Source organism: Apodemus sylvaticus, chromosome 1, assembly GCF_947179515.1.
Source record: "Apodemus sylvaticus chromosome 1, mApoSyl1.1, whole genome shotgun sequence".
Taxonomy (NCBI): domain Eukaryota; kingdom Metazoa; phylum Chordata; class Mammalia; order Rodentia; family Muridae; genus Apodemus; species Apodemus sylvaticus.
The window spans coordinates 193624517-193696605 of record NC_067472.1 but is presented as its reverse complement, the minus strand read 5'-3'; the positions used below and the strand labels follow the sequence as shown (position 1 = coordinate 193696605).

Genomic DNA, 72089 nt, shown 5'->3' with positions numbered 1-72089 from the left:
TGAAAGGACATTTTATTCAATATAGAATGGCTAATACTGCCTCTTTCTTTGGAACATTTGCTTTCAAGACCTTTTTTCATTCTTTTAATCTGAGGTAGTGTCTGTCTTTGTCACTGAGGTGTGTTCCTTGTAGATAGAAAAATGCTGTATCCTGCTTGCCCATCCAGGCTGTTACCTTAATCAAAGTAAATTTGCAAAAATTAGTAGTATTCCTAAAAATCAACAGTGAACATGTTTAGAAAAAAATCTCATTCATAATACTTTAGAATGTATTGGAAATAATCCTGAACAGCAAAGTGAAAGACATTTACAACAAACTTTTATGACACATTTTATTTTCTTTTTGGTTTTTTTAGACAGAGTTTCTCTGTGTAGCCCTGGCTGTCCTGGAAGTCACTCTGTAGACCAGGCTGGCCTCAAACTAAGAAATCTTCCTGCCTCTGCTTCCCAAGTACTGGGATTAAAGGCATGTACCACCACCACCCGGCAATGACACACTTTTTGTTTATACACTTTATATTTTGATTCCAGCCATCCTTCAAATCACTTCCTCCCACCACCCTTCCCTCATTCTATGTCCACTTCTTTTCTGTGAGTTAGAAACCTCCATAGATATCCCACACCCAACCCTGGCACAACATGTCTCTGCAGGTTTAGGCAGCTCCTCTCCCACTGAGAAAAGACAATGTTATCTAGCTAAAACAATATATCCTAGAGGTAGGCAACAACTTTTGGGATAGCCCTGGCCTCAGTTGTTCAGGACCCGTATGAACATCAAGCTGTTTATCTGATACTAATATGTGGTGGGATGGATTAAGTGCTAGGTCCAGTATGTGTTCTTGGTTGGTGTTCCAGTCTTCATGAGCCCCATGGGTTCAGGTTGGTTGAGTCTGTTGTTCCTTCTGCATTGTTACTGTCCCATTTTGGATTCCTCAATTCTCCCACCCCCCAGTTCTTCCCCAAGAGTCCCCAATTGTCATCTTCTGTTTGGCTGTGGTTCTCCGCATCTATCTGAATTAGCTGCTAGATAGAGGTTCTCAGAGGTCAGTCATGCTAGACTCCTATCTGCAAGCATAGCAGAGTATCATTTATGGTGTCACTGTTTGGTACTTACCAATAGGATGGGTCTTTATTTGGGTTGGTTATTGGTTGGCTATTCCTTCAGATTATCCTCCATCTTTCCTGCATGCATTTCCTGTAGGCAGGATGAATTTTGGATCAAAGCATCTGTGAGTGGATTGCTGTAACTATACCCCATTGGTGACCTCTTTGGTTTCAATATCTCCAATACTCTGAGTCATAACTTGAATGTCTCCCTTATCCAATATATCAGGCATGTCCTCCAGATGTTCTGACCTCCTCACCTGTGTCAGTTGCAGATTTCTATTCATTCTCATGGCCATCTGGCCAACTTTCCTGTCCCTAATCATACCTGCTTCTGAAACCAACACCCATGGGCCACCACTTCTCAGTCTTTCTGCCTTCATTTTGTTCACCCTTCTAAGTGAAACTCAAATATTCTCACTTGGGCATTCCTCCTTGTTTATATTCTATAGAAGACAACATTTTTATAAAGAACTTGATAAGAGAATACAAGATGGAAAAACATAGATAGGATCCTTCCAGATTCCATCTGCACTGGGAAGTAGTCCTATGCCAGAGCCGCCAGTGTTCATCCTGTGTGACAACCATCCATACTCAAAATCCTCCAGGAAAGGGCTGGTCTCCCAGGAGTGCTGAAATACCTGTGAGTACATGTAAGTCCACCACTTTTGCTCAAAATCTAGGTTCAGGAGGGACCCAGGACGCAGCATGCTCAAGACATGGAAACCAAGGAACAGCCAGGGACAGGATTCTTCAGGGTTTTTCTGCACTCCAAAACTTCTGTGTACAACAACTCTCCATTCCCAATTTCCTCCCAGAGGTATCTGGTCTCACAGAAGTGCTGGCCTACAGAATTGCAGGAGGGACAAGCCACAGTCAGAGACAGCAAGACAAGCTGATACCAGAGATAACCAGATGGTGAGAGGCAAAAGCAAGAACATAAGCAATAGAACAAAAGCTACTTAGCATCATCAGAACACAGTCTCCCACCACAGGAAGCCGGGGATACCCAAACATACCAGAAAGAAAGACTCTGATTTAAAATCACATCTCACCCTGGAAGTAGTGGCACATGCCTGTACTCACACCATTTGAGTGGCAGAGGAAGGCAGATTTCTGAGTTCGAAGCAAGCCTATTCTACAGAATGAGTTTGGGACAGCCAGGGTTATACAAAAAATCCATGTGTGTAAAACAAAAATAAATAAATAAATAAATAAATAAATCATATCTCATGATGGTAATAGAGAACTTTAAACAGGACATAAATAACACCTTTAAAGGAATGGAAGGGAAAAGAGATATACAGCTAGAAGCCCTTCAAAAGGAAGGACAAAAAACAAAAAACAAAAAACAAAAAAAAAACCCTTAAAGAATTACAAGAAACACAACCAACAGGTGAAAGAATTGAACAAAACCACCTAGGAGCTAAAATTGGAAAAAGGAACAATAACAGAATCACAAAGAGAAACAGCCCTAGAGATGGAAAACCTAAGAAAGAGATCAGGAGACATAGATGCAACCATCACCAACAGAATGCAAAAGAAAGAAGAGAGAATCTCAGGTACAGAAGATACCATAAAACATTGATACAAGAGTCAAAGAAAATGCAAAATTCAAGATTCTCCTAACCCAAATCATCCAGGTAATCCAGTATACAATAAGAAGACCAAAACTAAGGATAATAGGTATAGAAGAAAGTGAAGATTCCCAAATTAAAAGGCCAGAAAATATCTTCAACAAAATTATAGAAGAAAACTTTCCTAATATAAAGAAAGAGATGCCCATAAACATAAAAGAAACCTAATGAATTCCAAATAGATTATACCAGAAAATAAATTCCTTCTGTCACATAATAAACAAAACACCAAGTGCACAAAACATAGAAGGAATATTAAAAGCAGTGAGGGAAAAAGGTCAAGTAGCCTATAAGGGCAGACCTATCAGAATTACACCAGACTTCTGAACACCAGACTATAAAAGCTAGAAGATCCTGGAAATATGTCATACAGACCCTACAATAACACAAATGCCAGCCCAGGATATCCAGCAAAACTCTCAGTTACCATAAATGGAGAAAAAAAGATATTCCATGAAAAAAATTTACACAATATCTTTCCACAAATCCATCCCTACAAAGAATAGGACCCGAGAGCAGCAGCAGCAGCAGCAGCAGCGGCGGCGGCTGGTCCAGAGGAAGGGCCATCAGCAGAAGAACCAAGCGGACAGGGTCCAGGCAGACCCTGCGCCCATGACCACTGGCCATCGCTGGCCAGCCAGGCTGCAAGCAGTGGCGGATTTACGGTGCCTTTCACCACACAGAAGCCAGATCAGAACTCTGCCTCCTGCCAGTCAGTTATGAGGCCTTCCATATTGGTTCTCAGTCGCCAGAGAAATCAGACTGAGGTATGCAAATATAACCAGAGACCAACATCGCGGGGGTCTAAGCCCGACAGGCGTTGGCCTGCACCCAGGCCCTGGTCTGATCGGGGGGGGGGGGGGGGGGGCACCTGGGTGCAAACCCGGCCAGGAGGTTTTTTACCCCCGGGCCAGTGCGCGCACCACTGCCATTTTGCCTAAGGGAAGCCAGAGAGACCTAGCAGGCAAAACCAAACCAGCTAACAGGCATAGCCCAAGGCAGACATAGCAGGGGTCTCAGACGGTCAGGCCCTGGACTGCCCCCAGGTCCTGGGCTGCTTGGTGGGCCATCTGTGTGCCGACCCAGCCAGGAGCTTGTTTGCCCAGGCCGGCACACACCGCTGCCATTTTGCCTACTAGAAGCCAGAGAGACTAGCAGACAAAACCAAACCAGCTAACAGGCATAGCCCGAGGCGGACATAGCAGGAGTCTCAGACGGTCAGGCCCTGGACTGCCCCCAGGCCCTGGGCTGCTCGGTGGGCCATCTGTGTGCTGACCCGGCCAGGAGGTTGTTAGCCCAGCAGACTCTCCCAGCACTCTCAGGGACCGCGCACACGCCACCATCCTAGCCACCTGATAGACCCAATTAACACTCACAGCTGAGGGGAACTTTGCTCCAACATTGGCCTGCCAGGGTTTTGCCTAGACTCAGGGCCTGAGCAGCTAGGCTAGCCTTGTGTGCACCAACCCAAGTTCTGCTGCCCAGCAGAGAGATCAGCATGCAGAAAAGGTCCCTGCAGCACACAGCCTCAGCACTCCCTGATGGAGCAAATGGGCACCTTCTGGCTCACAGACACAATCTGGGGCAAAGAACACTAGGGCTGCAAGGGCACCCAAGAGGAGGAAAGCACATCAGCAATCTGCAACAGGGGAAACCCTGCCCTCCAGTGTTGCAGAAATAGCCCTAGAGCCTCTCAGGAGGCTGAAACACCAACCAGAGACAAGACCAATTAGCTCCAGAGAACAAGATGGCAAAGGGCAAACGCAGGAACGCTACTAACAGAAATCTAGGCAATATGGCAGCATCTGAACCAAACTCTCCAACATCAGCAAGTCCTGCTTATGCCAACACACCAGAGAAACAAGATTTGGATTTAAAATCACTGTTCATGATGCTGCTAGAAGAACACAAAAAGGACATGAATGAATCTCCTAAAGAAATACAGGGGAACATGAATAAGCTAGAAACCCGTATAATGGAAACACAAAAAACACTTAAAGAAATGCAGGAGCATAAGGCCCAAGAGATAGAAGCCAATAAAGAAGAAAGGCAAAAGAAACTTAAAGAAATGCAGGAGAACTTGAGTCAACAGGCAGAAATTATAAAAGAGGAAACACAAAAATCCCTTAAAGATTTACAGGAAAACACAGACAAACAAATGATGGAACTGAGCAAAACCATCCTGGACCTAAAAACAGAAGTAGAAACAACTAAGAAATCACAAAGGGAGACAACTTTGGAGATAGAAAACCTTGAGAAGAAATCAGGGGCCATAGATGCAAATATAAACAGCAGAATACAAGAGATGGAAGAAAGAATCTCAGATGCCGAAGATACCATAGAAACCATTGACTCAACTGTCAAAGAAAATGGAAAATGCAAAAAGCTTGTATCCCAGAACATCCAAGAAATCCAGGATAAAATGAGAAGACCAAACCTAAGGATTATAGGTATAGATGAGAGTGAAGATTTACAACAGAAAGGGCCAGCAAATATCTTCAACAAAATTATGGAAGAAAACTTTCCCAACTTAAAGAGAGAGATGCCTATGAATATACAAGAAGCCTACAGAACTCCAAACAGACTGGACCTGAGCAGAAATACCTCCCGTCACATAATAATCAAAACCCCAAATGCACTAAATGAAGAAAGAATATTAAAGGCAGTAAGAGAGAAAGGCCAAGTAACATATAAAGGAAGACCTATCAGAATCACACCAGACTTCTCGCCAGAGACCATGAAAGCTAGAAGATCCTGGGCAGATCTCATGCAGACTCTAAGAGAACACAAATGTCAGCCAAGACTACTATACCCAGCAAAACTCTCATTCACCATAGATGGAGAAACCAAGATATTCCATGACAAAACCAAATTTACACAGTATCTTTCCACAAACCCAGCTCTGCAAAGAATAATAGGAGGAAAACTCCAATACAAGGAGGGAAACTACACCCTGGAAATAGCAAGATAGTTACCTTCCTTTATCAAACCCAAAAGAAGATAACCACTCAAATATAAAAAGAACATCAAAAATGACAGGAAATAACAATCACTATTCCTTAATATCTCTTAACATCAACGGACTCAATGCCCCACTAAAAAGACATAGACTAACTGACCGGATACGTAAACAGGACCCTACATTTTGCTGCTTACAGGAAACACACCTAAGGGTAAAAGACAAACACTACCTTTGAGTAAAAGGCTGGAAGACAATCTTACAAGCCAATGGTGACAGGAAACGAGCAGGAGTAGCCATTCTAATATCAGATAAAATTGAGTTTCAACCTAAAGTCATCAAAAGAGACACAAAAGGACATTTGCTGGTCAAAGGAAAAATCCACCAAGAAGAACTTTCAATTCTGAACATCTATGCGCCAAATGCAAAGGCACCCTCATTCGTAAAAGAAACTTTACTAAAGCTCAAAGCACACATTGCACCTAACACAATAACTGTGGGGCACTTCAACACTCCACTTTCCTCAATGGACCGATCGGGAAAACAGAAACTAAACAGGGACACAGTAAAACTAATTGAAGCTTTGGACCAATTGGATTTGACTGATATTTATAGAACATTTCACCCTAAAGCAAAAGAATACCTTTTTCTCAGCACCTCATGGTACCTTCCCCAAAATCGACCATATAATTGGACACAAGGCAGACCTCAACAAATATAAGAAGATCGAACTAATCCCATGCCTCCTATCAGATCACTATGGAGTAAAAGTGATCTTCAATAGCAACAAAAACATCAGAAAACCCACATACACGTGGAAACTGAACAATATTCTACTCAATGATACCTTGGTCAAGGAAGAAATAAAGAAAGAAATTAAAGACTTTTTAGAACACAATGAAAACGAAAACTCAACATACCCAAATCTATGGGACACAATGAAATCAGTGCTAAGAGGAAAACTCATAGCCCTGACTGCCTCCAAAAATAAAATGGAGAGAGCATACATTACCAGCTTAATGACACACCTGAAAGCCCTGGAACAAAAAGAAGCTATTTCACCCAGGAGGAGTAGAAGACAGGAAATCATCAAACTCAGTGCCGAAATCAATCAAGTAGAAACAAAGAGAACCATACAAAAAAATCAACAAAACCAGGAGCTGGTTCTTTGAGGAAATCAACAAGATAAATAAACCGTTAGCGATACTGACCACAGGGCACAGAAAGTATCCAAATTAACAAACTTAGAAATGAAAAGGGAGATATAACAAGGGAAACTGAGGAAATCCAAAAAATCATCAGATCCTACTACAAGAGACTGTACTCAACACAACTGGAGAATCTGGAGGAAATGGACAATTTCCTTGACAGATACCAAATACCAAAATTAAATCAGGACCAACTAGACCATCTAACAGTCCCATAATGCCTAAAGAAATAGAAGGAGTCATAGAAAGTCTTCCAACCAAAAAAAGCACAGGACCAGATGGTTTCAGTGCAGAATTCTATCAGACCTTCAAAGAAGAATTAACACCAATACTCTTCAAACTATTCCACAAAATAGAAACAGAAGGAACACTACCCATTTCCTTCTACGAAGCCACAATTATGCTGATGCCAAAGCCACAAAAAGATACAACAAAGAAAGAGAACTTCAGACCAATTTCCCTTATGAACATCGATGCAAAAATACTCAATAAAATTCTTGCCAACCGAATCCAAGAACACATCAAAACAATCATCCACCATGATCAAGTAGGCTTTATCCCGGGAATGCAGGGATGGTTCAATATACGGAAATCCATCAACACAATCCACTACATAAACAAAGAACAAAACCACATTGTCGTTTCATTGGATGCTGAAAAAGCATTTGACAAAATTCAGCATCCTTTTATGCTTAAAGTCTTGGAGAGAACAGGAATTCAAGGCCCATACCTAAACATAGTAAAAGCAATATACAGCAAACCGGTAGCCAGCATCAAACTAAATGGAGAGAAACTTGAAGCAATCCCACTGAAATCAGGGACCAGACAAGGCTGCCCCCTTTCTCCTTATCTTTTCAATATTGTAATTGAGGTACTAGCTCGGGCAATTCGACAACATAAGGAGGTCAAAGGGATACAAATTGGAAAGGAAGAAGTCAAACTATCATTATTTGCAGATGACATGATAGTCTACCTAAGTGACCCAAAAAACTCCACTAGAGAACTCCTACAGCTGATAAACAACTTCAGCAAAGTTGAAGGTTATAAAATAAACACAAGCAAATGAGTGGCCTTCCTATACACAAAGGATAAGCAGGCTGAGAAAGAAATTAGGGAAATGACCCCCTTCACAATAGCCACAAACAGTATAAAGTATCTTGGGGTGACTCTTACCAAACATGTGAAAGATCTGTATGACAAGAACTTCAAGACTCTGAAGAAGGAAATGGAAGAAGACTTCAAAAAATGGGAAAGCCTCCCATGCTCATGGACCGGTAGAATCAATATAGTTAAAATGGCCATTTTGCCAAAAGCAATATACAGATTCAATGAAATACCCATCAAAATCCCAATTCAATTCATCACAGAGTTAGAAAGAGCAATTATCAAATTCATCTGGAATAACAAAAAACCCAGGATAGCTAAAACTATTCTCAGCAACAAAAGAAAATCTGGGGGAATCAGTATCCCTGACCTCAAGCAATACTACAGAGCAATAGTGTTAAAAACTGCATGGTATTGGTACAGTGACAGGCAGGAGGATCAATGGAACAGGATTGAAGATCCAGAAATGAACCCACACACCTATTGCCACTTGATCCTCGACAAAGGGGCTGAAAACATCCAATGGAAAAAAGATAGCCTTTTCAACAAATGGTGCTGATTCATGCAGAAGAATGCAAATTGATCCATCCTTGTCTCCTTGTACTAAGCTCAAATCCAAATGGATCAAGGACCTCCACATAAAGCCAGACACTCTGAAGCTAATAGAAAAAAACTGGGGAAGACCCTTGAGGACATCGGTACAGGAAGAAAGTTACTGAACAGAACACCAATAGCGTATGCTCTAAGAGCAAGAATTGACAAATGGGACCTCATAAAATTACAAAGTTTCTGTAAGGCAAAGGACACCATCAAGAGGACAAATCGGCAACCAACAAATTGGGAAAAGATCTTCACCAATCCAACATCAGATAGAGGGCTAATATCCAATATATATAAAGAACTCAAGAAGTTAGACTCCAGAAAACCAAACAACCCTATTAAAAAATTGGGTACAGAGTTAAACAAAGAATTCTCACCTGAAGAACTTCGGATGGCGGAGAAGCATCTTAAAAAATGCTCAACTTCATTAGTCATTAGGGAAATGCAAATCAAAGCAACCCTGAGATTTCATCTTACACCAGTCAGAATGGCTAAGATTAAAAATTCAGGAGACAGCATGTGTTGGAGAGGGTGTGGAGAAAGAGGAACACTCCTCCACTGCTGGTGGGGTTGCAAATTGGTACAACCACTCTGGAAATCAGTCTGGCGGTTCCTCTGAAAACTGGGCACCTCACTGCCAGAAGATCCTGCTATACCACTCCTGGGCATATACCCAGAGTATTCCCCACCATGTAATAAGGATATATGCTCAACTATGTTCATAGCAGCCCTATTTATAATTGCCAGATGCTGGAAAGAACCCAGGTATCCCTCAACAGAAGAGTGGATGCGAAAAATGTGGTATATCTACACAATGGAGTACTATTCAGCCATTAGAAAAAATGAATTCATGAAATTCTTTGGCAAATGGATGGAGCTAGAGAACATGATACTAAGTGAGGTAACCCAGACTCAAAAGGTGAATCATGGTATGTACTCACTAATAAGTGGATATTAACCTAGAAAACTGGAATACCCAAAACATAATCCACACATCAAATGAGGTACAAGAAGAAAGGAGGAGTGGCCCCTGGTTCTGGAAAGACTCAGTGAAGCAGTATTCGACAAAACCAAAATGGGGAAATGGGAAGGGGTGGGTGGGAGGACAGGGGAAGAGAAGGGGGCTTACGGGACTTTCAAGGAGTTGGGGGCTAGAAAAGGGGAAATCATTTGAAATGTAAATAAATTATATCGAATAAAAAAAATTAAAAAAAAAAAGAATAGGACCCAGCAATTTGCTACATACAGGAAATATACTCAGTGTCAAAGACACACGCTACCTCAGAGCCAAGGGCTGGAGAACAAATTTCCAAGTGAATGTTCCCAGGAAACAAACTGGAGTAGCCATTGTAATATCAACAAAAATCAAGTTTCTATTTACAATTAGCACTAGAAGTAACACAAATGTGAGAAAGTGCTCTCATCATTCTGACAATGAAATTATTATGGAATATAAGGTGCATAAAAGTCCATTCTCTAAACAATCATGCATTAGATATAATAAAATCCCTCTTTTCAAATTTGTGATTGGTTTCCACATCGCACAGAATACAATCTTAATAATTGTACATGGAGGCCAGCCCGGTGGCAGCAGAACAAAGGTAACTTGGTGAAAAATTTGCTGTTGGTTAAGCAGGACAAGGCAACAGGCAAAACACTATAAACCCATAAGCATATGTTCAGATTGTTGAGCAGAAACTGTCAAATTCATTAAAAATACCCCAAATGGGTTAGGACTTTTGGGACTCCTCAACCCAAATTGATGCATCTTTTCCAAGATTAGGGGTGTCTTGGGTCATTGTTTCGCACATATTTTATACTTTCCCTGTTCTGAGACCCCAAGACTCAGATATTTGTTTTTGTAATTGTACTCACAAGTCTCAGGTTTTGGTTTTTATATTCTTTGTCTTTCCTCTTTTTCCTTCTACTTTCTCTTTTTTTTCATCCGATTGTAATATTCAGAAAAGCTGTCTTTAAGTGCAGCTTTTTTTTTCTGCCTTAGACCACTGTTAAGTCTTTCAGTTGTACTTTCATTTGGCTGGTTAACTCCTTTAGTTCAAGGTTTCTATTTGTTTCTTCTCCATACTAACTCCGGAGATCTCTCATTCTTTTTTTTTTAATTCGATATATTTTTTATTTACATTTCAAATGATTTCCCCTTTTCTGGCCCCCAACTCCCTGAAAGTCCCATAGACCCTCTTCCCTCCCCCCTTTCTCCCATCCACCCCTTCCCACTTCCCTGTTCTGGTATTTCCCTATACTGCTACACTGAGTCTATCCAGAACCACGGGCCACTCCTCCGTTCTTCTTGGACATCATTTAATATGTGGATTATGTTGTGGGCATTCCAATTTTCTAGGCTAATATCCACTTATTAGTGAGTGCATACCATGATTGATCTTTTGAGACTGGGTAATATCACTTACTTTGATGTTCTACAGCTCCATCCATTTGTCTAAGAATTTCATGAATTCATTGTTTCTAATGGCTGAATAGTACTCCATTGTGTATATGTACCACATTTTTTTTGCATTCATTCTTCCATTGAGGGATACCTGTCACTGCAGGACTAGGTGCATTCTCTCCCATTGAGGCCAGACAAGGTGGCCCCATTAGAGAATAGGATCTACTGGAGATTATTTCTTAAAACCATGACTTCCATTCAGGAAATTTTATTCTCAGATTCACTGTTTTGTAGGAAATAAACTTCTTTTGAGAAACAGCGCTATGAAAAGACTATAATGGGAGCTGATGTTTGCAGCTGCAGCCAGTGGAGGGTAGTTCTGATGTCCCTCAGGGATGAGTGTTGAGATCAGTGGCTTCTCTGGTTAATATGTTGATCACAACTTTATGAGGGCCTACAGACAGAGCACCTGGATAATTATAAAGCAAAAGAACTGTTGTGTTAGGTTATTAAATTTTCATGTTACACACCACAATAACTAATACATAGCTGCATCTAGATGGAAAAAGGAATAATTCCTGTTCATATGATGGCATAAACTTTCAGATCACTCAGAGTGGTGGTTTGGGAAATAGGACTGTCACAGCCAAGAAGCAAATGGGAAACTAGGAGATGTCTTCTCATGAGAGTGATTACCTGGCTCCTCAGGAGGTATTGCTTTATAAAGAAGTTGCAGTGTTGGTAAGATAGTAGGATTTTATTATTTCTTGCTTACTGTTAAATCTCAGTTCAAAGAAAAATAAATCGATAAAAATTTTCAGAATTGGAGAGCAAAAGTCTCTGAATACTGGAGTTTTGTTTATTGTGGTAGAGTAAGCAAAGAGTAACCTGCCAGTATCACTGACAGTGACATGGGACGCTGTAACAAGCTGTTCCATGGTAGGAACATTCTAAGAACTCTAACCATCTGCTTTAAGGTTATCTTTAAAATGGCCACACATGGCAATAATCAGATATTCATATAGGTCCATGTCAGGTACACACACACACACACACACTCAGAAGCCCAAAGTTGTGTGTCTTCCTGTAGAACTCTTCACCTTATTTTTTGAGACTGGGTCTCTCTCTGGGACTGAAGCTCACCTTTTGGCTAGACTGGCTGGCAGGAAGGCACCAGGAATCTGCCTCTCTCTGTTTCTTCCCAGCATTAAGGATCAATGAAGTATTCTGACTCATTAATAACCATCTGCATTAGGTGTTAAATATTTTAAGATCACACTTTTATAAAATGATCTTAGCTTAATTTTTGTTTGTTTATGCCTGTATTATTTGTATGCGAAGTTGGACTATGAAAGATAGAATATCATTTGTCTCATCTATGTGACATGGCATAAGGGTAAAAGTGAAGCTTCACCGTTAGTTCAGATAGCCACTGAAAATTTCAGTTTGGTTCACTGATGCCAGCTGGAGACATCTTCACACTAAAGCAAATACAAGTATTACAAGAGTAAAAAACAAAACTCATATGAATTGCAAGAAAACAGATTTTAAATTTAAATGTAAAATTTTGCCTTTGGGATATATCTTTTTTCTTTTAATTTGTATTTGTTCTTTGTGAATTTTACATCATCTGCTCCAGTCCCACTCATCTCCCCATCCCTTCTGCCCCTGCAACCTTCCTTCCAAAAGAAAATAAAAAGAAATAATAAAAACCAAAAAAAAATCAAATTTCAACAGAGTTATCAAAAGGATAAGGAAGCACACTTCATACACCTCACGAAAGAAATCTACCTTGTGAGCTCTCAATTCTGAACATTTATACTCCAAATGAAATGGCACACACTTTCATTAAAAAATTTACTAAAGCTCAAAGAAAACATTGCACCTCACACAAAAATAGTAGGAGACATCAACACCCTACTGTCATCAGTGAACAGATCATGTAAACACAAAGTAAAGAGGGACACAGTGAAACTAACAGAAGTTATGGACCAAATAGTTTTAATAGATATCTAAAGGAAATTTTAACCTAAAATAACCTTCTTCTCAACACATCAGGGCACCTTTTACACAATTGAGCATATAATTGGTAACAAAACAGGCCTCCACAGAAGGTTGAAATAATCCCATGCATGCTATCAGATCACTATGGACTAAGGTTTGTCTTCAATGCAAAAAAAAAAAAAAAAAAAAAAAAAACAGAAAGTCAACATAGGAAGGATAGAAGAAAGAAAGAAAGAAAGAAAGAAAGAAAGAAAGAAAGAAAGAAAGAAAGAGAGAGAGAAGAGGAAGATGACTTTTTAGAATTTTATAAAAATTAAGGTACAACATGCCTGAAAATTTGAGATACAATGAAAACAGTGTAAAGAGGAAAACTCATACCTATAAATGCCTCCACAAAGAAACTGGAGAGAGCATACACTTGCATCTTAATGTCACAACTGAAACTATAGGACAAAAAGAAGAAAAGGAATGCAGTAGGAATAGGTCGCAGGAAGTAATCAACCTCAGGGCTGAAATCAACCAGGTAGAAATAAAAGAAGCCACAAAAAGAATAAACAAAGCCAGTGACAGGTGGCTTGAGAAAGTCAATGGATAGACAAACATTTAGCCAGATGGCACAGAGACACAATCTAAATTAACAACATCAGAAATGGAAAAAGAGATACAATAGCAAAAAACTTTGGAAATTCAAAAATCTATTACATAAAATAGAAAAAGAGGGAACACTAGACAATTCATTCTGTGAAGCCACAGTTACATTGGTAACACAACCATACAAAGACCAAATAAAAAAGAGAACTTTAGACCAATTGCCCTTATGAATATTGATGTAAAAATAATCAATGAAATTTTCGAAAACCAAACCCAAGCACACATCAAAGTGATCTTGAGTAGGCTTCATGCCAGAGATGCAGAGATGGTTTAATACAGGGAAATCCAACAATGTAATTTGCTTTAAACGTAAACAAAAGAACATCCACATGAATGTTTCACTAGATGCTGAGAAAGCATTTGAAAATATTCAGCATCCCATCATAATAAAAGTCTTGGAAAGATCAGGAGTTCAAGGCTTATAACAAACATAGTAAATGCAATGCACGGCAATCCAGTAGCCAACATCAAAATAAATGGAGAAAACTTGAAGCAATCCCACTAAAATCAGAGACTAGACAAGGCTGTCCACTCTCTCCCTACCTATTTCATATGGTACTTGAAGTTTTTGCTTGGACAATTAGACAACAAAAGGAGGTCAAAGAGATACATGTTCGAAAAGAAGAAGTCAAAATATCACTATTTGCACACGACTTGATAGTATATTTAAGTGACCTCAAAAATTCCACCACAGAACTACAGCTGATATACAACTTCAGTAAAGTGACAGGATAAAAAACTAACACAAATCAGTAGTCTTTCTATACTCAGAGTATAAATCTGTTGAGTAAGGCATTATGGCAACGGTACCATTCACAATAGTCAAAAACAATATAAATATCTTGGTGTGACTCTAACCAAACAAGTGAATGATCTCTATGACTAGAACTTCAAGGGTCTGAAGAAAGAAACTGAAGAATTCAGAAGATGGAATGATCTCCCATGCTATGGATTGACAGGATTAATATAATAAAGATGGCCACCATGCAAAAATCAATTTACAAATTCACTGCAACACCCATCAAAATTCCAACACAATTCTTCATTGATTTATAATGAGCAATTATTAAATTTATCTGGAATAACAAGAAAAGCAGGATAGTGAATACTATTTTCAACACTAAAAGAACTTCTGGAGGAATCAACATACCTGACCTCAAGCTATATTAAAAAGCAAGAGTGACAAAAAAAATGCATCATATTGGTACAATGACAGGGAGTTAGATCAATGAAATAGAATAGAAAACCCAGAAATGTACCCATACAACTATGGTGACTTGAAGTTTGAAAAAGGAGCTAAAATCTTCCAATGGAAAAAAGGCAGGATTTTCAACAAATGGTGCTAATTCAACTGACAGTCAACATGAAGAATACAAATAGTTCCATTCTTATTCTCCTGTATACAGCTCAAGTCAAAGTGGATCAAGTACTTCCATATAAAACCAGATACACTGAATCTAATAGAAAAGTAAGTAGGGAAAAGTCTCAAACACATGGGAACAAGAGAAAAATTTCCTGAACAGAACACCAAAGGTTTATTTACTAAGATAAAGAATAGAAAAAAATGGGAGTTCATAAAATTACAAAGCTTCTGTAAGACAAAGAATACTGTCAATTGGACAAAATGGCAACCAACAGATTAGGAAAAGATCATTACCAATCATACATCTGACAGAGGGCTAGTATCCAATACATACAAAAACTTAAGAAAGAATCTAGAGAATCAAATAACATTATTATTTATTAATGGAGAACAGAGCTAAACAGAGAATTTTCTGCTGAGGAAACAAATGGTTGAGAAGCACTGAGAAAAATGTACAACATCCTTATTCATCACAGAATTGTAAATCAGAACAACCCTGAGATTCCACATCACATCATCATAATGGATAATATTAAAATCTCAAGTGACAGTAGATATTGGCATGTATGTCGAGACAGAGGAACACTCCTCCTTTGATGGTACAACAACTATGGTAATCAGCCTGGTATTTCCTCAGAAAACTGGGAGTAGAACTGCCTGAGGAACAAACTATACCATTCCTGAGCGTATACCTAGAAGATTCTCTAATTCGTTATAAGGAAACATTTTCCACTATGTCCATAGAAGCCATATCTATAATAACCAGAATCTGGAAAAAAACCCAGATGTCTCTCTTTATTGGAATGGGTACAGAAAATGTGGTACATTTACAGAATGGAATACTACTAGTCTATTAAAACAATGACTTCATGAAATTTACAGGCAAATGGACGGAACGTGAAAATACCATCCTGAATGACATAACTCATTCAGAAATGCATACATAAGTTATGCACTCACTGGAAGTGAATATTAGCTATCCCATATACAAACAACAAACTGGGAGGTATTGTAGATTCATGAAATTGCTTGCTGACAGGAACCTGATATGGCTTTCTCCTGGGAGGCTCTGCCAGAACCTGACAAGTACAGAGGCGGGTGCTCACAGCCAACAATCAGACTGAGTGTGGGTATTCTGAAGAAGGTGTAGGGGAAAGGACTGAAAGAGCTGAAGGGAAATGGAGCCCCATGGAGGGAACATCAGTGTCAACTGGCCAGACACCATGGGCTACCTGAGACAGGATCACAGACCAAAATGTACACATGAAGGGATCCAAACACATATGTGGCAGAGGAGTGCATTGTTGGCCTTAGTGGGAGCAGAGGCACTTGGGCCTGAGGGGTTTTAATGCCACAGTGTAGGTAAATGACAGGATGGGAAGTTGTGTGTGTATGTGGGAAGGGTAGCACCCTCATAAGGAAGGGGATGAGGATGTTTTGGGTTACAAGCTTTATGAATTTTGCATTTTCTTTGACTGTTAAGTCAGTGTTTTCTATGGTACCTTGATCACCTGATAGTCTTTCTTCTCTCTCTTGCATTCTGTTGATGCTTCTATCTATGACTCCTGAGTACTTTCCAAGGTTTTCTCTCTCCAGATATGTCTCACTTTGTGATTTCTTCATTGTATCTTCTTCCACTTTTATATCCTGGATGGTTTTTTTCAGTTTCTTCACTTGATTTTTTATGTTTCCCTGTAATTCTTTAAGGGATTTTGGTGTTCCCTCTTTAACGGCTTTTACGTGTTGACCCATGTTCTCATCTATTTCTTTAAGGGAGTTACTTATGTCCATCTTCAAGCCTTCTGTCAGCATCATGAGACATGATTTTAAATCCAACTACTGCATTTCCAGTGTGTTGGGGGTATCCAAGACTAGCTGAGATGGGAGAACTGTGTTCTGATGTTGCCAAGTATCCTTGGTATTTGTTGATAGTATTCTTGCACTTGCATTTTGCCATCTGGATATCTCTGGTGTTAACTGGTCTTGCTGTCTTTTCCTGGAGCTTGTCTGTTCTATGGGCCTGTAATCCTGTGTCCATACTCATGGGAGACCAACTCTTTTCTGGCACAGTCTGTGGACAGATGGCTGTAGGGGAGTCTGGCGCCCTGGTGCAAATGGCTGCCAGAAGGGAAGACTCTTGGCCCAGCATCTACACTGATCATATGCCATGTGTGCTCCTAGAAGTTCGCCTCCAGAGAGAAGGTGGAGATCTCACAAACCCACTCCGAAATCCAAAGACCAAACCTAAGGATTATAAATATAGAAGAGAGCAAAGATTTCCAACTTAAAGGGCCAGTAAATATCTTCAACAAAATTATAGAAGAAAATTTCCCTAACCTAAAGAAAGAGATACCTACGAACATACAAGAAGACTACAGAATTCCAAACAGACTGGACCAGACCAGAAAATCCTCCCAGCACATAATAATCAAAACAGTAAACATACAAAGAATATTAAAAGCAGTAATGGGAAAAGGTCAAGTAACTTATAAAGGCAGTCCTATCAGAATAAGACCAGACTTCTCCCCTGAGACGATGAAAGCTAGAAGATCTTGGGCAGATCTCATACAGACCCTAAGAGAACAGAAATGCCCAGCCCAAACTACTGTACCCAGCAACACTTTCAATCACCATAGAGGGAGAAACCAAGATATTCCATGATAATACCAAATTCACATAATATCTTCCCACAAATCCAACCCTTCAAAGAATAATAAGTGGAAAGCACCAACACGAGGGAAACTACACCCTAGAAAAAGGAAGAAAATAATCTTCTTCCCACAAACTCAAAAGAAGATATCCACACAAACATAAAAATAAAATCAAAAATAGCAGGAAGCAACAATCACTATTCCTTACTATCTCTTAACCTCAATAGACTCAATTCCCCAATAAAAAGACTAGCAGAAAACCTTTTAACATAAATCTTCAATTTTATCAGAAAATATAATTCCTCTTTCAATTAATTTAGTAATTTTGATGTCTACCTTTATAACTGCCTTATTTCTGCATTATTTTTCATGATAATCTTCAATTTTAACATGATTTTCTATATATTTCTGCAAATTTATTAGAAATATTTTCCATGTAAATCTTCAACTTTATCAGAAAACATATATAATTCCACTTTCAATCAACTTAGGAAAACTTTCATGCCTACCATTATTATATCTATATGAAATTTTCTGTGATAATATTCAATTTTAACATGTTTTTCTATTATTTTCTATAATTTTATCAGAAATATTTTACTTAAATCTTCAGTTCAATAATAAAATGTTTCAACTTCCTTTTTTAATTAATTTAGCAAAGTTTTTATATCTACCACTTTGCTCGATAATTACCAGGAAAATTGTCAATTTTGCTGTGATTTTCTATATATCTCTTCTATTTTATCAGAAATAGTTTCCATGTGTATCTCCAATTTTATCATAAAATGTTGTTACTTCCTTTTTCAACAAAAGAACATGTTTTTAAAAAAGAAAAAAGAAAAGAAAAAAAGAAAAATAGCTAAGATGTACCTTGTTAATTGGTCAAAATTTTAACAAATAAAGAAATAAAAACTATACTATTTTGAGAATTAATCTAAGCTAGTCAGAAATACTTATGACCAAGGAAATGACTGACACCAAATGCTGGTGAGATAGATGATTGTAAAAATTTGGGAAAAGTGTGACCCTCACTCCTTTAGTAGCATTGCAGATGGATGCAGTCCCTCTGAAAATCAGTGTAAAAAATTTATCATGTAACACAGATACAAGATTCCTTTGCCTATGCTTAAAGGGCTTGATATCTTACACCTTAAATACTTACTCACTTTTATTATTGTTCTAGTCATAATAACAAGAGAACAAAAAGAACTTAAATCTCCTTGAGCCAATGACTAACTAAAGCATATGTGGTGCATATGTACAATTAAATTCTACTTAGCTCTGGAGATAAATGAATAACGAAAATTTTAAGCAAACAGGTGAACTAGAAAAGATTATAATACAGAAGGTAACCCAGATCCAGAAATACAACTGTGAAATGTTCTCTCCTTTTTTTCTTTTTTATTAGATATTTTCTGTATTTGCATTTCAATTGTTATCCCCTTTCCTAGTTTCCCCTCTGAAAACCAATTACCCCATTCCCTCTGCCCCTGCTTACCACCCTACCCACTCTCAATTCCCTGTCGTGACATACCCCAATGCTGGGGCATCTAGCCTTCTCAGAAGCAAGGGCCACTCCTGCCTTTGATATCCAATAAGGCCATCTTGTCCTACACATGCAACTGGAGCAATGGAACCTCCCATGTGTACTCTTGGGTAAGTGAGCTCTGGGGTTACTTTTTGGTTTACACTGTAATTCCTCCTATGGGTCTGTAAGAACCTTCAGCTCCTTCTATACATTCTCTAGCTCCTCCATTCCAGGACCTTGTGCTCAGTCCAATGGTTGGATGAGAGCATCCACCTCTGTATTTGTCAAGTACTGGCTTTGAATCTATAGATGTGTGTTTATAACCTGGATTAACATCAGTAACCAGAGAAGTAAAAAGGGACAATTTGGGAGAGGAACTCTACATACTGGAATAGCACACAGGTGCTACAAAGGGAGAAATAGGAAAAATGGGATGTGCATTTTGGAGTCAGGACAGAGATCTAATACACAGTGACAGAAGAGAAGGAGGGATAAATAAGACCAAGAATGTGTGAAAAGACATAGAGAATCATATTATTCAACATTTATCTAAAATCACATATACACATATGTGTGAAACATTAATATGTAGTTTAAAGATATTGTGCCATTTGGAATGATAATGACCTCCCCAAGGACTATGGACTATAAAACAAAACCCCAGTATTATGCATGAGAAAGTTTCTCTTAAGTATTTGGTCAGAAGAATCTGAGAATGTCCCCAAAACAAAATCAGCTATTGATTTCCTTGTTGTCTCCAGAACTTGAAAGTAAAATTGTGTTGCTGAAGCCACAATAAACCTCAAGTACAGAATTTGAGGAATTGAGCTAGAATAACCTGGATATCTTGTCTCAGTGAAGCAATTTTCATGAAGTAAGATGTTACTCAATTTGCCAAGGGAGAGGAACTCAAACTATGCAGGTATGAAGTCTGGGAGACACAAGAATCACTTGACTGTGAAGACATCCATGGGGCCTCAATGGTGGCACTTTTATCTTGGGGAAATCAAAGGATATATAATTAGACCTATGTCCTACTCAAAAAGAGGGAAGACATGTCTGATTCTGTAAACATATAGAACCCACCTGAGACAGGAAAAACACAATCCCAAGAGTCTCACTTCTGACAGTTACGTAAAGTAGAGTAATTTCCAGCTGCTTTCCAAATACCTGCCCTTACATCCACAGGCAAATGCAGATATCACTTCTTGTCATAGATACTTCTTTTTTCAACACATGGAGACTCTCATAAATTTCCATAAAGGGCAAAAAATTAGAAAATAACAATAAGGTCCCCAACCCCAACTGATATACCTGTAATAAATCCTTTCACCCTAACTCTCAGGGAAAAATCACAGAAGAGCATAGAGAAATCCCCCATTGTTCCAAGATTCTGGCTGATAGAATGTGTCTCTCTTAGACACATGACCATTTAAGAGAATAGTTACCCAACCAAGCCACCATAATGGCACTACTAGACAGAATAAAGAGGCTTGAGGAAATTCTATATGCTTTTACTCTAGAAGAAGAAATACTTCTATGAATCAATGGCTGCTAAGAGATGGAGAAAAAGCTGTATTTGAAGGTGAAATCACACATTGATTTCCAATCTCAAATCCCACCTCAGGAAACATCACATATTAGTACAAGTGAATGGACTCATTCCTTGACTATTCATGTGTGCACATATAGATAGCAACAAATATTAAAGAAGAGATCATAAATATTGGAAAGGGAGGGATGGCTTTGAATTGAAGAATAAGGGCAGTTAATGTACTATGAGTTCCTAAAAATCAACACAATTTTTAAGAAAAAGAATTGCCAAGCGAAGTTTCTGTGTGATTTCAGTCAGTTTTCTGCACATTTAAAATCATTCTGAAAGCTAAATATTATTAGAAGACATTTTAAATTAACCTGCATTTCTATGTCCTATTACATCTTACTAAGTTTCTGGTTGGGAGTCATGAACTCAGGCTCACAAATGCTGCAGAATGTTCTTTGTAGGAGTTCAAAATCGCTCAATACAGTAACCTTTGACTATGGGTTACAATATTTATTTCTTATCAGTAGCTAGTTTCACAACAAATGAAAGAATGTTAATGATTCTTTGCCTGCACTATAAATCTTAACACACAGTATTTGCTATAAGCTGAAGAGGTAGCCAGAACTGGAATCTCAAGAGCATCTACAAGGTTCATGATGTCAGAATATACTTGGTTTGAAGGAATAGCTTTTTCTGACAAAGCGGTTCAAAAAGAAATTTTGGAAGATATCCGTAATAAGTTTATGGTGAAAGAAGAAGACGTAATCATATTGACGTACCCCAAGTCAGGTAAGTACCATCAGTAAGACTGATTCTGAATTATGGAAGGGAGGTAATGCCTTTGATCATCATTTATTTTGTGTGATGAGTAAACTGCTCTGTATACAAACATGTAAAATGAAGAGATTTGTGTGTGTTCCATTTCAACATAAATGGACAAAGGTTATTACCTTTTACACAAGAACAATGATAGTGGACCCTGAGGCAGAATCTACCATTGGTGTCTTTATGTGGGTAAGATATAGAAGAGGGAGAGAGATGAGAATAAACAGAGGGAATAACACCAAGAGTTAAAACCATATATGTTAGGATATGCAGAGCAGAGGAGATTGCCAGGTAGAAATGCCATGGCTCTTGTCTAGGAAATGGAGTATGAAAACTCAAGACACCAAAAAACAACATCATAGTGGTTTGGGAATGGGTTGTATGAAAAAAAGCCCTGAGCATGGGGTAAGTATTAGACTGTTGACACTGAATGCACAATGACACAAAAATCCAAAAGTAGTGGAAATGCAGGAAAAAACAACCAGACAGTAACTCAGAAAAGAAAGCTAGAGAAACATTTGTTGACAAATGAACACATAAACACAAATGCAAGTATGTAGTATAAATATCCCCAAGGGTATTTATTCACCTCAAAAAGAAGTACTCAATAATACACTACAGCATATATGCTTCTCAATAAAATGTACTAAATTAAATGATGAAGTCTCAGAGGGCAGATGCTATGACTATATCACTGTAGAATATATCTGTGATAGTCAAATTCATTCCAGCAGAATATAGAATGATGGTGTCCTAGGGTTGGAGAAGATATTCCATTGGCAGGTTGCTGTTTACTGACTGTAGGATACCTGTTTTGGAAAATGAAGTCTAGAATATTTTATGTGAATATGCCATGTCTTACATCACGTGAGCATTTTGAACACCACAAGTCTGTGTACTTGAAAATGGGCAGCACTCAGAATTGTATGGGCAGTTATTTTACTTCATGCCTTTTTACAAGAACTGTTGAAATGAGCAAAAAAGTCACTTTTCCTTTTCATCCAGGAACAAACTGGCTGGTTGAGATTGTCTGCTTGATTCAGACCAAAGGGGATCCCAAGTGGATTCAATCTGTGCCCATCTGGGACCGCTCACCCTGGCTAGAGACTAACTGTGGATATCCTTTAATAATCAACAAGGAAGGACCACGGCTCTTCAGGTCACATCTTCCCATCCAACTTTTCTCCAAGTCTCTCTTCAGTTCCAAGGCCAAGGTCGGTGTCCAGTGGTTGAGATTTTCTTTAGGCAAATCTTCTTTGAACTTACTTTATCCTAACAAGTCTTGGAGCTCTTGCAGAAATGTGAAGGTGGGATTTTCAAGCACAAGGTGATGCTGATGTTTTCCCTAATCAGACTACATTAGAATACCAGGATGTAAAACATCACACATTGATCCTGGGCAGCTTTTTTTTTTAACATTCCCTTTGAAATATTTCCTAATTTGCTTTATTAGTTATAGTCTACATTATTCCCAAATTAATTTCAAAGCATTCAAATATTTTATTTGCATTAGACTTTTTCTTTGTTTTCTTTTCAAATGCTATCCCCTTTCAATATTCTGTGTCTCCACGCTCACTAACCCACCAACCCGGGCCCAATTACCTCAACTGGCATTCCCCTTCCCTGGAGCAATGACCCTTCACTTGTCCAAGTGCCTCTCCTCTCATTGATGTCCTACCAGGCCATTCTCTGCTATACATGTGGCTGGAGCCATTGGTCCATTCATATGTACACTTTGATTGGTGGTTAAATCCCTGGGAGTTCTGGTTAGTTTATATTGTTGTTCTTCCATGGGGGTGGAAATTCCTTAAGCTCCTTAGGTCTTTTCACTAGCTCCTCCATTGGGAAGCCTGTATCCACTTCAATGGTTGGCTGAGAGCATAACCTTCTGTATTTTTCAGGTACTATCAGGGCCTCTCAGGAAACAGCTATATCAGGTTCCGGTCAGGTAGAAATTGTTGGAACCCACAACAGTGTCTGGGTTTCCTAACTGTATATGGTAAGGATCCCCAGGTCAGACAGTCTCTGGATTATCTTTCCTTCAGTCTGATTTCCACAGTCTCTCTCTGTATTTCCTCCCATGGGTGTTTTGTACCCCATATAAGAAGGACCAAAATCCACACCTTGGTCTTCTTTCTTCTTGAGCTTCATGTTGTCTTTGGAATACATGTTGGATTTTCTAAGCTTCTGTGCTTATATCCACTTATCAGTGCGTATACTTTTGTGATTGGGTTATCTCACTCATGATGATATTTTCTAGCTCCATCCATTTCCCTAAGAATTTCATGAAATCATTGTTTTTAATATAGCTGAGTAATACTCCATTTTGTAAAAATGTCAAATTTTCTGTATCCATTATTCTGTTGGGGGACATCTGGGTCCTTTCCGGCTTCTGGCTATTATAAATAAGGCTGCTAGGAACACAGTAGAGAAAGTGTCCTTATTACATGTTGGAGAATCTTCTGGGTATATACCCAGGAGTTCTATAGCTGGATCCTCAGGAAGTAGTATAATCAGTTTTCCAAAGAGACACCAAACTGATTTCCAGAATGTATGTATCAACTTACAATCCCAACAACACTGGAGGAGTGTTCCTCTTTCTCCACATTCTCAACTCCATCCACTGTCCCTTGAGTTTTTTAACTTAGTCATTCTGACTGTTGTGAGATGTAATCTAAATGTTCTTCTGATTTGAATTTCCCTTATGACTAAGGATGTTGAACACTTCTTTAGTTGCTTCTAGTCCATCCACTATTTCTCAGTTAAGAATTCTTTGCTTAGCTTTATGCCCATTTTTCAATAGTTTTATTTGGTTCTCCGGAGTCTAACTTCTTGAGTTTTTTGTAAATTTGGTATATTAGCCCTCTAGCCAACATATGATTGGTAAATATATTTCCAAATTTGTTAGTTGAAGTTTTGTCCTCTTGACAGTGTCCTTTGCCTTACAGAAGCTTTGTAATTTTATGAGGTCCCGTTTGTCAATCCTTGATCTTAAAGCATAAGCTATTGGTGTTCTGTTCAGGAAATTTTTCTCTGTGCCTATGTGCTTGAAGCTATTTCCCACTTTCTTTTCTATTAATTTAAGCATATCTGGTTTTACATGGAGGTCCTTGATGTTCTTGGACTTGAGTTTTGTACAAGGACATAAGAATTGATCGATTTGCATTCTTGTACCTGCTGACCACCAGTTCAGCCAGCACCATTTGTTGAAAATGCTGTCTTTTTTCCACTGGATGGTTTTAGCATATTTGCCAAAGATCAAGTGAACATAGGTGTGTGGGTTAATTACTGGGTCTTCAGTTCTATTCCATTGTTCTACTTACCTGTCATTGTACTAAGATTTTATCACTATTGCTCTGTAGTAGAACATGAGGACAGGGATATTGATTCCCCCAGAACTTCTTTTACTGTTGAAAATAATTTTTGCTGTGCTGGGTAGGCATGATTGGATTGATCGGTCAGTGAAGACCCTCATTGAAGCAGGGAAAATGGGAGTGGAAGGGTGGTTTCCCAGGAGGAGGCAGGAAACCAGAAAAGTGGATAATATTTGAAATGTAAATAAAAATATTCAACAAAAAATTAAAAATACCTCTTATAGTATCTCGTGAGGTGGCTCAGGAGTTACTCTTAAGTACAGGATGCTCTTACAAATGACCCAAGGTCAGTTCCCAACATCTACATGGTGGCTCACAACTGTCTGCAACTCTAGTCATTGGGCAACCAACCCCTTTTTTATGTCTGGAGGTTTCTGTCCACATGTGGTGCATGATCATGAACATGTTCACTCAAGCGCGCATGAATAAATATCTTTGAATGTAAAAAACGATGAGTTCTAGGGTAATTGGTACAAAATATAAAGTTCATTTTATTAAGAATGATTACTTTTGGGGATAGAGGGAAGGTTCAGAAGTTAAGAGCAGTAACTGCTCTTCCAGAGGCATTGAGTTCAAATCCCAATTTTCACACCATGGCTCATGTCCAACTGTAATATAGCAACAACAAACTTGCATATATAAAATAAATAGATCTTTTTAAAAATAAATGCATTTTACTTATTTTGTGTTTTGAAATTACAACAAAAATATAATTATGTATATTATTTCCCCCCCCCTTTTTTTTCACCCTCCAAACCCATCGCTCTTTTCTCTCTCCCAAATTTAGGGTTTCTTTTTTCATTTATTCATGTTGCATACACACACACACAAACACACATACACACACACACACACACACACACACACACACATATATATATATATATGTATATATATATAACTAAATATATTCATATGTTTATGTATGCCTATATAGATATATTTACATGGTTCTAATGTATACAATATATATTCCTAATTAAATAAACAATCAATGTATTCCTAAATACTTCAGAACTTCCTTCTCAGTCAGTAAAATGTTACTTGTATGTATATTTTACAGGCTGGGCATTTGGTGTTGGATATCAAATTATTATTGTGATCTTTAGAACTGTTGAGTAAGTTTGTTTTGGGTTTATTTTTACAGTATTAATGAGCTAGTCATTTTCCTATTCCATTTTTGTAAATCAAATAAAATTAAAAAGGGGAATTATGACTATAGATTTTTACATATATATATATATATATATATATATATATATATATATATTGTCCAAATAAAAATAATAAATGTATTTACAAACCTGTGGATAAAGATGATATCATGTAAATTATGCCAGTTAAATGGGGAGGAATAATAGTTGATCTTCATTTACATTTTTTTCATTTAAGATGATCTATGTCATCAGAAATCCAAGGGATGCTCTTGTGTCTGCTTATTTTTTCTGGGGTAAGACAAACTTTGTGAAGAATCCAGAGTCATTGGAAACTTATTTTGAATGGTTCCTCAAAGGAAATGGTGAGTATCCTGTGAAACATGGGAGATGTGGGAAACTCATAGATAATTATTTCATTAATTAATTTATTTATTCATGTTGTATCCCATTATCCAGAATCCCTCTCTTCTCAATGTCCCCTTCCAACAGCTCGTTTCCCCATTCCCTTCTCCTCTGAGAAAGGGTAGGTACCCGCAAGGCATCTCCCAACTGTGACACATAAGTTGTCTGCAGGACTTGGTGCATCCTCTCCCACTAAGGCAGAAAAGACTTCCCAGGTAGGGTAATGGAATCCACAAATAGGAAAAAGATTCAGGGACAGCCCCAGCTCTTGTTGTTGGGAGACTTTCCTGAAGACCAATCTGCACATCTGCTACATATGTCCAGGGGTCCTAAGTCAAGCTCATGATAGCTTTTTGGTTGGTGTTTCAGTTTCTGACAGTGCCAAAAGTCCTTATTAGTTAATTCTGTTGGTCTTCATCTGGAGTTATTAACCAGTTTGTGTCCCTCAATACTTTCCAAAACTCTTCCACAAGACTCTCAGAACTCTATCTAATAATTGGATGTGGATTTCTACATCTTTTTTACTCAGCTGTTGTATAGGTCCTCTCAGAGCACAGTTATTCTAGTCTCTTTTCTGCAACAGGAACAGTAACAGTGTCATGGATTGTTTCTTATCCATAGTGTATATTTCAAGTTAGGGCAGTAATTGACTGTCCATTCTCTCTGCTCCATCTCAGTCCATACATATCTTGTACGTAGGACACATTTGTGCCCAAAGCTTTTGTGCTATCCTTATCCATACAAAGGGAGACCTACCAGGCTACATGAGGTGGTACTTTGGGCTGTATATCCCCTACTGTTATGAGTTTCGAATAGAGTCATTCCCATAGGCTTCCTGGAAGCAACAAGTCTTAGAGACTTTAAAATAATAGACAAAGTGAGATGCATATTAGGTTAGCCTTGACCTCTCTGTATAACCAGGGATGACCTCAAGCATGGTTCCTCCTTCAGGTACCTCTTGAGTTGAAGGATTACAAACACCATAATCTGTACTACTGTATATTCTACTTATCTTGTGCTGGGGATAAAACCCACAATCGCATGTGTGTTGCTTAAATTGCCTACATCTCTAGCCCTTTAATATATTCCTTAGGCTCCATTTGTTCCTTTACATTCAACAAATCTTTGGGCCCAGGGCTCATCACCATTTCAAACCTGGTTAACACTAATGATAATCAAATTCTATACAACTTAATGAATTTATATATAATAATTGGTATTCAAGAAGAAGCTGTTAAGCTTTACATTAAATATTGCTCTTTCAATATCACCTCAATTCAATCAGTAATCCACCACCAAAACCAAAACACCATGACAGAAATAAAACTAAAACAACAATTAGCCATATATTCTGTTTCAACATTATTACTAATTACCTATATTTACTCCTTTCTCATCCCTTTATATTTAGATTTTCTTTTCCTAAGGCTTCATACATATGTTGTCATTTTTTTTGCAATGACCATTCTTACTGGAAAAACACAAGCACTCAAAATAGTTTTTATTTGCATTTTCCTGATGGATAATAATGTTGAAGTATTTGAAAATTGAGTTCCATGACACCGATTTTGCTCCAGTTTGTTTTCTTTTTTTTTTTTTATTTTTTTATTCGATATAATTTATTTACATTTCAAATGATTTCCCCTTTTCTAGCCCCCCCACTCCCCGAAAGTCCCTCAAGCCCCCTTCTCTCCCCGTGTCCTCCCACCCACCCCTTCCCACTTCCCCGTTCTGGTTTTGCTGAATACTGCTTCACTGAGTCTTTCCAGAACAAGGGCAACTCCTCCTTTCTTCTTGTACCTCATTTGATGTGTGGATTATGTTTTGGGTATTCCAGTTTTCGAGGTTTATATCCACTTATTAGTGAGTGCATACCATGATTCACCTTTTGAGTCTGGGTTACCTCACTTAGTATGATGTTCTCTAGCACCATCCATTTGCCTAAGAACGTCATGAATTCATTGTTTCTAATGGCTGAATAGTACTCCATTGTGTAGATATACCACATTTTTTGCATCCACTCTTCTGTTGAGGGATACCTGGGTTCTTTCCAGGATCTGGCAATTATAAATAGGGCTGCTATGAACATAGTAGAGCATGTATCCTTATTACATGGTGGGGAATCTTCTGGGTATATGCCCAGGAGTGGTATAGCAGGATCTTCTGGCAGTGAGGTGCCCAGTTTTCGGAGGAACCGCCAGACTGATTTCCAGAGTGGTTGTACCAATTTGCAACCCCACCAGCAGTGGAGGAGTGTTCCTCTTTCTCCACACCCTCTCCAACACCTGCTGTATCCTGAATTTTTAATCTTAGCCATTCTGACTGGTGTAAGATGAAATCTCAGGGTTGTTTTGATTTGCATTTCCCTAATGACTAATGAAGTTGAGCATTTTTTAAGATGCTTCTCCGCCATCCGAAGTTCTACAGGTGAGAATTCTTTGTTTAACTCTGTACCCCATTTTTTAATAGGGTTGTTCAGTTTTCTGGAGTCTAACTTCTTGAGTTCTTTATATATATTAGATATTAGCCCTCTATCTGATGTAGGATTGGTGAAGATCTTTTCCCAATTTGTTGGTTGCCGATTTGTCCTCTTGATGGTGTCCTTTGCCTTACAGAAACTTTGTAATTTTATGAGGTCACATTTGTCAATTCTTGCTCTTAGAGCATAAGTTATTGGTGTTCTGTTCAGAAACTTTCTCCCTGTACCGATTGTTTCATCAAATCGTGCTGGTTCAACTGGAGGTCAGCAAGCAGAAGAATGCGAATTGATCCATCCTTGTCTCCTTGTACTAAGCTCAAATCCAAATGGATCAAGGACCTCCACATAAAGCCAGACACTCTGAAGCTAATAGAAAAGAAACTCCAGTTTGTTTTCTTGATGGTGATTTTTTAAAAATTCTTTGTTGACTCTAGACACACGTAGCCTGCACACGTGTAACTGGCAAAGGTTTTCATGGATTCTGTAGCCTGCAGCTTTACATTACTATTGAGTTCCACTGGATTATAGAAGCCTCTTAATTTAGCAAGGTCCGACTTTTCCGTTATTGTCCTTGCTTACTGAGTGGCATGAGTCCTATTCAGGAAGTCCTCAGCTTTGGCTATGTACTAGTTTCTCCTTTAGCAGTTTCATAGATTTGAGTCTTCAGTTGAGGTTCTTTATCCATTTGGGATTGGTGTGTGTCTGTCTCTCTCTCTCTCTGTTTGTGTGTGTGTGTGTGTGTGTTTCCGTCTGTCTGTCTGTCTGTCTGTCTCTCTGTCTGTCTGTCTGTCTGTACTTATGGCTGACTGGCTGGCTGCCTGTGTCTGTATGTTCGAAGAAAATAAGATCTAAACTCACTCTTCTACACATAGCAATCGAGTTTCCAAAGCACCACTTACTGAAGAACTTGTCTTTCTCACATGTATATTCTTGTCATTTTGTCAAACATAAGGTGCCTTCACTTGTGTTAAAATATTGTCTTGGTTTTCTAGTCCATTAATCTCTGTCTGATTTGTAACAGGGCAATGATCTTTTTAATTACTATATCTCTGCAGTATAACTTAAAATAAGGTACTGCTTTTTCCAAGATTGGTATATCTGAAGAATTTTTTGCTTTCATACAAATTTATTATTGAATCAGGTTTTTTTGAAAATTACATACATGTTTGAATTACATTTTGATTACTGAAACCCTTCACCCTCTCTAATCTCCCTCTGCCATTTTAACCTCCATTCCCTACAGTCCTCTTTTAAAACATTCTTATCTCTTTATTTGTGACCCATTACTATAACCATGATTAGAACTTTCTGTGAGGCCTTGGGGTTAAAATATCCATTAAGACCTAGTAGGGATCTCAGTTTGTAAACAAGTGAAGACAATGACTTCCTACTACCAACCATCCTTCAGTATCTAATACCTCAGCAGGTATTAGTGATGTTCAATGAGTCTTCTCCCCAGATACCATAAAAAACATTGACTCAACAGTCAAAATGCAAAATGCATGAAGCTAGAAAACCTCCAGGAACTCCAGGACATAAAGAGAAGACCAAACTGAAGGATTATATATAATTTTATTTCTATTTTTATCTTAGAGGATTTATATCTTAAAGGTCCAGTAAATATCCACCAAACTGAGGGATTATATATAATTTTATTTATATTTTTATCTAAGAGGATATATATCTTAACGGTCCAGTAAATATCCTCAACAAAATTGTAGAAGGAAACTTCCCTAATCTAGAGAAAGAGATGCCCATGAACATACAAGAAGCCTTGAGAGCTTCAAAAATACTGGACAAGAACAGAAATTTTTCCCAGCACATAATAAACAAGACAGAAAATTCACTAAACAAAGAAATAATATTAAAAGCAGTAAGGGAAAATGGGCAAGTAACTCATAAAGGAAGACTTATGAGAATCACACCAGACTTCTCACCAGAGACAATAAAAGTTAGAAGATCCTAAGTAGACCTCAATCACACCCTAAGAGAAAACAAATGCCAGCCCAGGATACTATACCCAGCAAAACTCTCAATCATCATAGCATAATATCTGTGCACAAATCTAGCCCTACAAATGATAATTGATGGAAAATGTCAACACAAGGAGGAAAACTACACCCTAGAAAAAGCAAGAATCTTCTTCCAACAAACCCAAAAGAAGATACCCACACAAACATTAAAATTACATAAGGTAACAGTAAACAGCAATTACTATTCCCTAATCTCTCTCTCTCTCTCTCTCTCTCTCTCTCTCTCCTCTCTCTCTCTCTCTCTCTCTCTTGATGGGGGGACAGAGTTTCTCTGTGTAGCCCTGTCTCTCCTGGAGCTCACTCTGTAGACAAGTCTGGCCTCAAACTCAGAAATCCACCTTCCTCTGCCTCCCAAGTGGCTGGGATTAAAGGCATGTGGCAACATCGCCCAGCTCCCTAATGTCTCTTAACAACAATGGATGCATCTCCCCAATAAAATGACATAGACTAATGAAATATTTTTCATGTAAATCTTCAATTTTATCAGAAAATGTTTGTAATTCTGCTTTTAAGCAATTCACTCATGTTTTAATGTCTACAATTTTATCTGCATTATTTTTCATGATAATCTTCAATTTTATTGTCTTTTAAAATACTTCCTCTATTTTATCAGAAAATTTTTCAATGTAAATCTTTGATTTTATCACAAATGTTTCTAATTCTACCTTCAATTAATTTAGAAAGAGTTTTTATTTCTAACATTTTATATGTAACATTTTCATGAAATAGTCAATTTTAACATGTTTGTCTATTTCTTTAATATTACCACTAATATTTTCCATGTAAGTCTTCAATGTTATCTGAAAATGTTTATAATTACACTTTCAATCAACTTAGAATTATCTTTATCCTACCATTTTATCTATATAATTTCCTTGATAATCGTCAATTCTAACATGTTTTTCTACATTTTCTACAATTTTATCAGAAATACTTCTCATGTAAATCTTCAATTATATCATAGAATGCTTTTATCCCATATTTCAATTAGTTTAGCAATGTTTTACATGTCCACCACTTTACTCTTTAATTTTCCATGAAAAATGTCAATCTTAACGTGTTTATCTGAAATATTTTCCAAGTAACTCTTTAATTTTGTCATAAAGTATTTTTACTTCCCTTTACTTCCATTTTCAATAAATAAAACAAAAATTAAAATATATATGATCAGGTGGGCAGTGGTGGCACACGCCTGTAATCCCAGCAATCTGAGCGGCAGAGGCAGGCAGATTTCTGAGTTCGAGGCCATCATGGTCTACAGAGTGAGTTCCAGGACAGCCAGGGCTATACAGAGAAACCCTGTCTCAAAAAAAAACAAAAAACAAAAAACAAAAAAAACAAAAACAAAACAAAAAAAAACAAATAAAAAAAAGCCAAAAAATATGATCAAGTCATCTGCAAATAATGATACTCTGACTTCTTCCTTTCCAATTTGTATCCCTTTGGCATCCTTTTGTAGTTCAATTGCTCTGGCTGGGACTTTGAGTACTGTATTAAATAGAATGTAAGCAGCATTGTCTAGTCTATGATTTTAGTGAGATTGCTTCAAGTTCCTTTCCATTTAGTTTGATATTGGCTACTGATTTGCTGTATATTTCTTTCACTATGTTTAGGTAGGGGCCTTGAATTCCTGTTCTTTCCAAGACTTTTAAAACGAAGGGCTGTTGAATTTTGTTATAGATATACTAACCAACTAATGAGAAAATCATGCCATTTTTTTCTTTTTGTTTGGTTATATAGGGATTTATGTTGATGGATTTCCACATATTGAAACATCCTTGCATCTGTGAGATTAAGCATGCTTGATCATGATAGATGGTCATTTTGACATACTCTTGGATTCATATTTTGATAATTTTATTGCATATTTTGCATCAATATTAATAAGGGAAATTGGTCTGAAGATTCTTTGTTTAGTCATTATCTGGTTAAGATATTGGAGTAATTGTGGTTTCATAGAATGAATTGGGTAGTGTTTTTTTCTCTAATTTGTATAATAGTTTGAAGAGTATTGGCATTAGTTCTTGTTTGATGACCTGAAAGAACTCTACACTAAATCCAAGTAGTCCTGGGCATTTTATGACTGGGAGTCTACCAATGATTATAGGGGTTATGGGACTGTTTATATGGTTTACCTGATCCTAATCTAACTTTGGTACCTGAAATCTGTCTAGAAATTTATTTTATTTCATCTAGATTTTCCAGTTTTGATGAGTATACTCTTTTGTAGTATGATCTGAAGATATTTTTGGAATTCCTTGGTTTTTTTTTGTTGTATCTCCCTTTTCATTTCTGATTTTGTTAACTTGGATAGTGTCCCTTTGCTCTCTGGTTAGACTGAATAGGGGTTTATGTATCTCCTGATTTTCTTGACTCTTCATATAGTTCTTTCTGTTTCTACATGGTTGATTTCAGTCCTGAATTTGATCATTTGTTCCTATCTCCTCTTCTTTGTTGTATTTACTTATTTTTGTTCTAGAGCTTTCAGATGTGCGGACAAGATTCTTGCACATTCCAGTTCTGTTTTGGAGGCACTCAGAGTTATGACGTTTCATCTTGGCACTGCTTTCATTGTGTTTCATAGTTTTGGGTATGTCCTCCCTTTATTTTCATAAAATTCTAAAAGTCTTTATTTTTTTTTCTTTATTTCTTCCTTGGCCCAGTTATCATTGAGTGGGGTGTTGTTCAAATTTCATGTGAAGGTGTGCTTTCTGGGTTATTTTTTGACTGGTATTGAAGACAAACCTTAGTAGGTAGTAATCTGACAGGATGCATGGGGTTATATGAATCTTTTCGTATCTTTTGAGGCCTTTTCTGTAATCGACTATATGGCCAATTTTGGGAAAGGTCCTGTAAGGTGCTAAGAAGATGGTATTTTCTTTTGTTTTAGTATGAAATGTGGTGTGTGTGTGTGTGTGTGTGTGTGTGTGTGTGTGTGTGTGTGTTAAGTTCATAGCTTCTGTTAGTTGAACTATTTCTCTGTTTAGTTTCTGTTTCCATGATATCTCCATTGATGAGAGTGATATATTGAAGTCTCCTACTATTATTGTGTGAGGTGTAATGTGTGCTTTGAAGTTTAGTAAAGTTTATTTTATGAATGTGCGTGACATTGCACTTGGAGCAAAGATGTTCAAAATTGAGAGTTCTTCTTTGAAGCTTTTTCTGTTGAGGAGTATGAAGTGTACTAAAAGTATCCTGCTACTTTTTTGGTAACTTAAGGTTGAAAGTTGATTTTATTCAATATTAGAATGGCTATTCTAGCTTGTTTCTTGGGAATATATGATTGGAAAATTATTTTCCTTCATTTTACTTTGGGATAATATCTGTCTTTTTCACTGAGGTGGGTTTCTTATATGTAGCAAAATGTTAGTTCCTGTTTTATATCCAGTATGTTAGTCTATGTATTTTTATTGGAGAATTAAATCCATTGATAGGAAGAGATATTAAGGAAAAGTGATTTTTGCTTCCTGTTATTTTGTTGTTAGAGGTGGAAATATGCTTATGCGTCTATGTCCTTTTTGTTTTATAAAAGAAGATTAATTTCTTGCTTTTTCTAGGATGAAGTTTGCCTCTTTTGTTGCAGTTTCCCATTTATTATCTTCTGTAGAGTGGGATTTGTAGAAAGTTACTGTGTACATTTGTATTTGTCATGGAATATGTTGGTTTCTCAATTTATGGTAATTGAGGATGTTGTTGGGTACAGTAGCCTCGGCTGGCATATTTCTTCTCGTAAAATCTCTGGAACATATGCCAAGGATTCTGGCATATATAATCACTGGCAAGAATCTGGTCAAATCCTGAGAGGTATGCCATTATAATTTACATTACCCCTTTCCCTTACTGGTTTTAATATTCTTTCTTTCTTTTGTCCATTTAATGCTTTCATTATTATATGAAGATAAGAATTTATTTCTGGTCCAATGTTTGGAATTCTGTATGCTTCCTGTATGTCCAAGGGTATCTCTCTTTTTTTTTATTCTATATATTCTTTATTTACATTTCAAGTGATTTTCCCTTTCCTGGATCCCCCCTGAAAGTCCCATAAGCTCTCTTCCTTCCCCCTGTTCCCTTCCTTCTTCTTCAGCAACATTTGATATGTGCATTGTGTCTTGGGTATTCAAAGATTCTAGGCTAATATCGGTTTATCAGTGAGTGCATACCATGAGTGTTCGTTTGAGACTGGAATAGCGCACTTAGGATGATGTTCTCCAGTTCCATCCATTTGTCTAAGAATTTCATGAATTCATTGTTTCTAATGGCTGAATAGTACTCCATTATGTATATGTACCATATTTTCTGTATCCAATCCTCTGTTGAGGGATATCTGGGTTCTTTCCAGCTTCTGGCTATTATAGATAGGGCTGCTATGAGCATAGTGGAGCATGTATCCTTATTACATGCTGGGGAATCCTCTGGGTATAAGTCCAGGAGTGGTATACCAGTGTCTTCTGGAAGTATCATTCCCAGTTTTCTGAGGAACTGGAGGAACTGCCATGCTAACTTACAGAGTGATAGTACCATCTTGCAAACCTACCAGCAGTGGAGGACTGTGATTCTTTCTCCACATCCTTGCCAGCACCTGTTTTCTCCTGTTTTTGATCTTAGCCATTCTTAGGTATGAGGTGAAATCTCAGGGGTGTTTTGTTTGCATTTCCCTGATGACTAAAGATGTTGAACATTTATTTAGGTGCTTCTTGGCCATTAAATATTCCTCATGTGAAAATTCTTTGTTTAGCTCTGTACCCCATATTTTAAGGGGAATATCTGGCTCTCTGGAGTCTACCTTCTTGAATTCTTTATATGTCTTGGATATAAGCCCTCTGTCGGGTTTAGAGTTGGTGAAGATCCTTTCCCAATCTATTAGTCGATGTTTTGTCCTTTTGACAGTGTCCTTTGCCTTACCGAAACTTTGTAATTTTATGAGGTCCCATTTGTCAATTCTTGATCTTAGACTGTAAGCTATTGGTGTTCTGTTCAGGAACTTTTCCCAGTGCCCATGTCCTAAAGGGTCTTCCCCAGTTTCTTTTCTATTAGTTTCAGTGTGTCAGGTTTTATGTGGAGGTCCTTGATCCACTTGGAGTTGAGCTTAGTACAAGGAGATAAGAATGGATCAATTCACATTTTTCTGCATGCTGACCTCCAATTGAACCAGCACCATTTGTTGTAAAGGCTATCTTTTTTCCACTGGATGTTTTCAGCTCCTTTGCCAAAGATCAAGTGACTATAGGTGTGTGGGTTCATTTCAACATCTTCAATTCAATTCCATTAATCTATTTGCCTGCCATTGTAACAATACCAAGCAGGTTTTAACACAAATGCTCTGTAGTGTTGCTTGAGGCTGGGCATATGGATTGCCCCAGAAATTCTTTTACTGTTGAGAATAGCTTTAGCTATCCTGGGTTTTTTGTTATTCCAGATGAATTTGAGAATTGCTCTTTCTAACTCTATGAAAAATTGAGTTGGTATTTTGATGGGGATTACATTGAATCTGTAGATGGCTTTTGGCAAGATGGTCATTTTACTATATTAATCCTGCCAATTCAGGAACATGGAAGATGTTTCCATCTTCTGAGATCTTCTTCGATTTTTTCTCCAATGATTTGAAGTTCCTGTCATATAGATATTTCACTTGTTTGGTTAGAGTCACCCCAAGATACTTTATATAGTTTGTGGCTATTGTGAAGGGTGTCATTTCCCTAATTTCTTTCTCAGCCTGTTTAACCTTTGAGTATAGGAAGGCTACTGATTTGTTTGAGTTAATTTTGTAACCAGCCATTTTGCCTAAGTTGTTTATCAGCTGTAGGAGTTCTCTGGTGGAGTTTTTTGGATCGCTTAAGTATACTATCATATCATCTGCAAATAGTGCTAGTTTGACTTCTTCCTTTTCAATTTGTATTCCTTTGACATCCTTGTCTTGTCTAATTGCTCTAGCAAGAACTTCAAGTACTATAATGTATAAAAATGGAGAGAGAGGGCAGCCTTGTCTAGTCCCTGATTTTAGTGGGATTGCTTTAGGTTTCTTTCCATTTAGTTTGATTTTGGCTACTGGTTTGCTGCATATTGCTTTTACTATGTTTAGGTATGGGCCTTCAATTCTGTTCTTTCCAAGACCTTTATCATGAAAGTATGCTGAATTTTGTCAAATGCTTTTTCAGCATCTTATTAAATGACCATGTGGTATTTTTCTTTGAGTTTGTTTATGTAGTGGATTATATTGATGGATTTCCATATATTGTACTATCCCTGCATCCCTGGGTCGAAGCCTACTTGATTATGGTGAATGATAGATTTGATGTGTTCTTGGATTCAGTGGACAAGAATTTTATTGAATATTTTTACATCAATATTCATAAGGGAATTTGGTCTAAGGATCTCTTTTTGTTGAATCTTTGTGTGGTTTCGGTATCAGTGAAATTGTGGCTTCATAGAACAAGTTGGGTAATGATCCTTCTGTTTCTATTTTGTGTAATAGTTTGAGGAGTATTGGCATTAAGGCTCCTTTGAATGTCTGATAGAATTCTGCACTAAAGCCATCTGGTCCTGTGTTGTTTTTTGTTTGTTTGTTTGTTTGGTTGGTTGGTTGGTTGGTTGGTTGGTTGGGAGAATGTCAGTGAACACTTCTATTTCCTTAGAGGTTATGGGACCATTTAGATGGTTTATCTGATCCTGATTAAAATTTGGTAATTGGCATCTGCCTAGGAAATTATCCACCTCATCCAGATTTTCCAGTTTTGTTGAGTATAGGCTTTCATAGTAGGATATATTTTTTGGAATTGCTCTGTTTCTGTTCCTATTTCAGCCTTTTCATTTTTGATTTTGTTAATTTGGGTACTGTCTCTGGTTAATCTGGCTAAAGGTTTATCTATCTTGTTGATTTTCAAAAATAACCAGTTCCTAATTTTGTTGATTCGTTGTATAGTTCTTTTTGTTTCAACTTTGTTGATTTCAGCCCTGAGTTTCATGATTTCCTGCCTTCTACTCCTGTTGGATGTATTTGCTTCTTTTTGTTCTAAAACTTTCAGGTGTTCTGTTAAACTGCTAGTGTATGGTCTTTCCAGCTTCTTTTTGGAGGCACTTGGAGCTATGAGTTTTCCTTTAGCACTGCTTTCATTGTGTCCCATAATTTTGAGTATGTCGAGCCTTCATTTTGATTAAATTCTAATAAGTCTTTGATATCTTTCCTTCTTTCTTCCTTGACCAATTTATCATTGAGTAGAGAATTGTTCAGCTTCCATGTGTATGTGGGCTTTTTGTTGTTTTTGTTGCTATTGAAGACGACCCTCAGTCCATAGTGATCTGATTGGAGTCATGGAATTAGTTCGATGGTCTTATATCTGTTGAGGTCTGTTTTGTGACCAATTATATGGCCAGTTCTGGAGAAGGTACCATGAGGTGCTGTGAAGAAGGTATAATCTTTTGATTTAGGATGAAATGTTCTATAGATATCTATTAAGTCCATTTGGTTCAAGACTTCTGTTAGTGTCACTGTGACTCCATTTAGTTTGTGTCTCCCTGATCTGTCCATTGAAGAGAGTCAGGTGTTTATGTCCCCCACAATTATTGTGTGGGGTGCAATGTATGCTTTAAGCTTTAGTAAGGTTTCCTTTACAAATGCAGGTGCCCTTGTATTTGGGGCATATATATTCAAAATTGAGAGTTCTTCCTGGTAGATTTGTCCTTTGATGAGTATAAGGTGGCCTTCTGAATCTTTTTTGATAACTTATGGTTGAAAGTCTATCTGATATTAGAATGTCTACTCCAGCTTGTTTTCTGGGACCATTTGCTTGGAGAACTGTTTTCCAGCCTTTTACTCTTAGGTTGTGTTTGCCTTTGACACTGAGATGCGTTTCCTGTATACAGAAAAATGTTGGGTCTTGTTTAAGAATCCAGTCTGCTAGTCTATGTCTTTTTATTTGGGAATTGAATCCACTGATGTTAAGAGATATTAAGGAATAGTGATTGTTGCTTCTTGCTGTTTCTGAAGTAATTTTTATGTTTGTATGGTTATTTTCTTTTGGGTTTGTTGAAAGAAGATTACTTTCTTGCTTTTTCTTGTGTGTAGTTTCCCCTGCTTTGTTGGAGTTTTCCATTCATTATCCTTTCAAGGGCTGGATTTGTGCAAAGATACTGTGTAAATTTGTTTTGTCATGAAAAACCTTGGTTTCTCCATTTATGGAGAGATTTGTTGGATATAGCAGTTTGGGTTGACACTTGTTTTCTTTTAGGGTCTGCCTGACTTCTGCCCAGGCTCTTCTGGCTTTCATGGACTCTGGCGAGAAATCCAGTGTAACTCTGATATGGCCATACCATCCTGAATAAGCCCGATCTTGTCTGATCCCAAAAGCTAAGCATGGTCGGGTCTGGTTAGTTCTTGGATGGGAGTATCTCTTTCTTTAGGTTAAGGAAGGTTTCCTCTATAATTTTGTTGAAGATATTTGCTGGTAATTTATATTGGGAATCTGCTTTCTTCTGTACCTATTACTTTAGATTTGGTCTTCTCCTTCAGTACTAAATTTTCTGGATGTTTTGGGTTAGGAGCCTTTGGCATTTCACATTTTCTCTGACTGTTGTGTGAATGTTTTCTATTGTATCTTCTCTACCTTAGATTCTCTCTTCTATCTCTTGCATATTTTTAGTGATGCTTGCATGTATGACTCATGATCTTTATTAGGTTTTCTACCTCCAGAGTTGTCTCCCTTTGTGATTTCTTTATTGTTTCTACTTCCATTGTTAGATCCTGAATGGTTTTGTTCAATTCCTTCACCTGTTTGGTCGTGTTATCCTTTAATTCTTTAAGGGATTTTGTGTTTCCTCTTTAAGGGCGTCTACCTGATTACCTGTATTCTGCTGTATTTCATTAAGGGAGTTATTTATATCCTCCTTAAGTCCTCTATCAGCATCATGAGATGTGATTTTAAATCCACATGTTGCTTTTCTGGTGTGTTGTGTTAACCAGTACTAGCAGTGATGGGAGCGCTGGGTTCTGATCATGCCAACTAGCCTTGGTTTTTGTTGGTAAAGCTCTTTTCCTGACTTTTCACTATCTGGTTATCCCTAGTCTTAGTTGTTCTTGCTGTCTCTGGCTTGAGCTTGTGCCTCCTGTGGGCCTGTGAGCCTGTGTTAGAACTCCTGGAAAACCAGATCATTCCTGGCAAGTCCTGTGTACAACAGGCTGTTGAATAGCCCCAGTTCCCAGATGCAGATGCTGACCAGTGGGATCCTGGTCAGTTGCTCCACTATTCCTGTGTCCTGTGAGCTTTTCTGTGGTCTTGCTCAGGCAAGTTATTATAGAGAATATGGAAAGCTCACCTCCAAGCCCAGGAGTGAAAGCACTCCAATGACAGCATCAATCTCCTTGCAGGATCCATGCTCAGAGATCAATCACATGTTAAAAGCATCGATTCCTAGTGATGCATTTTGGGGGGCATGAATATTCAGTGTAGTTGGCTAAACACTCATAAAGTAATCTTACTCTATTCAGGAAGCTAAAAGTCACTAATAGTTCCTCAAAGTTAGCACAATATGACCAACCTCTTTCTCCATGCTGGGACTTAGTCTGCCTTAAGCTTGTATAGATCTTACACATAGTGTTCCAAGTGATGAGTTTATAATTCCAACTTCCATGAAGTGTCCAGAAAATATTGTTTTGGTAAAGTCATCAACTACCACTGCCTCTATAACATATCCTATAAACATCCAAAAATCCCTGAAATTTGGAGAAAAGGGTTTAATATAGAAGTCCCATTTAGTGCTCACCACTCCAGAGTCTCTTATTGTGTGCACCTATAAGAGCTGTGGGTCTTTGAATTAATCACTGTTCGCTACATAGAAAAGCTTTTGTGATGTTGGTTGACATTGAGAAACCACTCAAGGATTTTTTAAAAACTCCTTGAAATAGGACTTAGGTTTTGATACTGGGGACTTCAGAACTAAAATGGATTAGCACCACATATTAATTACTTCTTCCTGAATTATCTGCTTTGAGAATTTAATTTAGAAAAGCATTACATCTTCCTATGTCATGTGTTTGTGCTTGATTTATTTTTCATAATTTGTTGTATTTTATGTAATATTTCCATTCTTTGATACTGTAAAAATTAAATATAGTATGCCATATTGTACTGGATTTGCAAGTGTGTACTCAAACACACTATACATTCCACAGTATATAGATAACACAACTTAACCTTTTTCAAAATACCATCCTTTGGGGCTATTTTGTGATGCTCATATGTGCATGGAATTGGGAACATCCATGCAGCCATTAGAAACTTAAGAGTGCTACTAAACCAATAGGGTGTGGAAGTTTTTCTCATCTAGCTGTCATCAACTGCAAATATATCTTCAATGAAGAATAGGGACCCAGGAAAACCTCCCCCATTCATCCTGGAATATAAACAAGCATTATGCAGCTTTTCTACAGGCAGCCATTGATGATATGAACACACTTGTACAACTGCTAAATCATGTTCAGGGACAATATTCACAGAGGACAATTTCAAAGCACTTCACCCATTCTATAGCCTTTCCTTTCTACTTCTTGTTCCATGATATTCCCTGAACCTTCAGTAAGAGATGATATAAATCACATCAATGACTGAGCACTCACAATAAAGCTGTACATTTTGATCACCTATGAGTCTCTGAATTAACTAAAGCCAGCTGCAAAAAATAATATCCAACAAAGGTTAAAGAAGGGCACAGATCCAAGGGTGTGAATACAAATATTTAGAAGGTAGTTTGACAATATGACTATTAAGTAAAATTACAGTAGGAACCCTAGTTTGGAAATATCACATCCCCAACCATAGGTTGGTATTATAGATTTCCCTCCAGCACATATCTCTGTCCTTGCAACTTGGTTGTAGTATCTCCTCATGGTATCAGTAGTAATTCTGTGTGGTAGTGAATTTGTTAATGAGCTTGATGTAATCAATTCTCTATTGCATATTTGCCTCAAACAGCGTATTTAATGCTATGAATACAGACTAGTTAGATGTTTCTTAGTGAAGTTTTCTGATGCTGCTTTCAGAAAGTGAAGAATTTTAAGCAGACCCTGTTTCAGTGCTTTGTAATTGATACTTCACTTCTCCCTGCACACAGTCTTATTTGGATCATGGTTTGAGCACGTCCGTGGCTGGCTATCCATGAGAGAATGTGATAACTTCTTGGTACTGTACTATGAAGATATGAAAAAGGTGAGCATCAGTCTTACAGTCACCACTCAGTCAAGAACTAGACCCTGGAATTAAGGAATGTTACTGAGAACTATGAATTTTTTGTTTATTTTAACTTTTTACTAATTATATTTTATTAACTAAAATACTTTCTAATGTGAATGTATATTGATCATATTCGCCATCTCCCTGAAGCCTACAAGATCTTCTATGCCTCCTTACCCACCAAACTTGGAAGTTTTTCCTCAAAAAAAATATAATCCAATGACATGCCTCCCAAATCAAGGAAAGAAAATATAATAGAATGCAATATAAAATAATGTGCTGGATAGTTGTGTATCAACCTGTAACAAGCTAGAATCACTTGAGTGGAGGGAACTTTAATTATGGAAATGCCTCCATCAGGTCAGGCTGTAGGGAAACCTGCACGGCACTTTTTTTCATTTCTTTCTTGCCTTTCTTTTTTCCTTTTTGCTGTTGCTTTTTTTATTCGCTATATTTTTAATTACATTTCAAATGATTTCCCCTTTTCTGGCCCCCCACTCCCCGAAAGTCCCATAAGTCCTCTTCCTTCCCCCTGTTCTCCCATACACCCCTTCCCACTTTCCTGTTCTGGTTTTGCCCTATACTGTTACACTGAGTCTTTCGAGAACCAGGCCACTCCTCCATTCTTTTTTTTTTATTCGATATATTTTTATTTACATTTCAAATGATATCCCCTTTTCTAGCCCCCCACTCCCCGAAAGTCCTGTAAACCCCCTTCTCTCCCCCTGTCCTCCCACCCACCCCTTCCCACTTCCCCGTTCTGGTTTTGCCGAATACTGCTTCACTGAGTCTTTCCAGAACAAGGAACCACTCCTCCTTTCTTCTTGTACCTCATTTGATGTGTGGATTATGTTTTGGGTATTCCAGTTTTCTAGGTTAATATCCACTTATTAGTGAGTGCATACCATGATTCACCTTTTGAGTCTGGGTTACTTAACTTAGTATGATGTTCTCTAGCTCCATCCATTTGCCTAAGAATATTATGAATTCATTGTTTCTAATGGCTGAATAGTACTCCATTGTGTAGATATACCACATTTTTTGCATCCACTCTTCTGTTGAAGGATTCCTGGGTTCTTTCCAGCTTCTGGCAATTATAAATAGGGCTGCTATAAACATAGTAGAGCATGTATCCTTATTACATGGTGGGGAATCCTCTGGGTATATGCCCAGGAGTGGTATAGCAGGATCTTCTGGAAGTGAGGTGCCCAGTTTTCGGAGGAACCGCCAGACTGATTTCCAGAGTGGTTGTACCAATTTGCAACCCCACCAGCAGTGGAGGAGTGTTCCTCTTTCTCCACACCCTCTCCAACACCTGCTGTCTCCTGAAATTTTAATTCTTAATGTACACCATCTGTTGTGTGGATTATGTTTTGGGTACTCCAGTTTTCTAGGTTAATATCCACTTATTAGTGAGTGCATACCATGATTCACCTTTTGAGTCTGGGTTACCTCACTTAGTATGATGTTCTCTAGCTCCATCCATTTGCCTAAGAATTTCATGAATTCATTGTTTCTAATGGCTGAATAGTACTCCATTGTGTAGATATACCACTTTTTTGCATCCACTCTTCTGTTGATGGATACCTGGGTTCTTTCCAGCATCTGGCTATTATAAATAGGGCTACTATGAACATAGTGGAGCACATATCCTTATTACCTGCTGGGGAATCCTCTGTATATATGCCCAGGAGTGATATAGCAGGATCCTCTGGAAGTGACATGCCCAGTTTTCTGAGGAAACACCAGATTGATTTCCGGAGTGGTTGTAACAATTTGCAACCCCACCAGCAGTGGAGGAGTGTCCCTCTTTCTCCACATCCTTGCCAACACCTGCTGTCTCCTGAGTTTTTAATCTTAGCCATTCTTACTGGTTTAAGGTGAAACCTCAGGGTTGTTTTGATTTGCATTTCCCTGATGACTAATGAAGTTGAGCATTTTTTAAGATGCCTGTCAGCTATTTGAAGTTCTTCTGGTGAAAACTCTTTGTTTAGCTCTGTACCCCATTTTAATAGGGTTATTTGGCTTTCTGGTGTCTAACTTCTTCACTTCTTTGTATATATTGGATGTTAGCCCTCTATCAGATATAGAGTTGGTGAAGATCTTTTCCCAATTTGTTGGTTACCAATTTGTCGTTTTGATGGTGTCCTTTGCCTTACAGAAACTTTGTAATTTTATGAGGTCCCATTTGTCTATTCTTGATCTTAGAGCATATGCTATTAGTGTTCTGTTCAGGAACTTCCCACTGTACCAATGTTCTCAAGGGTCTTCCCCAGTTTCTTTTCTATTAGCTTCAGAGTGTCTGGTTTATGTGGAGGTCCTTTATCCATTTGGAATTGAGCTTAGTACAAGGAAATAAGGATGGATCAATTCTCATTCTTCGGCATGCTAACCTCCAGTTGAACCAACACCATTTGTTGAAAAGGCTATCTTTTTCCACTGGATGTTTTCAGCTCCTTTGTCGAGGATCAAGTGGTCATAGGTGTGTAGGTTCATTTCTGGATCTTCAATCCTATTCCATTGATCCACCTGCCTGTCGCTGTACCAATACCATGCAGTTTTTAACACTATTGCTCTGTAGTATTGCTTGAGGTCCGGGATATTGATTCCCCCAGAATTTCTTTTGTGTTGAGAATAGTTTTAGCTATCCTGGGTTTTTTGTTATTCCAGATGAATTTGAGAATTGCTCTTTCTAACTCTATGAAGAACTGAATTGGGATTTTTGATGGGTATTGTGTTGAATCTGTATATTGCTTTTGGCAAAATGGCCATTTTAACTATATTAATCCTGCCAGACCATGAGCATGGGAGATTTTTCCATTTTCTGAGGTCTTCTTACATTTCCTTCTTCAGAGTCTTGAAGTTCTAGTGATACAGATCTTTCAATTGTTTGGTCAGAGTCACACCAAGGTCCTTTATACTGTTTGTGGCTATTGTGGAGGGTGTCATTTCCCTAATTTATTTCTCAGCCTGTTTATCATTTGAGTATTAGGAAGGCTACTGATTTGCTTAAGTTGATTTTATAACCTGTCACTTTGCTGAAGTTGTTTATCAGCTGTACAAGTTCTCTAGTGGAGGTTTGTGGGTCACATAGGTAGATAGAGTATCATATCATCTGCAAATAGTGATAGTTTGACTTCTTTGTTTCCAATTTGTATCCTTTTGACCTCCTTATGTTGACTAATTGCTGAGCTAGCACCTCAAGTACAATATTGAAAAGATAAGGAGAGAGGGGGCAGCCTTGTCTATTCCCTGATTTTAGTGGGATTGCTTCAAGTTTCTCTCTATTTAACTTGATATTGGCTACCGGTTTGCTGTATATTGCTTTTACTATGTTTAGGCATGGGCCTTGAATTCCTGTTCTTTCCAGACTTTAAGCATGAAAGGATGCTGAATTTTACCAAATGCTTTTTCAGCATTCAATGAAATGACTATGCGGTTTTATTTCTTTGAGTTTGTTTATGTAGTGGATTGCATTGATGGATTTCCATATATTTAACCATCCCTGCATCCCTGGGATAAAGCCTACCTGATCATGGTGGATGATCATTTTTATGTGTTCTTGGATTCGGTTGGCAAGAATTTTATTGAGTATTTTTGCATCAATGTTCATATGGGAAATTGGTCTGAAGTCCTCTTTCTTTGTTGGATTTTTGTGTGGTTTTGGTATCAGCATAATTGTGGCTTCATAGAAGGAGTTGGGTAGTGTTCCTTCCATTTCAATTTTGTGGAGTAGTTTGAAGAGGATTGGTGTTAGGTGTTCTTTGTAGATCTGATAGAATTCTGCACTGAAACCATCTGATCCTGTGCTTTTTTTTTTTTTTGGTTGGAAGTCTTTCTATGACCCCTTCTATTTCTTTAGGGGTTATGGGACTGTTTAGATGATCTATTTGGTCCTGATTTAATTTTGGTATTTGGTATCTGTCTAGGAAATTGTCCATTTCCTCCAGATTCTCCAGTTATGCTGACTATAGGCTTTTGTAGTAGGATTTGATGATTTTTCGAATTTCCTCAGTTTCTGTTTTTATATCCCGCTTTTTATTTCTAATTTTGCTTATTTTGATACTTTCTCTGTGCCCTTCAGTCAGTCTGGCTAAGAGTTTAAATATCTTGTTGATTTTCTCAAAGAACCAGCTCCTGGATTCGTTGACTCTTTGTATGGTTCTCTTTGTTTCCACTTGATTGATTTCAGCCCTGAGTTTGATGATTTCCTGTCTTCTACTCCTCCTGAGTGAATTAGCTTCTTTTTGTTCCAGGGCTTTCACGTGTGCCATTAAGCTGCTAGTGTGTGCTCTCTCCCATTTCTTTTTGGAGGCACTCGGGGCTATGAGTTTTCCTATTAGTACTGCATTCATTTTGTCCCAAAGATTTGGGTATGTTGTCCCTTAATTTTCATTAAATTCTAAAAAGTCTCTGATTTCTTTCTTTATTTCTTCCTTGGCCAAGGTGTCATTGAGTAGATTATTGTTCAGCCTCCGTGTGTATGTGGGCTTTCTGTTGTTTTTGTTGCTATTGAAGACCACTCTTTGTCCGTAGTGATCTGATAGGAGGCATGGGATTAGTTTGATTTTCTTATATTTATTGAGGTCTGTCTTGTGACAAATTATATGGTTAATTTTGGAGCAGGTACAATGAGGTTCTGAGAAAAATGTATATTCTTTTGCTTTAGGGTGAAATGGTCTATAAATATCAGTCAAATCTAATTGGTCCAAAGCTTCAACTCATTTTACTGTGTCCCTGTTTAGTTTCTGTTTTCCTGATCGGTCCATTGAGGATAGTGGAAGGTTGAAGTCACCCACAATTATTGTGTTAGGTACAATGTGTGCTTTGAGCTTTAGTAAAGTTTCTTTTACAAATGAGGGTGTCCTTGCATTTGACGCATAGATGTTCAGAATTGAGAGTTCTTCTTGGTGGATTTTTCCTTTGACCAGCAAGTGTCCTTCTGTGTCTCTTTTGATGACTTTAGGTTGTATTTCAATTCTATCTGATATTAGAATGGCTACTCCGGCTTGTTTCCTAAGACCATTGGCTTGTAAAACTGTCTTCCAGACTTTTACTCTAAGATAGCTTTTGTCTTCAACACTGAGGTGTGTTTCCCATAAGCACCGAATGTAGGGTCCTGTTTCCTTATCCAGTCTGTTAGTCTATGTCTTTTTATTGGGGAATTAAATCAATTGATGTTAAGAGATATTAAAGAATAGTGATTATTACTTCCCGTCCTTTTTTATGTTATTTTTATATTTGAGTGGTTATCTTCATTTCAGTTTGAGGAAAAAAGGTTACTCTCTTGCTTTTTCCAGCTGTAGTTTCCCTCCTTGTATTGGAGTTTTCCTCCTATTATTCTTTGTACGGCTGGGTTTGTCGAAAGATAATGTGTAAATTTGGTTTTGTCATGGAATATCTTGGTTTCTCCATCTATGGTGATTGAGAGTTTTGTTGGGTATATTAATATTTGCTGACATTTGTGTTCTCTTAGAGTCTGCATGAGATCCACTTAGGATCTTCTAGCTTTCATGGTCTCTGATGAGAAATCTGGTGTGATTCTGATAGGTCTTCCTTGATATGTTACTTGACCTTTTTCTATTAGTGCCTTTAATATTCTTTCTTTGTTTAGTACATTTGGGGTTTTGATTATTATGTGACAGGAGGTATTTCTGCTCAGGTCCAGTTTGGAGTTCTGTAGGCTTCTTATATATTCATGGGCATCTCTGTCTTTAGGTTAGGGAAGTTTTCTTCCATAATATTGTTGAAGATATTTGCTGTCCCTTTCAGTTGTAAATCTTCACTCTCATCAATGACTATAATCCTTAGGTTTGGTCTTCTCATTGTGTCCTGGATTTCCTGGATATTCTGGGTTTCAAGCTTTTTGCATTTTGCATTTTCTTTGACTGTTGAGTCAACGGTTTCTATGGTATTTTGGGCATTTGAGATTCTTTCGTCTATCTCTTGTATTCTGCTATTGATATTTGCATCTATGGGCCCTGAATTCTTCCCAAGGTTTTCTATCTCCAAAGTTGTCTCCCTTTGTGATTTCTTAGTTGTTTCTACTTCTGTTTTTAGATCCAGGATGGTTTTGCTTAGTTCCTTCATTTGTTTATTTGTGTTTTCCTTTAATTCTTTAAGAGAATTTTGTGTTTCCTCTTTCATGACTTCTGCCTATTGACTCAAGTTCTCCTGCATTTCTTTAAGTTTTTTTTTTTTGTGTGTGTGTGTGTGTGTGGTTTTTCTTTTTTGGATTCTATCTCTTGAGCCTTATTCTCGTGAATTTCTGTAAGTGATTTTTGTGTTTCCATTATATGGGTTTCTAGCTTATTCATGTTCCCCTGTATTTTTTAAGAGATTCATTTATGTCCTTTTTGTGTTCCTCTAGCAGCATCATGACCTGTGATTTTTAAATCCAAATCTTGTTTTTCTGGTGTGTTGGGGTATGCAGGACTTGCTGTTGTTGGAGTGTTTGGTTCAGATGCTGCCATATTGCCTAGATTTCTGTTGGTAGTGTTCCTACGTTTGCCTTTTGCCATCTTGTTATCTCTGGTGTTAGTTGCTCTTGTCTCTGGCTGGTGTTTGAGCCTCCTGTGAGACAGTAAAGCTATTTTCGCAAGCCTGGATGGCTGGGTTTCCCCTGTTGCAGATTGCTGATGTGCTGCCCTCCTCTTGGGTGCCCTTGGAGTCCTAATGTGCCTTGCTCCAGTTTGTTTCTGTGAACCAGGTGATGCCCGTTTGTTCCTTCAGGGAGTGCTGATGGTGTATGCTGTGGGGACCTTTTCAGAGTGCTGATCACTCTGCTGGGCATCCGATCCCCCAACCGGGTTGGTGCACACAAGGCTAGCCTAGGTTCTCTGACAGGCTTAGGCCTGAGCAATGTTTGCATCAGGCTATGACTAACTGGTTCTGTCATGTAGCCAAGATGGTGCTGTGTGCACCCTCTGCAAGTCCCGGGACAGTCTGCCAGGCTGACAGCCTCCTGGCTGGGTTGGTACACAGATGGCCCACCGGACAGTCCAGGGCCTGGGTGCAGTCCAACACCTATCAGGCTTAGACTCCTGTGATGTTAGCCTCGGGCTATGACTGTTAGCTGGCTTTGTCTGCGAGAACTCAATGGCATTCCATAGCCAAAATGGCGGCATGTGCTTCCTGTAAGTATCTGGACAGACTGCCAGGCAAACAATCTCCTGGCCAGGTTGGCACACCAATGACCCCCCAAACAACTCAGGGCCTGGGTGAAGGCCACTGCCTGTCAGGCTTAGACCCCCACGATGTTGACTTCGGGCTAAGTCTGCATACCTCGGGCTGTCGGTTCTCTCTGGTGTCTGAGAGCCAAGATGGTGGAGAGCCTCTCATAACTGACTGGTGGGAGGCAGAGTTCTGATGTGGCTTCAGTGCAGTGAAAAGCGCTGTAACTCAGCTGCTTTCAGCCTGGCTGGCCAGCGATGGTCAGTGGTACCAGGCACAGGGCCTGCCAGGACCCTGTTGCCTAGGTTCCACTGAAGGAGGCCCTGTTGCTGGATAAGGTCCTGCTGCAGCAGCTGCTGCCCACAGGGAACTTTCTTAATCATTGATTCAAGGTAGAGGAAACATTCCCTTGTGGGAATTGCCATCCTTGGCTTCCAGAAGGAAACAGGCTGCATTTTACATGGTGAACAGGACAGTAAGCCCCATGCCTCTATTTCCACAGCATCAGCACTAGCCACTATGTTCCTGTGCTATTTAACTTATCCTGACTTCGTCAAAGTGTGAAAAATGCTGTATAAGTGTAAGCCAAATAATGTGTGATAAAGCAAATACTATCATATCAAAGTTACATAAGTCAAATGAACAGAAGGCGAAGAATCCCATTGAAAGCACAAGGAGCATGACACATTCACTCACTCAGGAATCTCATGAAAACACTAAACTGGAGGCATTGATATAGACACAGAATATATGACAAAGAACCACACAAGCTCTGCTTCATCTTCTGAGGGCTGGTGCTCTCAAGTTCCTCTTGCTTTTAATGCTCTTCAGCTGCTTCTTCGGCCGGGTACACTGAGCTTTGAAAGGAGGTATTTGATGGAGACATCCATTGAGTATATCTCACTCTCTATAATATATGGCTGAAAGTTTCTAAATTTGTCCCCATCTGATGCAAGAGGAAGCTTCTCTTATGACGTGTAAACATTGCACTGTTCTCTGCATGTCGCAGAATATAATTAGGAGTCATTTTACCACTTTTTTTCCTTTGTAAGACCATTATTTGGTTTCCCCATAGGCACCTGAGCTACTAAGTCTCAGGTCCTTGTTCACCAAAGCAGTTTAGGATGTGAGCTCCATCTCATTCAATAGGACTTAAGTCAAATAACTTATTGGATTATTATTCCTATAAGCTTTGAGCAACCATTGACCTAATTTATCTCACAAGTAGTAAACCACTATAGACAGAAAGACCTGTGTCTAGCTTGCTGCTTACATTTCTCTTCATGGCACATGCAGAGTGCCTTTCTGTACTAAGGCACTAGGATGTAAGCATGTAGGTTCTCTGTAGGGACCAGCTTGTCATCTTCACACTCAGTAATTTGTATAGGTGTTGCCTTCAGCAATGGGTGCTTCCTGTCAGTTTGTGGAGAGCAACTTAAACTCTTAGGAAGAGTCTGAGTTATGTGATAGGGATTCCAATGTGGTTCATTTGGCCAACTCAATTAAATGTAACCTAATCCTAGTGCTGGAATTTTTCATTCTTTCTTTGTGACATGAGATACCTATTATTTGGTGATTTCACTTTGATCACCTTCATATATGAAAAAAAAATTGGAAGTTTTTGTTGTACTAGCTTTCAATACTACTTCTCAAATACATCTTAATTTCACCTGTCTCTATCTCTACTCCCTTCAATAACCCCCTCTCCCTTGCCCTTTCCCACATGATTCCCCAATCCTAGCCCGTGTACATCCTTTCATAATGTGTCCTATAGACTTGATGTTTTGATTATTATGTGCTCAGAGGAGTTTCTTTTCTCTTCCAAACTACTTTGTGTTCTCTGTTTCATGAACTTTGATAGGCATCTCTTTTTCATGTTAGTATTTTTCTATGATTTTGTTGAAAATATTTTCTGTGTTTTGACTTGGGTTTACTCTTTTTCTTCTATGCCTACTATATATTGACCTGGCCCTTTCATTCTTGTGACCCCGATTTTCTGAATTTTATGGGCCAAGTTTTTTTCTATAAAATTTTCTTTAATTTATTTATTTTTTCTATCATATCTTCAACAACTAAAGGCTTACAAATATTGTACTTGTTAGTGAATCTGCTTCTGAGATACGTTTTTGAATTCTTAAAATTTTCCTTTTGAGATTTCCTTCAACTTGTATCTGTAAATTTAGAATCAATTATAAATTGATTCTATTTTTACTCAGATGTAAGTCAGTTTAATTCATTTCTTTCCACTGTTTCTTTGTGATTTCATACATTTGTTTAAATGATATACTCATTTCTTTTAAAAGACAACTATCATATTCATGCAAGCTGTATTCAGGACTTTTTCCTTGTGCCTCAGCTATGGTGAAATATTCAGGGCCTGCAATATCATGATTGCTGAGCTGTAGTGGTGACATATTATTCTGGATGTTACTGATTGTGTTTTTACACTGGCATTTAGACATCTTAGATTAGGAAGATAATAATTCTAGGTTGGTGCTGATATTTGGTCTTGTCTTTATTGCATAGGAGTTTTGTTCCAAGGCTTCTGTTTCACTGTGGTTATTAGAAGAATAAGGTGGCTTTATGTAGCCTGTAAGAATTACATTGGGGTACATGGTAAGATGTGTTTATGGGTTGGGGACCTGAGAGTCAGGAATAGAGATTGTCTGGCCTCAGCAGAGGGACTTCACAAGAAGAACAAAAGCAGAGTGTTCCACCAAGATCTGCTTAGTCAATTTCCTGGGAATGGGACCAGGTAGTAAAGAGAGGCCACATCAGAATGCTTAATAAGAAGGTGGGGATGAGACTCATGGATTGGATTTGAAGAATGGAGGGAAAGATGAAGATCTGATGGTGTAACATAATTTCTTCTTCTCATAATGTGCTGTGGCTTCCTCAGGAATGCATTCTGGAATTGAAGGCTGGGGAAAAGCAACTCACCCCACAAAGTTTAATCTTCTGATATAGAGATAAGTATGAGACTTGGACATTGAAACACATTGGGAAAGGTGAAGATCTATCTGCTATTACTCTATAAGTTTCCCTGGCCATAGTAGTCTGTGAGCTCCCATGGACTGCTGAATTTGGGATCTGGGATAATACAATGAGTGGAGCGAGAAATTTAAGAAGGGAAAGATCTTTGAATCCATTAGAAAAGGGAAGTGCTGTCACAGGTTTTGTACTGCAGAGATGAGGATGAGACTTGATCATGGGATCTGGAAAAGCAGAGGGAAAGGTGATAGTCTGCTATTAACATATTGCTGACCTTAAGGGATAAAGAAAAATACTTATTTATAAAATTAAAGTGAAACTAAACAAAAATTGAAAGATGAAATTATTTACAAAATATTTGAGCTCTTAATGTTTTATCTCAGGAAGTAGAACATGTAAAAATAAAACCTTCCATCACATTCTTTTTCCCATACATAGAATCTTTTACTTAGTCATCATGAAGTTCAGTTTTTCCTAGAAAGGGTCACTAATTAACTGTCTGCTGCACAATAGTGCAGACTCCCATAATTCTCCTTTCTGAGCATTTAACCCATTCTTTTCAGTTATTGACATGATTGTTTACCTTCATATGAAATATTAATTAGAACTGTGATAAATATGCAAAAGAATGTTTTAAACCCATAAATTCTCATGGCCCCAAGAGGATGACTAGGATTTAAAGCACAAATTTTTGGTGATCTAAGATTTTGCTTTTTAATGACTATCTTCTAGGAATAAACTAAATGTGGTAGTACAAAGATATTATTGCAACGGTTGGATATCTGAGACAGAATAAAATATGAATGTGATACCCAGTTAAGCTGCAACCTGAGATGCTTACTCAAAACAAAATCTCTCAGAAGTACCAACATGTAATAGTGAGAGCATTTTTAGGAAACTGTCACAAAACTGTATTGTTCTCAAAAAGGCTAAATAAACAGTATTATCCAGCACAAAAATAATATGTTGAGGTCTTTGTGCACATTCCTTCATTCTTCTTGATCATTGTCTAGCAGAATTGCTATAAGTTTCTTTAAACATCACAGGGCACATTAGGAGTGGTTGTACATACTTTCAATCCCAGCCTTTTCCTTGTAAGGAAAAAGCCAGATAGTTGGATCTTGGATCTCTGTGAGCTTAAGGTATATTGGTCTCCAAAGCAAGTTCCTTCAACAAAAACAAAACTCCATAGTGAGGCACAGTTTTAACACATTAATCTTCAATTCTCTCATAAAATGTTTCTATCAAGTAGAAACAAAGAGAACCATACAAAAAAATCAACAAAACCAGGAGCTGGTTCTTTGAGAAAATCAACAAGATAGATAAACCCTTAGCCAGACTGACCAAAGGGCACAGAGAAAGTATCCAAATTAACAAACTTAGAAATGAAAAGGGAGATATAACAACGGAAACTGAGGAAATCCAAAAAATCATCAGATCCTACTACAAGAGCCTGTACTCAACACAACTGGAGAATCTGGAGGAAATGGACAATTTCCTTGACAGATACCAAATACCAAAATTAAATCAGGACCAACTAGACCATCTAAACAGTCCCATAATGCCTAAAGAAATAGAAGGAGTCATAGAAAGTCTTCCAACCAAAAAAAGCACAGGACCAGATGGCTTCAGTGCAGAATTCTACCAGACCTTCAAAGAAGAGTTAACACCAATACTCTTCAAACTATTCCACAAAATAGAAACAGAAGAAACACTACCCAATTCCTTCTAAGAAGCCACAATTACGCTGATACCAAAGCCACAAAAAGATCCAACAAAGAAAGAGAACTTCAGACCAATTTCCCTTATGAACATCGATGCAAAAATACTCAATAAAATTCTTGCCAACCGAATCCAAGAACACATCAGAACGATCATCCACCATGATCAAGTAGGCTTTATCCCGGGAATGCAGGGTTGGTTCAATATACAGAAATCCATCAATACAATCCACTACATAAACAAACTCAAAGAACAAAACCACATGGTCATTTCATTGGATGCTGAAAAAGCATTTGACAAAATTCAGCATCCCTTCATGCTTAAAGTCTTGGAGAGAACAGGAATTCAAGGCCCATACCTAAACATAGTAAAAGCAATATACAGCAAACCGGTAGTCAGCATCAAACTAAATGGAGAGAAACTTGAAGCAATCCCACTGAAATCAGGGACCAGACAAGGCTGCCCCCTTTCTCCTTATCTTTTCAATATTGTACTTGAGGTGCTAGCTCGGGCAATTCGACAACATAAGGAGGTCAAAGGGATACAAATTGGAAAGGAAGAAGTCAAACTATCATTATTTGCAGACGACATGATCGTCTACCTAAGTGACCCAAAGAACTCCACTAGAGAGCTCCTACAGCTGATAAACAACTTCAGCAAAGTGGCAGGTTATAAAATCAACTCCAGCAAATCAGTGGCTTTCCTATACTCAAAGGATAAGCAGGCCGAGAAAGAAATCAGTTTCTGTAAGGCAAAGGACATCATCAAGAGGACAAATCGGCAACCAACAAATTGGGAAAAGATCTTCACCAATCTTACATCAGATAGAGGGCTAATATCCAATATATATAAAGAACTCAAGAAGTTAGACTCCAGAAAACCAAACAACCCTATTAAAAAATGGGGTACAGAGTTAAACAAAGAATTCTCACCTGAAGAACTTCGGATGGCGGAGAAGCATCTTAAAAAATGCTCAACTTCATTAGTCATTAGGGAAATGCAAATCAAAACAACCCTAAGATTTCATCTTACAGCAGTCAGAATGGCTAAGATTAAAAATTCAGGAAACAGCAGGTGTTGGAGAGGGTGTGGAGAAAGAGGAACACTCCTCCACTGCTGGTGGGGTTGCAAATTGGTACAACCACTCTGGGAAATCAGTCTGGCGGTTCCTCCGAAAACTGGGCACCTCACTTCCAGAAGATCCTGCTATACCACTCCTGGGCATATACCCAGAAGACTCCCCACCGTGTAATAAGAATACATGTTCTACTATGTTCATAGCAGCCCTATTTATAATTGCCAGATGCTGGAAAGAACCCAGGTATCCCTCAACAGAAGAGTGGATGCAAAAAATGTGGTATATCTACACAATGGAGTACTATTCAGCCATTAGAAACAATGAATTCATGAAATTCTTAGGCAAATGGATGGAGCTAGAGAACATAATACTAAGTGAGGTAACCCAGACTCAAAAGGTGAATCATGGTATGCACTCACTATTAAGTGGATATTAACCTAGAAAACTGGAATACCCAAAACATAATCCACACATCAAATGAGGTACAAGAAGAAAGGAGGAGTGGCCCCTGGTTCTGGAAAGACTCAGTGAAACAGTATTCGGCAAAACCAGAACAGGGAAGTGGGAAGGGGTGGGTGGGAGGACAGGGGAAGAGAAGGGGGCTTGCGGGACTTTCAGGGAGTGGGGGGGCTAGAAAAGGGGAAGTCATTTGAAATGTAAATAAATTATATCGAATAAAAAAAGAAAAAGAAAAAAATGTTTCTATATAATTTTTCAATTAATTTAGCAGTTTTCTTAAAGTCTACCACTTTACTCTTTAATTGTCCATGAATTTTGAATTTTAACATGTTTTTTTGATATATCTCTTCTATTTTATCAGAAATATTATCCACATAAATATTCAATTTAATCATAAAATGCTTTTACTTTTTTATTAAATAAAATAACATATTTTTTTTTAAAAAAGGAAAAAGATAAAATCTATTAGATTCAGTGTATCTTGTTTTATGTGGAGGGCGTTGATCTACTTGGACTTGAGCTTTGTACAGGGAAATAAGAATCGATCAATTTGCATCCTTCTACATTTTGACTGGCAGTTGACTCAGCACCATTTGTTGAAAATGCTGTCTTTTATCCAGTGAATGGTTTTAGCTCCTTTGTCAAAGATCAAGTGACCATAGGTGAGAGGGTTCATTTCTGGGTCTTCATTTCTATTCCATTGATCTACCTGCCAGTCCCTGTGCCAACATCATGCAGTTTTTATCACTATTGCTCTGTAGTATAGCTTGATGTCAGGGATGTTGAGTCCACCAGAAGTTCTTTTATTCTTAAGTATACTTTTTGCTATCCTGGTTTTTTTGTTATTCTAGATAAATTTGGAAGTTGCTCATTCTGACTCTATGAAGAATTGAGTTCAAATTTTGATAGGGATTACAGTGGATCTCGAGATTACTTTAGGCAAGATGGTCATTTTTACTATATTAGCCCTACCAATCCATGTGCATGAGAGAACTTTCCATCTTCTGAGATTTTTTTTTTTCCAAAACAGGTTTCTTTGTGTAACCCTAGCTATCCTGGAACTCACTTTTAAGACCAAGCTGTCTCAGACTCAGAAATCTGCCTGTCTCTCCCTCCTAAGTGCTGGGAATAAAATTGTGCACCACCACCACTTGGCTTTCTGAGATCTTTAATTTCTTTCTTCAGCAACTTGAAAATCTTGTCATACAGATCTTTCACTTGTTTGATTAGAGTCACATGAAGTTTTTTATATTATTTGTGGCTATTGTGAAGGATGTCATTTCTCTAAATTCTTTCTCAGCCATTTTATACTTTAAGAATAGGAAGGCTACTTACTTGTTTGAGTTCATTTTTATTTCCATCCACTTTGCTGAAGTTGTTTATCAGGTTTATGAGTTCTCTGGTGGAATTTTTAGGGTCATTTAAGTATACTATCATATCATATTATGTGCAAATAGTGACAGTTTATCTTCTTCCTTTCCAATTATAATCCTTTGACCTTCTATTCTTGCCTAATTGTTCTGACTAGGACATTGAGTACTAGATTGAATAGGTAGGGAGAGAGTAGACAGCCTTGACTAGTCCCTGATTTCAGTGGAATTGCTTCAAGTTTCTCTCCATTTAGTTTGATGTTGTCTACTGGTTTTCTTTATATTGCTTTTATGAACCTGGAGCACATGGACACAGGGGAAAATTTGCTAAACAGAACACCAATATCTTATGCTCTAAGATCAAGAATTGACAAATGGGACCTCATAAAATTACAAAGCTTTTGTAAGGCAAAGGACACTGCTAATAGGACAAAACATCCACCAACAGATTGTGAAAAGATCTTTACCAATCCTACTTCCAGCAGAGGACTAATATTCAATATAAACAAAGAACTCCAGAAGTTAGAATCCAGAGAACCAAATAACACAATTAAAAATGGGTACAGAGCTAAATAAAAAATTCTCAACTGAGGAGTAACAGATGGCTCAGAAACACCTAAAGAAATGTTCAACATTCTTAATAATCAGGGAAATGTAAATCAAAACAAGCCTGATATTCTACCTCACACCAGTCAGAATGGCCAAGATCAAAAACTCGGGGGATGGCTGAGCAGTGGTGTCACATGCCTTTAATCCCAGCATTTGGGAAGCAGAAGCAGGCAGATTTCTGAGTCCAAGGTCAGCCTGATCTACAGAGTGAGTTCCAGGACAGTCAGGGCTACACACAGAAACCCTGTCTCAAAAAACAAAAACAAAAACAAAAAATTAAAAAAAAAAAACTCAGGGGACAACAAATTCTGGAGAGGATATGAAAAACAGATGAACACTCTTCCATTGCTGGTAGGACTGCAAGCTGGTAAAACCATTCTGGCAATCATTTTGGGGAGTTCCTCAGAAAATTGGACATAGCCCTACCTGAGGAGCCAGCTATACTCTCCTGGGCATATACCTAGAAGATACTCCAACCTGTAATAAAGACACATGCTCCACTATGTTCAAAGCAGCCTTATTTATAATAGTTAGAAGCAGGAATGAATCCAGATGTTACTCAACAGATGCACGGATACAGAAAATTTGGTCCATGTACCCAAGGAGTACTACTCAGCTATTAAAAACAATGAATACATGAAATTCTTAAGCAAATGGATGGAGCTAAAAACTATCATACTGAGAGAGGTAACCCAATCACAAAACAAAACACATGGTATACAATCATTGATAAGTGGATATTAGCCCAAAAGCTCAGAATACCCAAGATACAACTCACAGACCATATGAAGCTCAATATCAAGACAAAAGTTTGGATACTTTGATCCTTATCAGAAAGTGGATTAAAACATCCATGGCTCACAGGCAACCAATAGAAAGAGAATAGCTTCTCCAATGGAGCAGCTCAAGTGCTGCTCAAATAGCTGAAGAGGTGTGCAGCTCCGCAGAAGGAACAATACTATGTACCAACCAGTACCTACACCAATCTTAGGGACTTAACCATGAACCAAACAGTACACATGGAGGGACCCACTGATCCAGCTAAATATATAGAAGACAACCATTTCAGACATCAATGAGAGGAGATGGTCCTGTGAAGGCTCAATTCTATGAGACACTGTCTCTAATATTTTCTCTACCCTGAAAGGAAACCACAGACTCTGTCTTTTAGGGACCAGAGATAAGCCACATGGCAAGCCCAATCAATATATAAATGTATGTGTGAGCCCTTCCTCCATTTGTTCCATTGCCTTTTCTTGTCCAAACCCCATTCATCCTCTCTCATTTTCTGATGCCTTTTCTGCATATCCCTTTTCTCATCCCCAATCTACAGATCCCTTCTTTGCACCTATTTTCTCAGAGATCTATGTTTATAATCCTCATTTCGGTTTCACCTTCTTTTAGGATACAAAGGGAACCATAAAGAAGATCTGTGACTTCCTAGGGAAAAAATTAGGGCCAGATGAACTGGAAATGGTCCTCAAGTACAGCTCCTTCCAAGCCATGAAAGAAAACAACATGTCCAATTTTAGTCTCGTTAAGAATGATTTCATTACTAATGGCTTGAACCTTATGAGATAAGGTAAAGAGATTGTCTACCTCCAGAATATGTCAGAACATGTGAAAGAGTTGTGGTGCCAATGAATCTCTAAGAGGTTGTTAGCAATACAGTGAGACTCAGTGTTCATCACTGATAGCTTCTCATAGACATTAGAGGGGAATATTTTTCTGGGCAAGATGTGGGCTTCAGACGCTCTGAAAAGTTGATTTATTCTGAGCGATTTCTTGGGATTGGAGATGACCATATCCAATAACTTCAATGAAGAAAAAATGGGTAAAATAGTCATGTTACTATAAGGCATTGCAAAGTTCCCTGTAACATAATCGTCAACTCTTAAAAAAAAAAAAAAGTGTATTGCAGTCGACCAAAGATTTATCTTAGATGATAACCATAGAACCATAAAAATTACATTAACAGCTGGGAAAGATGCTGAACAGGCCAAGAGTAGACCCTCAAAAGGACTAGAAAATTCTCTAGTTTTAAAATCTGATGATACTTGTCAAGGTAAAAAAGTATATGAACATAAGTCCATGTCATTAAATACTTAAAGGAATGAAGTAGCTCTGTTAATAGCAAAAGAATAAGGACATGACAAGGAACAGATTTAGCAGAAAAATATCAGAGCAGATGGAAAAGAATTTAAACAAAATTCTATAAGGACAACTATTATTTCTGCTTTTGCAGTAAGATTATTCTAGTATGAGACCACATTTAGTTTGAATCTCTTCCAAATATACATACTATTTGTCAAGTTTATGCTACTTTAATTTCATGACCCCTTTCATCTTTCAGAATTATATCTCCTAGAAGAGGAATTTCAATCCTCTCCTTTCCAGTGTCACCTCTCTCTAATCTGGAAGCAGATTGTCTGTGTGGTTTCATAAATGTACAGTTAAGGAGTGACTTTGCCAATATGAGTCAAACCTTGTACCTCACCCAGATCTGATTAGGTAATGATAGATGGAACTCAGAGGGGAAGATAAAAGGTGTCAGTCATCAGATATTTAACAATTAATAAAAACATGGATATAAATGAATAAAGTCAAGATTTATGTGTTTAATTTCCTTTTACCAATAATTAAAATGTTTCACACTTTACATTCAGAACTCCTCAACCCCAGAGAGTGAGATTAAGATAGTAACAATATAAGGATATCAGGAGTTTTCACAGATGAAATGAAGTCAAAGTAGTTACCAGATTGTATTTAATCCCACTACCCACTTGCTTCATTACTTCATTATAGAGGGTGATAAAATGGATATGTCTGGAAACAGTTTTGAAAGTAAAAGTATATAAAGATAATATTTGTCTTCTCAATTCCTCTATCATATTGGTGACATTTTTAATTATAAATGATAAGAAAATCAAAGAAAAAGACTAAAACCAATTTCATTATTTACCAATAAATAACTGAATTCCCTAAATCATAAAGCTTAAAAAGCTATATTAAGTGTGAGGCTTGCCTTATCCAGGAGGAATTCATTACACCTATTTTCCCATATCCTTTAATGGTTCTTCTCTTAATACACAAGTAAAATATCTTTTATTGCCCCTGTAGAACTGCTCTGTCAGCTTTACTCCAGAGACACAATCAGTCAAGTCAGTAAGATGACTCTGGATTTAACCTCCAAGTAATCCTTTTCCAAATGCAATTATAGTCATTGTAAGTCCATAGTTAGACACTGCAGGAAATACATCTATTCACCCTCATTCAGCCACTGTTTGGTTGACAGGAAATTCATGAATGCAATTCCACAATCAAGACATGTGTAGGAAATATCTTCTGGCAAACCTCAAAAATCCCAGTCCTCATTACTTCACAGTGTATGTTTACTGGTTACAGTACTTGGGTCATTAATCATTTTAACTGGTATCTTCAGAAGATGTTAATCAGAGACACAAAGGGAAGATGACCTAAGGACAGAGGAAGAAGCAGGCCATCTGCAGTCAAAACAAAGCAAAACAAAACAAAACAAAACAAACAAACAAACAAAAAAAACAAAGATAAAGATCTAGACAACACCCTGTTGTGAGACCTCTAGTCTTAAGAACTATGAGGAAGTTCCTTTTCTTTCTTTTTGTAATTTTTTTCTATTTTGATGGTTATTTTCCTTATTTACATTCCAAATGTTATCCCATTTCCAGGTCTGCCCTCTGAAATCCCCTAATTCTACCCCCCCTCCCCTGCCTCTTTGAGAGTTCTCCCCCACCCTCCCCTGCCTTCCAACCCTGGAATTCCCATACACTCCCACACAAACACCACTTGTTAAGGTTACCCTACTATCTGACACACAAGAGTTTGGAAATATTTTTGGAAAGTAGGAATGAAAATAAATGTACTTCTACAAGGTGCACAGAATTTTGACATAGCTGAATTAGAACTCCATTTGTGTACCTCCAAAGAGATGGTTTTCTCAGATGTACTGATTTATTTCATTGAGAATACATTTCAGATTTGTTGAGTTTCTTATAATACAAGCTCTCTCTGGACTGGCTTATCAGGATCCAGGTATGCTGTAGAAAACAATAAGAAAACATGTTCTAATAATGAAGAATATAAGGAACCTGAGAGTAGCAATGAATATTAATAGATACCCATATTATTAGCCACTTTTATACTTATATCAATTAATGTTGTATTATTTGAATATACTGTATCAGTGGTTTATATTTTTATGAATTCTCCAAATTTTCTTTAATGTAGACCTGGCTAAATTTAAATTAACTCATGTGATGGTATAGAAAGAAAGTAATGTGATTAAAAAAGCATGACTTCTATTGACAATATTTTGGATTCAATACACATCCATCACTATCACACTGGGTAACATCTCAAAGACTAATTTTTCACCATCAGCAAAATAGAAGTCATGCCTCTACCTTTCTCAAGTATTCATTCACAAATACTTAATAAAATATCCCACACTCAGTATAACCTACATGTCTCGCACTCTTTGCAAAATGAAACATTTAGTAAATTCAGAAACACTTTCTTTTTAAATATTTTAGATGCATATTCTGTGTGTATATTCAAAGCAGAAATGCATGGAACACTTGGCAATGCCACAGCTAGGACATAAAGCAAGGGTGGCACCAGCTGAGAGGTAAATGGAGGAAAGATATAAAGAGAAGGTTACAATGTGATTAATAAGGAGACAAAGAGCAAGATGTAATTATATGAAAGATAGTAGCCCTCTCCCGCGTAGGATGACGCAACACACCATGAATAGTTGGACAATTTCTAAGGCTCAAACTAAAGACCATCTGGAATGGAGTGGTGAAAACCAATGTATGGTCAGAGGATACAGTGCTACAAAGGACAGGAACTGGTATTATACAGATCTTCATGCATCACAAAACACTATGACTGAGTGAAAGAGAAGTCCTGCAATGTTCTCAGCTGGGAGTGGTTGGTTCCCTTATATCTACTGGGAAGATCAAGACACCTGAAATGCTGCTCATAACTGAGTATATCTGCAGCACTCAAGTGAACCCACATATAAACATAAGTAGAAAGTATTTTAAGATATTAATTAAAAGTTGCTAGCCTACACTGAAGAACTTCTATAAGTAAATACTGAAATGTAGACAGAACAATTGAAGTTCGTTTGGATCATTGCTCTTGATAAACACTGTTGAGTTGGTTAGCGTGATGGGAACATGTTTGATGGGAAGCAGCAATAATCTAGATATATAAAAAATCAAGCCAGTGTTGCTGCTGTCAGATTGTGTAGCATATAGGTAGGGAGAGGAAAAGATGGGACATAATTTCCACAGAGGGGGAAGTCTGTATATAAGATTTCAGGGCTTAATGAGGTTTATGCACAAAGTGGTATTTGCTTTAATAACTTTGTGTTAGAGCATTTGATGACAGGAGCTAGAGCAGTGTTATGACCATTATTAAGTCACCTATGTAGCTGCTTCACATTTTCTAGGTACAACTGGGGACTGGAAGAATCACTTCACGGTGGCCCAAGCTGAAGTCTTTGATAAAGTATTCCAGGAGAAAATGGCTGGTTTCCCTCCAGGGATGTTCCCATGGGAATAAGTTTTCAAAACTTTTAAATATATAAACACTGATGTTTATTGTTCCTATTTTCAGTATCTGTATAACTGAGTGTGGTTATAGAATAAATCCTGTTGTAGAATTGTGTTGATGATTTTTTTAAACATAGTGTTACTAATACTAGTAGTAGCAACAGGTGGTGATTGTGGTAGTGGTGGTGGTGTGTATACATTTCTGTTTGTAGTGCCTTCAGAGGGCTGAATAGTGTATTTATTCTGAGGTATATGCAACTGCATGTAGCTGTAAACCTTCTGCGCTGGGTCCTAGGAACTGATCTTAGGACCTCTACCTAATCAATGCAGCACTATTAATCTCTCTCCATTTTTGAGAGTCATCCCTTCAGCCTAGAATTAGGGAGTCTTGAGTCATCAAATATTTGCTACTTTTATATATATATATAGTCACCAAATTCCAATTTACTTCAAAGAATTTCAGCTTTAAAACATTTTATTTTCATTTAAATTAGTTGCTTATTAGGGAATTTATTAACTGAGATCTGACATGGCAAAAGTTTATGAATGCAATGCTATGAAAATAAATATTACTCAGAATTTGTGTACTTACCATACTTTGCAGGAATACCAACTTGATTATTTGCTGAAGAAGCATGTATGTATATCCTTTTTATGGATATTTTCTTAATTTACATTTCAAAGGTTTCCCCTTTCCAGGTGTCCCCTTTAGAATCCCTCTAATCCATACCTCTCCCCATGCCTCTACAAGGGTGCTTGCATACCCAGCCACCCACTCCTCTCTCCCTGCCCTGGCATTCCACTACCCTGGGGTATGGAACACTTTCAGGCCTAAGGGCCTGTTATCCCACAGATGCCAACAAGGCCATCTTCTGCCACATATGGAGCCTGAGACATGGGTCCTTCTATGTGTACTCTTTGGTTGGTGGTCCAGACCCCGATAGCTCTAGGGGTGTCTTTCCTGTTGACTCTTTGGCTCCCTCCATGAAGCTGAAAACCTCCCTCAGCATCTTCAGTGCCTTCTACAATTCCTTCATCAGGGATCCAGCACTCAATCCAATGGCTGACTGCAAGCATCTGCCTCAGTATTTGTCACACTCTGTTAAAGCATTTCAGAATACAGCCATATCAGACTCCTGTCAGCAAGCACCTTCCTACATCCACAATAGTTTCTGGTTTGGAGACTGTATATGGAATGGCTAATATCCACTGATCAGTGAGTGCATACCATGTGTATTCTTTTGTGACTGACTGACTTACCTCACTCTGGATGATATTTTCAAGATACATTCATTTGTCCATGAATTTCATGAAGCCATTATTTTTTTTTTATATTTTTATTTTCTATATTCTTTGTTTACATTCCAAATGATTTCCCCTTTCTCGGATGCCCCCTCCCCATATGTGCCATAAACCTCCCTCCTTTTTCTCTGTCCTTATATTCCCTTCCCATGCTAGATCAATCCTTTACAGGATCAGGAGCCTCTCCATACTTCTACATGGGAGTCATTTGTTATGCAATTTGTGCCTTGGGTATTCAGGGCTTCTGGGCTAATTAATATCCACTTATCAGAGATTGCATTCCATGTGTATTCATTTGTGATTGGGCTACCTCACTTAGGATGATATTTTCCAGATCAAACCATTTGCCTAAAAATTTTGTGAATTCATTGTTTCTAATTGCTGAGTAGTATTCCATTGTGTAAATATACCACATTTTCTGTATCCATTCCTCCTATGAGGGGCATCTGTGTTCTTTCCAGCTTCTGGCTATTATAAATAAGGCTGCTATGAACATAATGGAGCATGTGTCTTTATTGCATGCCGGGGAATCCTTTGGGTATATGCCCAGGAGAGGTATAGCAGGGTCCTCCGGAAGTCTCATGTCCTGTTTTCTGAGGAACCTCCAGACTGATTTCCACAGTGGTTGTACCATCTTACAGCCCCACCAGCAGTGGAGGTGTGTTCCTCTTTCTCCACATCCTCGCCAACACCTGCTGTCTCCTTAGTTTTTGACCTTAGCCATTCTGACTGGTGTAAGGTGAAATCTCAGGGAGGTTTTGATCTGCATTTCCCTAATGACGAATGATGTTGAACACTTCTTAAGGTGCCTCTCGGCCATCCGAATTTCTTCAGGTGAAAATTCTTTGTTAAGATCTGTACCCAATTTTTTAATAGGGTTATTTGGTTCCTTGGGGTCTAACTTCTTGAGTTCTTTGTATATATTGGATATTAGCCCTCTATCAGATGTAGGGTTGGTGAATATCTTTTCCCAATTTGATGGTTGCCGTTTTGTCCTTTTAATGGTGTCCTTTGCCTTACAGAAACTTTGTAATTTTATGAGGTCCCATTTGTCAATTCTTTATCTTAAAGCATAAGCTATTGGTGATCTGTTCAGGAACTTTTCCCCTGTGCCCATGTCCTCAAGGGTCTTCCCCAGTTTCTTTTCTATTAGTTTCAGTGTGTCTGGTTTTACATGGAGGTCCTTGATCCACATGGAGTGAAGTTTAGTACATGGAGATAAGAATGGATCAATTCGCATTCTTCTGCATACTGACCTTCAATTGATCCAGCACCATTTGTTGAAAAGGCTATCTTTTTTCCACTGGATGTTTTTGGCTCCTTTGTCGAAGATCAAGTGACCATAGGTGTGTGGATTCATTTCTGGATCTTCAATTCTATTCCATTGGTCCACTTGTCTGTCACTGTGCCAATACCATGCAGTTTTTAACACTATTGCTCTGTAGTATTGCTTGAAGTCAGGGATACTGATTCCCCCACAATTTCTTTTGTTGTTGAGAATAGTTTTAGCTCTCCTGGGTTTTTTGTTGTTCCAGATGAATTTGAGAATTGCTATTTCTAACTCTGTGAAGAACTGAGTTGGGATTTTGATGGGGATTGCGTTGAATCTGTAGATCACTTTTGGCAAGATGGCCATTTTAACTATATTAATCCTGCCAATCCACGAGCATGTCAGTTTTTTCCATTTTTCTGAGGTCTTCTTCGATTTCCTTCTTCAGAGACATGAAGTTCTTATTGTATAGATCTTTCATTTGTTTGGTTAGAGTCACACCAAGATACTTTATATTATTTGTGGCTATTTTGAAGGGTGTAATTTCCCTAACTTCTTTCTCAGCCTGCTTATCCTTTGAGTATAGGAAGTATACTGATTTGCTTGAGTTGATTTTATAACCAGCCACTTTGCTGAAGTTGTTTATCAGATGTAGGAGTTCTCTGGTGGAGGTTTTCAGGTCACTTAAGTAGACTATCATGTCATCTGCAAATAGTGATAATTTGACTTCTTCCTTTCCAATTTGTATCCCCAATTTGTATCAAGATATGGAGAGAGAGGATAGCCTTGTCTAGGCCCTGATTTTAGTGGGATTGCTTCAAGTTTCTGTCCATTTAGTTTGATGTTGGCTACCGGTTTGCTGTATATTGCTTTAATGATGTTTAGGTATGGGCCTTGAATTCCTGTTCTTTCCAAGACTTTTAGCATGAAAGGATGCTAAATTTTGTCAAATGCTTTTTCTGCATCTAATGAGATGATCATATGGTTTTTTCTTTGAGTTTGTTTATGTAGTGGATTGCATTGATGGATTTCCTTATATTGAACCATCCCTACATCCCTGGGATGAAGCCTACTTGATCATGTTGGATGATCGTTTTGATGTGTTCTTGGATTCGGTTGGCAAGAATTTTATTAAGTATTTTTGCATCAATATTCATAAGAGAAATTGGCCTGAAGTTCTCTTTCTTTTTTGGATCTTTGTGTGGTTTTGGTATCAGCGTAATTGTGGTTTCATAGAATGAGTTTCGTAGAGTTCCTTCTGTTTCTATTTTGTGGAATAGTTTGAAGAGTATTGGTGTTAGGTCTTCTATGAAGGTCTGATAGAACTCTGCACTGAAGCCATCTGTTCCTGTGCTTTTTTTTTGGTTGGGAGACTTTCTATGACCCTTTTTATTTCTTCAGGTCTTATGGGACGGTTTAGTTGATCTATTTGATCCTGATTTAGTTTTGGTGTTGGGTATCTGTCTAGGAAACTGTCCATTTCCTCCAATTCTCCAATTGTGTTGACTATAGATGTTTAGATGTTTAGTATTACAGTGTGAAAATGTACCACATATTCGGTATCCACTCCTCTGTTGATATTTTCCTTATTTACATTTGAAATGTTATGCTCTTTCCTTGTTTCCCCACCATAACCTCCCTATCCCATCCCCCCTCACCCAGGTCATTATCCCACCTATGCTCATTACAATGTCCTGGTATTCCCCTACATTGGGGCAACAAGAATTCACAGACCAAGCGTCTCTCCTCCCATTGATATCCAACAAGGCCATCCTCTCCTACATATGCAACTGGACCCATGGTTACTCTTTAGTTAGTAGTTTAATACATGGGAGCTCTGGAGGTACTTGTTGCTTCATATTGTTATTCTTCCTATGGGGCTGAAACCCATTCAGCTCCTTGGGTCCTTTCTCAAGCGCCCCCATTTTGGACTTTGTTCTCAGTCCAATTTTTGGTTGAGATCATCCACCACTGTATTTGTCAGGAACTGGCAGAGCCTTTCAGGAGATAGATATATCAGGTTCCTGTCAGCAAGAACTTGTTGACCTCCACAATAGTGTCTGGGATTGCTAACTGTATATAGGATAGATACCCAGGTTGGGCCGTATCTATACTGTCTTTTCTTCAGTCCCTGCTCCATACTTTGTCTCTGTTACACTGACCATTAGAATTTTGTTTCACCATATAAGAAGAACCAAAGTATCCATACTTTGGTCTTCCTTGTTCTAGAGCCTCATGTGAATTACATCCTGGGTATTCCAAGATTCTGATCTAATATTCAATTTTCAGTGAGTGTATATCCTGTGTGTTCTTATGTGTTTGGATTATGTCACTCAGCATGATATTTTCTAGTTCCATCCATTTTCCTGAGAATTTCATGAATTCATCAGGGTTTTTTTTAATTGGAAATTTTTATTGAAAAATGAAGTAAAAACATTTTATGATAAAATTGAAGATTTACATGTAAAATATTTTTATAAAACTGGAAAAAGAAAAAGAGGTTAAAATTGACAATTTTCATAAAAAATTAAAGAGCAAAATGGTAGATATGAAAATATTACTAAATTAATTGAAAAGGAAGTAGAATTGTTTTATGATAGAATTAAAAATTTATGTGGAAAATATTTCTGATAAAATTGTAGAAAAATATAGAATAATATGTTAAAAATAAAGATTATCATGGAAAATTACACAGACAAATGGTAGGTAGAAAACATTTCTAAGTTGACTGACAGTGGAATTATAAACGTTTTCTGATAAAATTGAAGATTTACATGGAAATATTTCTGATAAAATTGGGGAAATATATACAAAAAATATTAAAATTTACTATTTCATGGAAAATTATACAGATAAAATGGTAGGCATAAAATATTTCTAAGTTGATTGAAAGTGGAATTATAAACATTTTCTAATAAACTAGCCATTTGCCTAAGAATTTCATGATTGGGTAGTTTTTAATAGATAAGTAGTAATTGTGTGTGTAAATGTGCCACATTTTTCAGTATCCATTCCACTTTTGAAGGACATCTGAGTTCTCTCCAGCTTCTTGTTATTATACATACGGCTGCTATGAACATAGTGGTCCATGTGTTCTAATTACACGTTGGAGCATGTTTTGGGAACATGTCCAGTAGTTGTATAGGTGGATTCTTAGGTAGTGCTATGTCAGATTTTCTGAGTAACTTCCAGACTGATTTCCAGACCTGTTGTAAAAGCTTACAATCCCACCAATAGACAAGGAGGGTTTCTCTTTCCTACATCCTCACCAGCATCTGCTGACACCTGAGTTTTTGTGCTTAGCCATTCTGATTGGTATGAGGTGGAAACTCAGGGTTGTTTTGATTTGCATTTCCATGATGACTAAGGATATTGACGATTTCTTCATGTGCTTCTCAGCCATTTTTTATTCCTCAGTTGAGAATTCTTCCTTTAGCATTGTATCCAGTTTTTAATAGGCTTATTTGGTTCTCAAGTGTCTAACTTTTTGAGTTCTTTGTATATATTACATATTACTCCTCCATCAGATGTAGGCTTGGCAAAGATCCTTTCCCAATCTGTTGGTTATCATTTTTTCCCAGGCAGGTTTAGGTGACTCAAAGTGAACATGCAGGCCAAGAGGAAAGGTGAGGGGTGTGGGATCATGGATAGGTAAATGTTTGGCCATAGGGACTTTTTCCATTTACCAGACTGTTGGCAGTATGTGTAAAGGTTCCTTAAAATCTACATTCAAAGACATCGAAGTACACATTAGGGGGTTATTGGATTACTCATACTGGCACCCCAAAAATAATTCAATATCCAAAAATTTCTGACAGGTTAGAGGCCTAAGTCTTCACGAAAGCCCACTACTAGCTACACAGTAAGTCCCAGACTTACTGTCAAAGCTTCCTTATCAGAGGCCTAGGGGTTTCTTAAAGAGCTGCAAGATCCCAGAGGGGGAGGGGAGCGAGAGAAGCCTTCTAGGAGTATGGTCACCCAAGAGTAGATGTTTTATCTCATATGTCAACTAGGAGGCAGTTCATAAGGACCATTGGCTGTGAAATGTCCACAACGTAATCCCCAGAATAAAGCTGTCCAGTCCCTATCAGGAAATTAGAGGATCTTCTGTTGGCTGGAGAAATTCTTTATCAATTAATATGCCCATTGTGTGTTTGTGAGATTCCACACTCGGGTATCAGGTAATATGGAACTGAGTGGTCAGCAAAGGCCCATTTGACTGTGTCAAATGTAACAGACAAGGCCTCTGGCAGGTCACAAGTGCCATGGACCCAGTTTTTAGGGTGAAAGGAGCAGAGCTACGGAGCAGATCAGGAAGGGCAGCAAGTGAAAAGAAAAACCAGTAAGATAAGCATTACAACAGGACTACAGCCAGTGCTGAGGCTGAAGTAGCTTTATTTTTTCCATCCTCAAGGAAAACACAGTGGAAGCTCCAAGCTCAAGAACTCTGCCCTGGGACCATGCAGAAGGGAAGGAATGGGGGCTTACCATATCTGAGCTAGCACGTGTTGATCTCTTGTGGTAGCTGCGGTGTAATGCAAACCTACAGAGTTTCTAGATCCAAGTCACAAGGCACAAATGAGATTACAAAAAGATAAAGAGGAAAAGAATATGTTATATGGGGTATGTTGTGAGGTGTTGGGGATGAGGATGCCTCAGTAGGCCCATGCCAAGACATCCCTTCCCTCTGAAGTACCACACAATTGTTTGTATACTATAGAATGGAGTTTATTTAGGACATGTGGAGGGGAGTTAAGGGGGTAGTAGAGGCAGAGAAAATCAGAGAGAGAGAGAGAGAGAGTAAAGAGGCCAGCCATGAATACTTGGAGAGAGAGGGGAAGGGAATGGTTAGGGAGGAGAAGACAAGAGGACAAGAGCCAAGAGAGAGAGAGAGAGAGAGAGAGAGAGAGAGAGAGAGAGAGAGAGAGAGAGAGAGAGAAGAGAGAAGAGAGAGAGAGAAAAGAGAATAAGAAGATAAGAGAGGGGGGGTAAGAAGTCCCTGTTATAGTGGGCCTGTTCTACGTGCCTGTTACCAGGTAACTGTGGGGATAGGCATACCTGGCTATCTCCAGGTAATATGGGGGGTAGAGCTTAGATAGACTCCAAACAAAAAGAGGAAAAATGTCTATATTTAATTCTTTAAGGATTTTTGTGTTTCTACTTTGAGGGCTTCTACCAGTTTACCTGTGTTCTGTACTCTATTTTTATGGGAAAACAGCTCACATTTAATTGTGATATTTCAAAATTGTACAAGTTTTTTTTTACATCTGTCCTCTCACCCCATGTGTTGACTCTTAAAATGACAGGAAAGCATCACCAATCACAGGTCTGATGGTTTAGTAAGTTTACTCCTTCAGTTCCTATATAAAACACACAGTATTCCTTAAAACACCACTCTGAACTGGCAGTTGCCAACAATATATTTTATCTTTAGAGTTAAGAAGTTCAGGTTCTCTGAGAACACTACGATGCAGTGGCACTTATCCAGAACTGGTGCCATCCTGTAGCTGGGGAACTTTAAATGTATCAGTGGGAAAAAATCTGTTTCTCCTACAAAGGGTCGAATGAACATGACTCCTCAAAACCTGACCTGTGTGACTGAGGTCTATCTGTCCCAACACCTCTGCTCCATTTCCCCCACCACTTTCTTTCCTTTCATGCAGCAGAGCAATAGATAACAAAACCGGCCTGAGTTACTAGAAAACAAAACAGTCATGGCTGTAGGAAGTGACTGGGAGCAACTGGGATGCTCCTTTACCTCTCACATACAATTTATTTGCTTCACATAAAACCAGTCACAACAAATTCACAAAATACAACAGCTAAAATTACAAAGCCCATTCATCCTGAATTGCTAGAAGGCAGGAGAAAGTAGTATGACACATGGAAAGGGGGAAAGAATACTCAAGTCAGGGCAGGCACAGGAGATGGGAACTGCCAAAACAAAAACACTGGAAAACTCTGGTCCTTCCAGACTTAGGGCAGTGATAAAAAGCCACATATTGGGAGTCAACAGGATTCCAATTCAAAGACAAGGGAATTTACAAAGGGTCCTTGGCAGTGAGTCTTGCCATCCACTGAAGGGGTTGGAAAATAGAGAAGAGAGTTGCCACATCCTTTACACAGCTCCACCTGCCCCTTTGAAAGCAGGACTCAGTGGCTTGCAGCATCTTTCAATTTGGCAGGAGAAGGATATGTTGAAGGAAATTTCTCTGCAGAAAATGAGCTGCTCAGAGCTGACTGCAGGTAGATGGTCTTATGGAAAAT

At 38.1% G+C, this 72089-nt stretch overlaps 1 protein-coding gene across 2 annotated transcripts; it reads left to right on the top strand.

Moving 5' to 3' along the window:
• Nucleotides 1–21397: 21397 nt before the first annotated feature.
• Nucleotides 21398–63306, top strand: LOC127683393 (probable alcohol sulfotransferase). Of its 2 annotated transcripts, XM_052180597.1 has the most exons (5): nucleotides 21398–21545; nucleotides 22587–22795; nucleotides 26348–26474; nucleotides 42130–42224; nucleotides 59055–59231. In XM_052180597.1, exons 1-5 carry the CDS (start codon nucleotides 21410–21412, stop codon nucleotides 59229–59231), a joined length of 744 nt encoding a protein of 247 aa, XP_052036557.1. In that variant the 5' UTR covers nucleotides 21398–21409. The 2 variants fall into 2 exon arrangements, with proteins under 2 accessions (XP_052036557.1, XP_052036567.1); XM_052180607.1 differs by lacking the exons at nucleotides 42130–42224; nucleotides 59055–59231 and adding an exon at nucleotides 63148–63306.
• The last annotated feature ends 8783 nt before the right edge of the window (nucleotides 63307–72089 follow it).

Coding starts and splice junctions, on each gene's coding strand:
- LOC127683393 (XM_052180597.1), top strand. CDS start 21,410: ATGATGTCAGAATATACTTGGTTTGAAGGAATAGCTTTTTCTGACAAA. Junction 21,546..22,586: donor ATTGACGTACCCCAAGTCAG/GTAAGTACCATC, acceptor CTTTTCATCCAG/GAACAAACTGGCTGGTTGAG. Junction 26,475..42,129: donor ATGGTTCCTCAAAGGAAATG/GTGAGTATCCTG, acceptor CCCTGCACACAG/TCTTATTTGGATCATGGTTT.